The 71,876-nt window shown below is 42.9% G+C and overlaps 2 protein-coding genes across 3 annotated transcripts; one reads left to right on the forward strand and one right to left on the reverse strand.

Moving 5' to 3' along the window:
• The first annotated feature begins 204 nt into the window (after nucleotides 1–204).
• Nucleotides 205–12,981, forward strand: Rnf6 (ring finger protein 6). Of its 2 annotated transcripts, none has more exons than XM_048418439.3 (5): nucleotides 205–465; nucleotides 1,150–1,232; nucleotides 3,156–3,351; nucleotides 4,977–5,072; nucleotides 10,258–12,981. In XM_048418439.3, exons 3-5 carry the CDS (start codon nucleotides 3,174–3,176, stop codon nucleotides 11,979–11,981), a joined length of 1,998 nt encoding a protein of 665 aa, XP_048274396.2. In that variant the 5' UTR covers nucleotides 205–465; nucleotides 1,150–1,232; nucleotides 3,156–3,173; the 3' UTR covers nucleotides 11,982–12,981. The 2 variants fall into 2 exon arrangements, with proteins under 2 accessions (XP_048274396.2, XP_048274403.2); XM_048418446.3 differs by lacking the exon at nucleotides 205–465 and adding an exon at nucleotides 635–787.
• Nucleotides 12,982–16,010: 3,029 nt separating this feature from the next.
• LOC125389789 (cytochrome P450 3A25-like) lies at nucleotides 16,011–37,318 on the reverse strand. Its single transcript, XM_087902580.1, has 13 exons — nucleotides 37,163–37,318; nucleotides 36,399–36,492; nucleotides 33,857–33,909; nucleotides 32,895–32,994; nucleotides 28,336–28,449; nucleotides 27,802–27,890; nucleotides 27,439–27,590; nucleotides 25,028–25,155; nucleotides 24,849–24,915; nucleotides 22,550–22,710; nucleotides 20,661–20,887; nucleotides 18,612–18,774; nucleotides 16,011–16,562 (listed from the first exon to the last, which is right to left on the reverse strand). The coding sequence occupies exons 1-13, from the start codon at nucleotides 37,231–37,233 to the stop codon at nucleotides 16,488–16,490; spliced, it is 1,494 nt and encodes a 497-aa protein (XP_087758706.1). The 5' UTR covers nucleotides 37,234–37,318; the 3' UTR covers nucleotides 16,011–16,487.
• Between the last annotated feature and the right edge of the window lie 34,558 nt (nucleotides 37,319–71,876).

Consider the following 71,876-nt stretch of genomic DNA (forward strand, 5'->3'; position numbering starts at 1 on the left):
TGAGCGACAGTTTGGCAGATGGGCTTTTCGCCAGACTTCGTCAAAGGGCACTGAAGTATGAAAGGAGGAGCTGGCATTTCCAAAGAGTGGAAAAGAGGTTGCATATTCGAACTGGGAGCCGAGACCCGCGCTGTCAGCCTAGACGGGAGCCCGAGACAAGCGGACCTGGGTACTGCGGAAGCGGAACTCATGCCCCAGTCACCGCGGCTCGGCTTCCGGCGGGCACCGTTTCCAGACGCACCCGCGAGCGCTGCGCAGATGGTGGCGCGCCTCTGTTCTAAGGTGGTGAGAGAGGGCCAGACACCGTACGGTCCTCTCTCCTAGCTTTCTCTACGGCGGGTCGACCCCGAACAGCGGCAGAGATTCTGAGCTTCTCGCCTCAGCGGCCCATTAGTGGGAGTAGCGGCCTTCGAAGACTCGGCCGTAGAACCTCGGAGAGGACAACTGCGTGTCATCCCGCTGGAGGTGGGGTCCGGGGTGGGGGGAAACGGGCGCTGGTCGGGGGGTGGGGGGTGGGGAGGATCATCTTGGTGGGTCTCACTACTACTTCCGGGAGACGCCTCGGAAAGCAGGACGTGCCAGGGCTACTTACCTCCTATCCCATTGGTTAACTGCTTGCTGGGTGAGCTTTTTTCTAGTTGCTGATTGGCCCAAATGCCAATCTAGGTCGCTGGGGAAGCGTTACTCTAGGCTAGATCGGGGTGAGATTGGTCCGGTTCCCGAGGCCAGTTTGTATATTGGAGTGGGCACTTCCTTCCACCCCCACCCCGGGGCCTCAATTAACAGGGTAAGGAAAAGAACCGGTATCGAGATAGTGGGGGCAGATGACAAGAAAGTGAAGGTTTGGAAGTCAGCTAACCTCACTTCTTCACCTAACCCTAGCTACACCCAGCTGGGAACGTGATAGGAAGGCCTTTGAGAAAGGAGGAGGCTCAATCCTTGCAACGGTGACGGTGACGGTGTAGGAGGAGAGGCCTTCTGGGAGGTTTTTGTTATCTAATTGTATAAGGTTCTAATTTCGTAGGTGAACGTGTGACAGACCTTCCGGAGACTTTAGCTTTGGCCTTGCAGAAGAGTGGGGAGACTACCAGGTGTTCTCGGACGTGAATCAGTTACTGAATAATTCAACTTTTCTTTTTATTACTTCAGATGAGCAGCTCTCAAAAAAGGCACAAACAACAGAAGAATGGATACAGTTTCATATGTTAAAAGAATGTTAAAAGGAAAATAAGGTATTCACTTTGGTTACTTATGGTATTACTTAACGGTTAGTTATCCAAGAATATTGCATTGGAGGAGAAAGTCTTAGGTTTTGCATAATATCTAAGGAGCTTGAGTTTTTTTCTTTTGGTTAGATTTCTACGTTTTAAACTTATATTTAAAAAAATCATATGACTGCTATACCCAACAAATATGTTCTTTGCCAATTACCCTGATTACCCAGCAAACGGAAAATTTTAATGTTATCAATTAGCATCTTGAGTGAATCTTGTCCCCGCCCCCCTTCTTTTTTCAAGACAGGGTTTCTCTGTGTACTCCTGGATGTCCTAGAATTTACTCTGTAGACAGGCTGACCTGGAACACACAGAGATCTGCCTGCCTCTTTCTCCTAAGGGCTGGAAATAAAGGCAGGTGCTACTCTACCTAGCTTTGCATTTTAAAATTAGTTATTTTGTTCTTTTGTATTTGTTTGTTTTTGATTTTTTTTTCCCCCTGAGACAGGGTTTCTCTCTGTAACCCTTACTGTCCTGGAACTTGATCTGTAGACCAGGCTGGCCTTGAACTCAAAGATTGACCTGCCTCTGCCTCTCAAGAGCTGAGATTTAAAAGGCCTGTACCACCACTACCCAGCTAGTTTATTTATTTATTTTTTAATGTATCCAATACTCAAATGCATGTCAAATCTTTTTTGTAGACCAGGCTGGCCTCAAACTCACAGAGGTCTGTCTGCCTCTACCTCCTGAGTGTTGGGATTAAAGGCATGTGCCACCACCTGGCTTGCTTGTCAAATCTTAAAATGAAGAACTCACACATAAAAAACAACAACCCCAGAACTTTTAGGAGCTAACAGAACTAAACTTAGTACTTTACGTAATGCATAAAAGTTGTCATAGAACCATAGTTCAGCACATATTTCTCATATCTGAGTATCAAACTGACCATCTTTTAAAGTTTTTTTTCTCTGTTTCTCAAAGAAGTTGAGTATAAAAGCCATCATAGTGTTAAATTTTTATTCTTGAATTTTTTGGTTTCCTTAATATACAAAAGGTTGTTGCAGTGGGCGGTGGTAGTGCACGCCTTTAATTCCAGCATTCAGGAGGCAGGCGGATCTCTTTGAGAACAGGCTCCAAAATCTACAGAGAAATGCTGTCTCAAAAAACCAAAAAATAAAATAAAAAAAAAAGTTGTTGAATGCATCTCAGGACAGTTAGGAATAGAGTCCACCACATTTGTAGAGGATATTATACTCCTTCCAGAAAAGATCATGAATGTAATGTGACCACCACCATCTCATTGCTCTTCATTGGAATGAAAATAGTTTTGCCTACTTTGTCTGCTGAAGAGACTCAGTTGATCTCCCCAAGACTTGAAAACCAACAGGAAACAGTATGTCATGCACTGCTCTGAGGATTGACAGGGCACAGCAGAGCTCTGTCTCTATCAGGCACCGTCAGCCTGGAATGATTTGTCCCAGGAAATTTTGAATGTGGGGATTACATAAGAAACAGAAACCTACCTTGATGAGGAGATCAGAGAAAGTAATGTGCTTCATAAATCAGAATATAGTTTCTCTTTTTGATTTGTTTTGTTTTTTGTTTTTCAAGACAGGATTTCTCTGTAGCTTGGGAGCCTGTCCTGGAACTAGCTCTTGTAGGCCAGATTGACCTCATAATCACAGAGATCTGCCTGCTTTTGTCTCCTGAGTGCTGGGATTAAAGGCATGTGCCACCACCGCCCAGCTCAGAATAGTCTCTAAAGGTAGAAATGAATCACAATTGAAAGGATTCTTAGTGGCCTCCATAGTGAATTCCAGGTGAGCCAGGTCTACATAGTAAGTTTATCTCAGTACCAAACAACAGCAAAAACAACAAGAAAGTGTACAGCTGTGTTAGCCCAAGACTAATGCATTGACTTTGTGTATATTCTTTGAATAGGAAACTGGGAGTTTCAGCATGAATCCATCTAGATCTAGATCAAGTGGTAGTGGAGAAGAAACCCCATTTCAAGAAAATGAGAGACGATGGCAACAAGAGCGTCTCCACAGAGAAGAAGCCTATTATCAGTTTATTAATGAGCTCAATGATGAAGATTATCGGCTAATGAGAGACCATAACCTTTTAGGCACTCCTGGTAAGAAATGGGTAAAAAAGCAAAACATTTTTTTTTTCTGTCATTGAAAGGAAAAATTTCAAAGTAAAGAGACTGCCGCCCTTTGGAGGTTTGTTGTTGTTGTTGTTGTTGTTGTTGTTTTGATTTTTTATTGTTGGTTGGTTTGGTTTTTCGAGACAGGTTTCTCTGTAGTTTTAGAGCCTGTCCTGGAACTAGCTCTTGTAGACCAGGCTGGCCTCAAACTCACAGAGATCCACCTTCCTCTGCCTCCCAAGTGCTGGGATAAAGGCATGCGTTGAGCAGTATTTTGTGAGTCTTAATTATTCAGTATTGCCGAACAGTGGTGGCGCACGCCTTTAATCCTAGCATTCAGGAGGCAAAGGCAGGCAGATCTCTGTGAGTAGTTTTAGGACAGGCTCTAAAGCTACAGAGAAACCCTGTCTTGAAAAAAACCAGAAAAAAAAAAAGATTCAGTATAACAAAATCACTGCCTTCTGTGTTTTATAAATACATAAAAATACTGGATATATGGATTTATACACCGACCAAACTTTAAAAATTTAATGTACATGAGTATCAAATGTTCTCATGTATAATTCTCACCATCCTCTACCGCCACCCCCATGTGGATGGGATTGGGATTTGAATCTCGGATTTTGTGTATGCCAGGCAGGTGTTCTACAATTGAACTATGCTCCTAGCTCTCCATTTCTCTTACATAATATTTGCATAAACAAAATGTTATTTAAAACTTTTCTTTTTAGATTTTCAAGATAGGGTTTTTCTGTAACAGCTCTGGCTGTTCTGGAACTAACTAGCTTTTGTAGACCAGGCTGCCCTCGAAGTCACGGAGATCCTTCTCTGCCACTGCCTCCCAAGTGCTGGGATTAAAGGCATGCACCACCACTGTCTAGCTAAAACTTAATTCTTAATATGAGGTGTAACATTTCAGCTAGATAATGATCACCCTAAAATCCAGTGTTCTCTTCAAACTTTTTTCTCAAATTTACTTTATAATAAACTAGCTGAAATTTGTGTGTTTGCATATTTGTATGTTGGTGGCTTCTATAATAAAATATTGGGGTAGAACTCAAGCACAAAGACTTGAATATTTCCCTAAAACTATTTCCTTCCTAATTTCTTTTAAACTTTTAAGGACAAAAATGCATCATTGCAGCTTTTCCTTTCTTTGTTCTTTTTAAGATTCATTTTACTTTTAATTCTGTGTGTGTGGTGTCTGTGCACACATTTGTGTGCAAGTGTCTGAGGAGGCTAGAAGAAGCCATTAGACCCAAGGTCGTCAGACCTAGAGCTGGCGTTTTTTAAGAGTCGGTAGTGTGGGGGTGTTCAGGTGCTGGGAACTGCTGAGGCATCACTCCAGTCCTAGCTTATAGGTTCTTACTGAGAGACTTTTGGTTTGGTTTGGTTTGGTTTGGTTTGGTTTGGTTTGGTTTGGTTTGGTTTGGTTTTGGTTTTTTGAGACAGGGTTTCTCTGTGTAACAGTGTAACAACCTTAGCTGTCCTGGAACTAGCTCTTGTAGACCAAGCTGGCCTTGAACTCAAAGTGACCCACCTGCCTCTGCCTCCTGATTAAAGGCTGTGCCACCACCGCCCATCTAATTTAAAGTGCTTTTTCATTGTTTCAGGAGAAATAACATCAGAGGAGCTACAGCAGCGCTTAGATAGAGCGAAGGAACAACTGGCATCCCAGCCTGGCTCGAGGAGTGGGACAAGTGACGGAGGTACTGATGTGCTCACTATTAGGGCAGGCTTGACTGCTGTAGTAGCAGAAGTGAACAGACTGTGTCTTCTATATTAGAGTCAGGGACCAGAGGGCAGAAGAATAAGTTGAGTGTTTCTCACACATAGATTGCCTTCAGGAAGTTTATTTATACAGAATAGTTTATATGCATTTATCCTTCCTCTAAACTCCAGAGAGAAAAGCCAGGGCCTTATGTGTACTTGATAAATATTCTACCATTGAGCTACAACCCCTACCCAAATAAAGTTCTTTTTAATCTTAGCATATACACTACATTTTTTAATATTGATGTGACTTAAAGTTTTTATACAGCGTAGTACAGAGAGACTGACAGTTGGGAAACTGGTTTTGTTACTCTGTTCTGTTGGTTTGTTTGCTTTTTATTTTACCGAGAAAACCCTAAATCATATTTTTAAAAAATCATGAGGTAAGTCAGATACTAATGATAATCACTTCAAACTAATAGAAATTGTAGACTTAAAAGCAAGTCCAATTCTAGAGCCCCGCCTTTTATTCTGCCTCCTCTCCCAGAGACGGTCACACTAGCAGTTTTGTCACCAGTCAGCTGAGGGTTCTTCTGCTCTCTCTGGGCTGGGCACTGGGTAGTTTCACGCAGAGATAACTAATATGATTTTAGCATTAGATGCAGAAAGTGAGATTTCTTAATAAATCACCTCCCTGTAGTCTTTCTGCGCCTAGTATTCCCTCGGCTTACATTTTACCTGTGTCCTATTACATGCCCTGGTTTGGGCTCTTTCTCGCCTCACTCTCCCAATGGCTCCAGTTTCTTGGTTCTTGGGTATTCCAGGATAAACACACACAACTAAAGAGAGGAAGCTAGGATCTACATCCATGAAATTGGAGGCTAGGTAGCATGATTTTTGTATTGCTCTGAATAAGCAGATTTTTTTCTTTGAGTTTATGATGAAGTTTTTTTTTAAGATTTATTTATTTATTATGTATACAGTGATCTGCCTGCATGTATGCCTACAGGTCAGAAGAGGGTACCAGATCATGTGGTTTTTGGGAATTGAACTCAGGACTCAGTCAGTGCTTTTAACCTTTGAATCATCTCTCCAGCACCCTATGATGAAGATTTTTAAGTTGCATGTTTAGAGCTGAGTGGACATTGACTAAGCCTAAGACCCCCGGGTTCCTAAAGTAAAGATATAAAGAGAAATAGTGGGGAAATTGATTATCACCTCAGTTATGAATAGACACATGCTGCCTGTTACTTTAGTTCTTAAGGCAAGTCTAGTGTTTCAGATACAGAAAAGTTTTCAAGATTTCAGATATATAGGAACCCAGTACAAATAAAAACCTTAAATTTTTTTCAAAACCTGATTCAGTATTCCAAGCATTGTATAAATCTTTAAAATATTATCACTTATTTCAAGAAATAAATGTGTTCATAATACAGTCTTAAAAGCTAATTCCTTCTCATGGAAAAGCTGCCAGTTCACAAGAAGGCAGGAAAGGGACCGTCTTGGCAGGCTTTCTAGAGTCTCCCACGACAGCAGACCCAGCCTAGCTTAGCTGTGCCTCCCTCTAATACAGTCACTGCCCTTTTTCAAGTCCTGGTAGGACAGTTATACCTCTTCCTCATAGTGAAACTATTTGCAGCCTTTGAGGTGGTATCACTGTTTTGTAAACGTTGGTGTTTGTTGTGCTTAGCAATAAGGGTAGTGGAGCTCAGAGTCCCAGTGTAAATGTCGTGCTGTGAGGGCACCAACAATATTGATAAAAGATTAACAATTAAGATTATAAGGTAAGGTTACCAAAAGTGATGCTCCTTCAGGTTCCTAGTCCATCAGTCAAGTCTGAGGAGGGAGACAACCTTTGACCCTAGCCATTATGTCTTTCGGGGCAGAGTCAGTCCCAGTTACTGTTCTGTGTTCAAATGAAGCAATTTTATAAGAAAAAAAGTTGATGCTTTTTAACCTTCCCCTAATTCAGGCAGTCCTGTCAGCACCCTCCATTGTGGTAGTGCCCCTCCCATAGTGTGCAGCAGCTGGAAAATGAGAGTCACCTGAGGCACTCATCCGTTCAGCCCAGAGCACAGGGATCATCTGTTCAAGAACATTGTCCTCTCTGTCCCTGTGGCAAGGGAACAGATGGCCTTAGAGTAGAATGTAACCATTTGAGTACTATTTGTGCCTTAGTTCTCTTTTGTGTGTGTCTTTTCTTGTTTTTGGTATCAGAATAAACATGGCTTCGTAGAGAGAGTTTCGGTGTCTCACTCAGTTCCTTCTGTCCCATGGACAGTGCTGGTGTCTGTGCTCCTTTGAAGGGCTGGTAGGATTCTGTGTTGAGTCCATCTGGTCCTGGGCTGTTCTGTTTGTTTGGATTGGTTTTTGATTTTTAGTTGAGAGACTTTTAATTACTACTTCCAACTCATTGCTAGTTATATATTATTTCAAATTATTTGTTTCATCTTGGTTTCTTCTTGACCCATTCATCACTCAATATTGTGTTTAGGTTCTGTGAGTATTGTATTTTCTGTATTTTTCTAACTCTTGATGCCCAGCTTTATTGTGTAGTGATAAAGAACATGGGTGTTATTTCCGTTTTTCAGTTTTTCTATATTCATTAAGGCATGCTTTATGTCCTACTATGTGCTCTATTTTGTACAAAGTACAATGAGTTATGAGAGGAATGTGTATTCTTCAAAGTTTGGAATGTTCCATAGATGTCTGTTAGGTCCATTTATCTTTTTACTTAAAGAAACGTGCCTACCCATGAGAAACAGACATGCTTTGATTCCAGCACTTGGGAGACAGAAGCAGGCAATCTCTGTGAGTTTGAAGCCAGCCTGGTCTACTGAGCGAGTTCCAGAACTGGCTCTATAGCTACTGAAAAACCCTGTCTCGAAAAACAAAAACAAAAAGGCAAAACAAAACAAAAAGGTTGCCACACTTTTTTGCCTGTTTGTTTCCTAGTTCCATTTTCTTGGGGTACTTTTTCTCTCTCATCTTTTTACCTAAGGGGATGTCTGTTTCTCACGGATAGGCATATTTCTTTGAGGAAGCAAAAAGATGAATCCTGTTTTCTAATTTAGTCTGATAATCTATAACTGGTGAATTAAGACCAGTTTAGCTTTATTATTGAAGGGTGTATATTAATTTTTGTCCTTTTGATGAATTTTTGGTGTTAGACATCTTTTGATTAATTTCCTGATATCATTTATTTATCTCCTGTGTCCTGGGGAATGTGTTTCAATCTGAAATATTCTTTCTGCTATCCTCTGTAGAGCTAGCCTAATGGTCACAAATTGGTTTAATCTGTTTTGTTTGTTTTTGTTTTTTTTTAGATTTATTTATTTATTATGCATACAGTGTTTAGCCTCCATGTATGCCTGCAGGCCAGAAGAGGGCACCAAATTCATTACAGATGGTTGTGAGCCACCATGTGGTTGCTGGGCATTGAACGCAGGACCTCCAGAAGAGCAGTCATTGCTCTTAACCTCTGAGTTATCTCTCCAGCCCCGTTTAATCTGTTTTTATCATAGAACATTTTTATTTTTCATTTATAGAAGAGTTTTGCTGACTTTACTATTCTGGCATTTATGATCTTTCAGAACTTGGGTATTGTCTTTGAGGGTTTTTATTCGCTAACGAGCTATTTCTGTGTGGGGCCTGCCTGGATGAGACTTGAGCCTTCTCTCTTGCAGCTTCAATAGCCCTTCCTCAGTGTTTTATCTGCAATGTAATAGTTGCTTCTCTTCCGCTCTTGTTTAAGGCCATCTGTCAAGACTTGGGAAATTTTCGGTTTTGTTTGTTTGTTTTTTTTCTTCTCTGTAGCTTTGGAGCCTACTTTGGAACTCCCTCTGTAGACCAGGCTGGCCTCAAACTCACAGGGATCCACCTGCCTCTGCATCCCAAGTGCTAGGATTAAAAGTGTGCACAACCAGTACCTGGCTTTTTTCTGAGATTTTATGGAAAATGTTTTCTATGCCTTTGACCTGGAATTCTCTTTCTTTTATGCCCATAATTTATAAATTTGATTTTTATCACAATGTTCAAAGATCCTGCATGTTCTCATGCTTTTTTCCATTTCTTACTTTCTTCGAGTGAATGATCCAAATCTTCTAGCCTGCCTTCAAGTTCTGATATTACTATGTCATCTAAATTGCCTAATTTTTCATTCCAGCTTCATTTCAGATTAGATTTTAATTTTCTGTCTTTTTCACGTCCTGTTTTGATATTGTGATTGTTTTCCTTAGCTATGTGTTTATTCCTGCTCTCATCAAGTTCATTCAGATACTTATTCTTGTCTTCTTCAAATTCTTTGAACTCTTGGATTGTGTTTAATTCTTCTTTTGATTTCTGTGCCTGAAATTTTGTCCTAAGTGGTCCACTTCAGGACTATTTCTTTGATGAGATTGCTAGTTTTTTTTTTTAAGCAGACATTGTCTTGGTTTTTTTTCTATAGTTTATTTTTGCAATAAGCCCTGGGCATTTGGAGTTAGGTTGTTAGATGTTTTTTTCTTTGTGTCCCAAGTTGGTCTGAGTACCCAGGGCAGTTCTGAGGGGGTCGAGCTGAGGGAAAGAGGTCCCTTACTAAATCCATGCTGGGCCAGCTACATGGATGGAGGTGACTGGTGGGAGTTCTCAAAGCAGGAGAGAGATGGAACCTAGTTGAGGGGAAAGATTGCCTTACCCAGTTGGGCTACAGAGTGGGACAGCTGGCCAAGGGGAGAGATTGCTTTCTGGGGTCCACACAAGACTGGGCTGGACTTTGTGGATGGTGTCAGTTGGTGAAGGTTCCTGAGTCTAGAAAGTAGACTTTTTCTTTAAACATAATTGTGCAGTTTGTGTGTGTGTGTGTGTGTGTGTGTGTGTGTGTGTGTGTGTGAGAGAGAGAGAGAGAGAGAGAGAGAGAGAGAAGACAATTTGTGTAAGGTGGTTCTTCCACCATGTGGTTTCTGAGGCTTCAACTCATGTCAGTTAGGCTTGGCGCATTTACCCACTGAGCCATATCATAGGCCCAGCATTTTAATTTAATCTTTAATGTGCTTTTAATACACTTTTAGGAAGTTTGATTTTTTTCATTCATTAAAATAATGCAGATGTTTAATTCAGTAAAACTATCTTGCAATGTTTTAATAAAGATCAGGTCTGGTCATTATAGAAATTGACCTTAAGTTGATTTGATTTACTTTTTAGACTCAGAAAACCTTAGAGAAAATTCAGATGAAGATTCTCTGCTACGATGGTTGAACACTTTTCGGCGCACTGGAAATGTGACTCGAACTGGACAGAATGGGAACCAAAGTTGGACAGCTGTGAGTCGAACAAACCCAAACAGTGGAGAGTTTGGGTTCAGCCTGGAAATCCACATAAATCCTGACAACAGAGGCTCTGAAGCTAATGGGGAGGATTATACAGACATTCCTCTGTCAGGTGTTAGCAGAGATCCCAGGCAGCAAAGATCATCTAGTCCTGTGGCTATGCGAACAAGAAGCCAAACTTCCATGAGTTCCAGTGGTCCAGGGGGTAGGCGTGGTGCAAGGGGTCAGAGGTCAGTGCAGGGATCCTTCTCAGCACGGGGAAGGTTAAGAAATGGAATTGGAGGAGCTCCTAGAGTTAGTGGCCATCGCACTAATGTTATCAACACTCACACAGACCAGTCAGATGGTAGTAATTTCAGGCAAAGGGAACGACAGCGTTTTGGAGCAGCACATATTTGGGAAAATGGGGCTAGAAGTAATGTTACAGTGAGGAACACAAACCAAAGATTAGAGCCAATAAGATTACGTCCTGCTTTCAGGAGTCGAAGCCGGTCCCCGATTCAGACACAGAATGGTACTGTTTATCATAATTCCCAAAGGCAGAGTAGACCAGTCCAACAAACTGGTAGGAACAGATCTGTTAGGCATAGAGGAGTAACTCAAGTCTTTTTAGAACAAGGTAGAGCACGCAGAGGTACTGTTTACACGCCACTGTCCAACTCAAGACTTGTGTCAAGAATAACAGTAGAAGAAGGAGAATCCAACAGGTCCTCAGCTGCCACACAGCGTCACCCAGCAATCACTCTAGACCTGCAAGTTAGGAGGATTCGTCCTGGAGAAACTCGAGATAGGGATAGCATTGCAAATAGAACTCGATCTAGGGCAGGGCTGTCAGAAAGTACAGTTGAAAGCAACAGCGGGGGCTTTCACAGAACTATTTCTCATTTAGAACGGTCAGGTGTCCGAACCTATGTGAGTACCATAACAGTTCCTCTTCGTAGGATTTCTGAGAATGAGGTGGTTGAACCATCCTCTGTGGCTCTTCGGTCAATTTTAAGGCAGATCATGACTGGGTTTGGAGAACTGAGTTCTCTAACAGAGGTGGAGCCTGAGTCTGAGAATCAAAGAAATGGTCAGCGTTTACCAGAGCTGTACCTAGAACTGAATAACGTAGATGTGGCTGACAACAGCAGTCAGCTGGGTAGAGGTTCCTCACAAGCCAGACAGGCCCAAGAAGACAGTGCTGAAATGCTAGATGTAAGTGAGCCCACCCGGCCACAGGCCCACAATGGTAGGAGTAGGAATAGAAGGCAGTTAGAGAGGGCAGACAGTGTAGTTGAGGCTGGAACATTACCCATTCTGCGCCTTGCTCATTTCTTCTTACTGAATGAAGGCGATGATGATCCAGTTCGTGGTTTAACCAAAGAGCAGATTGACAATCTTTCTACCAGGAGCTATGAACAAACTGGGGTTGACAGTGAGTTAGGTAAAGTGTGTAGTGTGTGCATCAGTGACTATGTGGCTGGGAACAAGCTCCGGCAGCTGCCGTGTCTGCATGAGTTTCACATTCATTGTATTGATCGCTGGTTGTCAGAGAACTGCACCTGTCCTGTCTGCCGGCGGCCTGTCTTAGAATTTGGGGCCGCAAACAATGGATGAAATGATGGGATCTGCTCAGTGCTGTATGTTACTGGAGCCTCATAGTCAAACACTTCTTGAGTTACTTATGATGAGGTAATCAAGATGAAAAACCTATCAGATTATAGTTTGCACTATTTTTGTGTGCTTTTTTTTTTAAAAAAACTTGTTACAAAGAGGTTGTTTATATAAAATTTAAATATGCAGATGTTAAATTATCCAAAAGTAAAGAATAGTTAATATTGCTAGAACCAAATAACCTTCAAAATGTTTTTATTTTGGTAATTTTGTCATGCTAAGCACTTTTGTATCTGCACAACTCAGTATGTTAGAACTCATGATTCTTTCTCTTAATACTGCAGTAAGTATGGCTGGGATTTTCCAGTTGCAGCTCAGTGCTATGTTTGGACACTACTGTCTAAGTCTTTGTAGACTGTTTGCTGAATGTCTGCTAGATATACTTAAGTTACTTGAAATAGTTTAACACGTAGCACACTGTATGTGTGTATGCAGATATGTAACTATGGTGAACATATCCATGCTAAAAACTACAAGTTTGAGACTTAAGCTTTGGGGCTTAGACTGCATATGACACAGGGTTAACAGTGACAAGATCATCTCTAAAAGGAAGTGAATTAAGATACAGGTTAAAATAGAGATTGTTTACTGAAGCGTGTCTGACAATCTGACTTACTAGAGAGTGAGTGATATATAATAATGAGCCTAGTATTTCTTTATTCATAAATGGAATGTGGAAAATTTTATGTTGAATAGTTTAAGTTCGTTTTTTTGTGGCTTTTTCAGAAGTACAAACACTTCTCGGGGTTAGGGTTTACAGCATGCTTGATTTCTCAAATTTAGTTTTAAAATCTAAAATATTTTAAATTCTATTAAATAGTGAAATGCATAGAAAATATGTTAATTTGGATGCCAAAAAGCTCCAAAAAATAAAAGCCTTCAAAAGAACGTAGAGTTTATATAAACACAAAGTATGCATTAAAAGTCTATTTCTACCAGTAAACCCGACAAACTGTGTGTGGACTCATTTCTCTCTGTTGTTCCACTGTGGCTGTTCACCTCCAAATACTTAATTCCACACTGGGTGGCAAGTGCAGTGACAGGTGCTGAGAATTTACTAGGTGACAGACAGACCAAGTCTCTGTCTTCATGGAAAAGACATTTGCTCTTAGAAGGAACAAATCAATATTTACTTTGATGTTTGCTCATGAATATATGACACAGGTGTCTTTCATGTGTGAGTGGTACCACTTTGGCAGACTATAAGAAAATACTTCATGTCAAGTCCTGAGAGGTTTAGAAATACCTCCATGTTTAACTTTTCTTATCAGTTAGTGATTATGTTCAATTCGTAAGGTTAGTTGGACACCCAGAAATAACACAGAGTGCATTCACCAAAGTGAAAAATTTTTGTAAAACTTAGGACTTTGGGGTATTTTGTGGGTTTATAGGGCATGAGTCAAAGAAGGTTTGAAGGTCTATGTATCAGTAATTAAGAGATTTTTATTTCATTTTGTAGCTGTTGTATGACAACATATAATTATCCCTTGATGATTTTAGTGACAAGTGTCAGGGTAGTTTTTTTTAAAAGATTCATTTATTTATTATGTATACAACATTCTCCCTCCATGTATGCCCACATGCCAGAGGAGGGTGCCAGATCTCATTACAGATGGTTGTGAGCCACCATGTGGTTGCTGGGAATTGAACTCAGGACCTCTGGAAGAGCAGCCAGTGCTCTTAACCACTGAGCCATCTCTCCAGCCCCAAAGGGTAGTTTTTCTTGATTAAAGATTACTTTGGAGAGATTAAAGGGTTGGAAAGATGGCTCAGTGGTTATTGCTACAACTCTATAGAGTTTCAAGGTGCTTGCCACCACCAAGAAGCATGCTGTTGGCTATTCATAAACACCATTTAAGTGTTTGGTGGCAGGGCCTCTTAAAAGAGCTGCAAGATTTTTGCAGCTAAAGCTGAATCAGAAAGCATCTCTTAAACAAGACATGTTTGCCTCTAGCAAACTACCAAACAAGAGTCCACTTGAGAAAATGCTGCTACCAAGAAGCCATGCTTAACTCTGTTCCTTTGTGTCTAGAATTCCTTCCCAAACTCTCTCAGGTTTTATGTGGATATAGTTGTCCAATCCTCTGTCAACACTCTATCCCGGTTAGCTGGAAAAATTATGAGAATAAATAAAGAAAAGGTAGTGGTAAAAAGAAAGAAAACTGATATTTGTTGGACTTAGTTTCTGTTGTTTTTGAAACAAGGTCTCCCTCTGTAGCTTACACTGACTTTGTTCTCATAGTCCACCTCTATCAGCTTCGCAAGTGCCTCGATTGTTGACATACCCCACGATACCCAACTTAAGTCTCCTGCAAGATGTGATGGCTTTAACAGCATTAGAAGGGGTTTCAGCTAGGCAGTTGAAACACAGTGTGCTGGGTACTGTCTGGGAGATTCCCTGGAAGTCATCGTGTGACTGAATGTTTCTGACATATTGGTATTGCAGTGGAGAACAAAGAAGGGTTTTCTGTAATACTATCATTCATTTTCCAGTAAACAAAGCTGGCATATCCAAAGGCTATATAACTATGGATAATTTCTATTTAGTGATATTGTGTGTCTTGTGGGTCTAATACAAGAAGAAACTAATGGTTGACTGTGTCGTTTGAACGGTGTGATCTGCAGTAGGTCTGGAGAGATGGGACTCTACACTAGACTGCAGCTATCTTGAAGACTTATATTTTGAGATTTGCAGCTTCCTGGCTGCTCTAACATAGATTTACATCCTTTTAGTATTTTTTTGTTTCTTTGAATTTTTCTAGTATCATCTAGTATTGTTACGACTACTCTTTTTGTTACTCTCCTGTCAATATTGTGGTAGTGTGAATGACAGTGGGCCCCATAGACTAAGGTATTTGAATGCTTGGTTCCCTGTTGGTGGACTGTTGGGAAGGATTAGGTGTGGTCTTATGGAAGTGGATATGGCCTTGTTGGAGGAGGTGTGGCACTGAAGGTGGACTTTGAGGTTTCAGAAGTTCACACCAGGCCCCCCCCCACCCCCTTGCTTGCTGCCTGTGGATCAGGATGTAGCTCTCAGCTTCTCCAGCGCCATGTCTGCCTGCATGCCACCATGCTCCCTGAGATTATATGATCTAAGCTTCTGAAATTTAAGATCCTAGCCCTTTCAAGGCAGAGGCAGGTGAGTCTCTGAGTGAAAGGCCAGCCTGATCTACAGAGAGAGTTCTCAATAATGGATGCTTTCTTTACCCATCTTTGGTTTTCTGCATCCTACTTGTTGACTGTGTAAAGACACCTCTTGGTGACTCCCAGCGAGGCAGGCAACACTGCTTTCCTTGTAAGCACCCTCTCTGCACTACTGGATCTCACTTGAAGTTACCATAACTTGCTCTACCACTGTAGTACGTAGACACCTTCATGTGCCCCATGCAGTGGTTTTAGACTGAATGACTCAGGAAGGAATGGAAGGTTGAAAACTATAATGGAGGAACCCAGTGAAGCTTCTGATACCGGGTAAGACTGGGACACGAGTTTTTGTTGCCCAATCCATTGACCACTTTATGTTCACTGTTGTAGGACAACAACTCAAGATGGATTCCAAAAGGAAAACATGATCTCTGCCTTCATAAACATCGGGTAGAAATAAGTCAAAACTAGTGAGAAAAACTTCACCCCATTTTAACTTTTTTTTTAAATTTTATGTGCTTTAATGTTTTACCTGCATGTATGTCTGTTTGAGGGCATCAGATCCCGTGGAACTGGAGTTACAGATAGTTGGGAGCTGCCACGTGGGTGCCACTAGGTCCCCCTGGAAGAGCAGTCAATGCCTTAACTATGGAGCCACTTCTCTAGCCCTCCCCATTTTAGTTATATTTAAAAATCTTGAAAATTAATAAACTGTAAATAAAATTTCCAAGCATTGTGCTAGATCAAAGTGAGTATCACAAAGCTCTGATAAGTCAAATGGAGACCAAACTGGATCCAAGCAAGGAGTGACCATGATCAGAAATGCTGTTTCTCAGTTTTATGAACTCTGTTTTATTGCCCCATTGATGCACAGGAAGACATCACATATTTTTGGAAAGATGATTTCTATTTGTAATATAAAATATTATGAACATTTGAAACAGATTTATTTCAAGAATCACCACAGTACTTCCCATTTCATTAAAAATGATTGGTAAGATTATAGAGAAATGCTTATTACACTCAGAATGTAGATAGCAAACTGGAGTTCAGAGGGGATGGTCCCCTTAGAATCGGAGAAAAATCTTCGTATCTCTCATTGACTTAATCATTTCCTTTAAGTCACACAATATATGATACTCAGCACAAACACTGAGCATATTCAATGAACTTCTGAACACCTAATCATCAAGGAAATTAAGCTGATTCATTCACAGGCAAATTAGATTCTCTGATGTTGGGTGGCACAGCCCCCTTGAAGAACAACAGAAATCTTGAGGGAAATTCATGCTCCATTTGTGATTCTTATCTTGACACAACTTTCAGGATGATGGGTTTTTCTGGTTGAAAAAGTGTTTTCTTGCTTAATTTCAGGGGTATCTGTGGTGGTTGAAGAAGCACATTGAGAAGCAGTGAATGAGCCAGGAATCACAGAGCAAAACAGAACACATTCAGGACAGTAGTATTTTATATACGCAAAACACCTGTGTCTTCATATGTCGTGAATTCTTTATATTTGCATCTCTGTTAGCATTGGGTAGTGACACTAGTCTATCTGTTCCTGCAGTAAAGCCATTTTGGAGTAATTATTGTATAGAGAACCTGCAGGGGAAGAACATGTTGACTTGTGTTCTTCATTGATGCAAATTTAAGTGAAAAGCCTGAGTTTTAAAACTTTAGATGTTATTTTAAGTGTGTGGTGGAAGACTGTTTTTATAGGCAATATGAAGTTAATCTTAGTTTGTGGACACTTAGAAGGCAATCCTGGACAAATGTCAGACATTGTACCTCTATGGGCCCGACTCAACTTCTCAGGCCAGTTGTGCCTGTTCAGTTTAATGGTGGGCAAGAACTTCAGGGAGCATTGAGCCTTGTTTCCTGACATCTCCTCTTAGCCCCCAAGGTAGTATAAATAGTGACCTTCTGAGTCATTCAGTGTTTTCACTAATCATTTTGCCCAGGTCTCTTCAGTATTACGGGAGAAGGGAAGCCACCAACAGAGTAATCTGGTCTTAGTAGAGGGTTTGGAAACCAGGGAATCAAGGAATTTGAAGAATGTCAGCTTCTGGGTGACTGGAGGTTGAAACCTGCCTGCTTTCAAGGTTAAAGTCTTTGTCTGTCCATCTTTCTGAACCACTGTACAGACAGGCTAGCTACCCAGCTGCCCTAGGGGCCAAACGAGGTATTAACTACCTCTCTTCTAATGGCCCACAAAGAAAAGACAACTGATGGGAGGAGCTACATACATGGGCTTAGAAATAGTCTTACCTTTCATTGCTTTATTTGGAACAAAAGACAATTGTGTTAAGTTTGGGGAGGAGGCAACATTTCAACTTGTCTAATGTATTGTTTGGTTTTTTACATTTTGGAGGGGGACAGTTTTGAGACAGGGTTTCTCTGTAATTTTGGAGTCTGTCCTGGAACTAGCTCTTATAGACCAGGTTGGCCTCGAACTCACAGATATCTGCCTGCCTCTGCCTCCCAAGTGCTAGGATTAAAGACGTGCGCCACCACCACCTAGCTATACATTTTTCTTACACTTTTTTAAAATTTTTTTTTAATATTTTTAAAAAATTTATTATGTATATAATATTCTGTCTGTGTGTATGTCTGCAGGCCAGAAGAGGGCACCAGACCTTATTACAGATGATTGTGAGCCACCATGTGATTGCTAGGAATTGAACTCAGGACCTCTGGAGGAGCAGCCAGAGTGCTCTTAACCACTGAGACATCTCTGCACCCCCATAGAAGTTCTTTATATACTATAATAGTGCTTGAAATCAGTGTGCACCACAGCCAGTATGGATCTCTTAAATCCACGCTCTGGGTAAATTATTTCCGTGTATATGAGACAACTAAGCACGGTGAGTTTTTAAAGTTACAAAGTTAAAAGCACAGCCAATGCTGGGAAGCCCCTGACTCCTGGGATCTTAGCTTAGAAGTTCACCATTCCCAAACCACAGCGAGGTTATCATTCCGTGCTATGAGTGTGTGCAACGGTTTCCCCGTCTCCAGTTAGTCACACAGTTTAAAACTGGATACGGTTTCAGGGACTGGAGAGATGACTCTACGGTTAAGAGCACTGACTGCTCTTCCAGGGGTCCTGAGTTCAATTCCCAGCAACTGCATGGTGGCTCAGAAGCACCCGTAGTGAGATCTGGTGCCCTCTTCTGACCTGCAAGAACATATGCAGGCAGAACGCTGTATACATAATGAGTAAATAAATCTTAAAAAGAAAAAAAAACAACAAAAAACATTGGACATGATTTCAAAGACACTATACTTAAGTCATTCTGATCTGCATGAACTCTAAATGGTTTCTTTGTGCTTTAGCCAGACAGACTTACAGCTCCAGAATGGAAGGACCTTAAAAGCTCATAGGTCACTTGTTACTCAAATCCTTTATTCTGTACAAGGCATCTGCCTCACCTGTGTTTCTTCACAAGGCTGGAGGGTGAAGTTCTGCAGGACACTGACGACAGCCAGTTTCATGCTGATGAGAGCAAACCTCATGCCAAGGCAGTTCCTGGATCCGTTCCCAAAGGGCATGTATGCATAAGGATCAATGCTGCCCTTGTTCTCCTTGCTGAACCTGGAGCCACAGTAGGGATGAAAATGAGGCTATGGAACATAAAGACCCCAAGAGCTCTGTGTTTGGAGTCCTCACATCCCTCAATCAGAGCTGAACCCCTGCTGTGGGTGTCTCAGTATAAAATTATGAGTCGGGCTTCTCCAGAGGGCCTAGATTAGATTCCCAGCACAAGTATCTGACACCCTCCTGTAGCCTTCTCAGATACCAGGTACATGTGCAGATATATGCAGGAAAACACCCATACACATAAAAAAATAAAGTTGTTAACTAATGATCTTTCCATGTCCCTTAAAATAGGGGAGCCTTTGGTATTGAACTGAGCTGAGTTGAATGCTTTTAGAGAGGAAGTGTATCTTTAAATACAAAACTCTGTCTGGGATGGGTATATGTCCCCAATCTGAAAGACAAGTCAGAATTAGAGCGAAAAGTATGCTACTACCTCAACCTTCAAGAAGGCAATTTCTAATCAGACAGATAATGGGAAAAGTTGTTAAAGCTGATGGTAAATTTAGGGACCAGCACAGAATACATCAAAAAAGGAACAAGAATCCTACATATGTTAGTTTAGATATCACTTAACACCAACTACTGCCTAGTCACCAAATAAGACCTATCCATCTATCCATCCATCCATCCATCCATCTATCTATCTATCTTATCTATCTGACAAGATGTGGTACATAGGTTAGTGGATCTGGCTTTCCAACCAGATCCCAAATCATAACACAGACTTATTAGTTGAGAATGCTCGGCCTATGCTTGTCCCACTAGCTCTTATAGCTCAATATAACCTGTTTCTCTTCATCTATGTTTTGCCTTGGGACTTTTCACCTTTCTTTCATTCTCTATGTCCTACTTCTCCTGCTTCTTCTATGACTGTTGTCTCCCTCCCTGTTCTCTGTTCTCCCCTCCCCTCCCCCAACCTACATTCCTCCTAGTTATTCTCTCTTCAGGCTAGCACCATCTATCCCTCTACTGCTTAACTATTGGCCATCCAGCTTTTTTATTAGACTAATCAGGGGCTTTAGGCAACACATCTTTACATTATTAAACAAATATAGCATCTTTACATTATTAAACAAATATAGCATAAACAAATGCAACACACCTTTACATAGTTAAAGTAATATTCTGCAACACAATTGTAAGACATCTTTACATAGTTAAAAGTAATATTCTATAACAGGTTAGTGTTTAGGTGATTAGTGATTCAAAATACAACTAAAATATACTAGCTTTTGCAAACCCTTTACATGCCTACAAATAAATTCTTGAGGACATATTTCACTATTAATGGAATTAATGTTAGCATATTGGGACTCTCAGTGGCCATGAGTACTTTTTGTCTGTTTTTACAACATCAATAATTATCACTTTGTAATTTTCTTTTTTTGTTGTCATTTTGTTTTGTTTCGTTTTTCAAGACAGGGTTTCTCTGAAGCTTTGGAGCCTAGCCTGGAACTAGCTCTTTTAGACCAGGCTGGCCTCTAACTCACAGAGATCCACCTACTTCTGCCTCCCGAGTGCTGGGATTAAAGGCGCGTGCCACCACTGCAATGCTTTTTGCTCTGTTTTGTTTTGTTTGTTTGTTTGTTTTGCTTGTTTTTGTTTTTTGGGACATGCTTTTCTGACTGCCCTGGAACTCTGTAGACCAGGCTGACCATGAACTCACAGAGATCTGCCTGCCTCTGACTCCTAAATTCTGGGATTAAAGGCATGCACCACCATGCCAAGCTCACATTGTAATGTTAAAAGGTCTGATTCCCAAAAGACAGAAAGATACAAAGGGATATAAAATCACATATATGCCATTTCTAGTAAACAACATGATAATACGTTTAGTTCGCCTGGTTCCTAGTGGGGACCCCTCCCTGAGGTCTCTGTACCTTTCAGGGCGGAACTCCTCAGGCTCTGGCCAGTACTCAGGATCCCGATGAAGAGGATAGGTTGGTACCATAACTACAGTCCCTTTGGGAATGAACACTCCATTGATTTCCACATCCTTCTTAGAGATCCTGTCTAGCCTGTTAGCAGCCGGGTACAATCTGAGAGTTTCATTCACTACCATGTCCAGGTATTCCATGTCCATAAGGGCATCATAGGTGACAGGTGCCTGGGAAGAGGAAACATGTTTGCAGATGAGGTTTGGACTCACTCTTCAACTCAGTTGAGTTGGATTACACATCCAAGAGCTAACCTCAATTAGCTTAGCCTTAATAAATCATTCTGCACCTATGATGACCTTTGTCCTGATTATGGCCCATTAGGATGTAAAGTATAATTTCTAGTATAGGAGCCATTTGGAACACTCCCTTGTCCAGATCCCCTCATCCTCAGCATTGCTGTGTTCTTGATTTCTTTATCATGTGCTCATATATGACCAATAAATTATGACTGTTACAGTCAGACAAAGTCCACTGAGGTCACTGTCTCATCTCCGTAGACTGTCCTTATACACCAAGGGAATAACATCATTACAAGGAACAAACTCCCCACTCGGTTCACTTCAGGCTTTTTAGATTATTCTGGTTTTGCATATGCATGTGTGTGCATGTTCATGGCATGTGCACAGTTGCTGTGCATTGGCCTGTATGTGGAAGCTAGAGAACAACCTTGGGTGTCTTTTCTCATGGAGTTTACTTTTTACACATATTTTGAAACAGATTTTCAGTAGTCTGAAACTCATCAAGTAGTCTAGGTTGGCTGGCTCCAGGAGAAGACAGGCTCACACTGTCTGCCTCCTCAGTGCTCCAGTTACAACTTTTTCCCCACATGGGTTCTGGAAATCAAGCTCAGGTCCTCATAAATAGCATTGTGTGACTGAACTGTGTCCCCAGCTTGTCAGACTAGGCAATTTCTGCTAAGTACCTCCTTTGGGAGTAGTGAGAGTAGTGAGTTTGAATGAAATAGAAATTTGTGGGAAGATGATGCACTAGAAACTGCCTCTGTGTGTGAAGAAGAGTCAGAACAACAAGTAAACAAGAAACAAAACACAGTCTATGTCAAGGAGAGAGGAGGAGCTTCAGAAATACAAAGGAAGTAGTAGGACATCAAAAAATCGTGGTGGAAAAAATGGATGATTCATAGAAAAGAAACCAAGCTGAAGATGACTGCCCTGTTCCCCAGTTCCAGAGGAGGGGGAAGGCAAAGGCCCTCCAAAAAACCAAGAGGCTAGATGAAAGGGGTCAGGAGTCCCATGTCCAGGACACTCCCACAGCCTCCAAGACTTCAGAACCAGTGAGGGGTTGACTCCTGCAACCGTGGGGAGGAGTCCCGGTGTCTCTGGGAATGACTGAGAAGGTAGAAGCCAGTTGACATCTTTATAGAGAACCTTTCATTAGAAACTGAACTGCTCAGGGAGGCAGAAGATAGCGACCAATCACAAGACAAAGAGGCTGAACTTAATGTGCCACAACCCTAGGGCAAGAGACTACCTGAGAGTGGTGTAAAGTGGGAAGGTAGAGATAACGGGTCCAGACATATGAGGGACCGGTGCTTATTCTCAAGTGTCACATAGGTTTTCTGGGTGTCTCTTACTTGGTATTATTGTCATAATAGATAAAGATACATCAGAGCCAGCACTGTATTAAAGATTGCGTATTTCTATGGGTTGCATTCATCTCCTATGTCCCTTCTTTGTTTCTTTTTTAGACGCTTGCTAAAAAGGATGGAAGAACCATTATATGACTCTGTAAAAATTCTCATTGCAAGTGATGAGACATGTTCTTACTAATCCTTTACCTCTGCCCTCCCTCTCTGGGTACCATCCACTCACCTTATTGGGCAGAACTCTGTCAATCTCATCCTGAAGTTTCTTCTGCACATCAGGATGAGTGGCCAGTGTATACATAATGAAGGAAATGGATGTGCTGGTGGCTTCATAGCCAGCAAAAATGAAAACAACTGATTGGGCTGTGATCTCCATATCAGACAGGGCTAAAAGAAAAAGAACATTGTAGATAATGAAGATCAAAGCAGAACATCACAGTTAATCACAGTTAAGATGAGAAAAAATTCAAATAGTGCTCCCAGCTGTCTAGGGAAGAACAGAAAGGAGGTCCAGAGTCACTGGGACTGAATTCCCCTCTGGTGCCCACTTGTGGCCCATCTGTCCTTTTGAACAGACTCACCACCACAAATGTGTAGCTCTACCTACTACAGCCTGTCCTATACACACTTATAAACAAAGAAATGCAGTGGTTAATTCTGACTGACAACTTGGCAGGATCTAGGATGGCCTAGGAGACAAGACTGAACATTACCATGTGGGGTTATCTTCACTGATGTGAGCAGATAAATGTGGGTGGGACATCCCATGGCCTGGGGTCCCCAACTGAACAAAGAGAAGAGTGTGAGGTAAGCACCGGCATTCAGCTCCTCCTCTTCCTGACTGCTAACACAATGTAGCCAGCTGCTATCACCAGCTCTTCCCCGCCATGGTGGACTGAGCCACTAAATGTGGGTGAGAATAATCCTGTCCTGAAGGGGTTTTGTCAGACATTTGTCACAGTGACAGCATGAGTGACTAGGACAAACAGCTTACTATTAGTAAATGTGAGATCATTTTTCCTTCAAGGAAAAAACAAAAACAGGCAGGAAATGGTAGAGTGTTCATCCTGCAGATGCTTCGCTGTGGTGGAGGAGGGTATGCAGAGGTATACAGGGAATCTTCCTGTATCCTTCCTCAAGCTCTGCTTTAACCAGAAAACACTCTAAAATTAAAGTTTCTTCTAGCACTCGAAATTAAAGAACAGACAATGCAAGGCCTCCTGAGACCAAAAGACGATGATGCATGACAGCTTGAATTGCAAAGTAACTAATCACAAGAAGAAAGTAACGGAATGCAAAAGATCACACTGCTAAAAAACGAGTGGATATATTTCTGATTGATATATTTAAAAAAGCAAATAAGTAAGGCTTGAAAGCTCTTCTTATGCTGGATAATAACTAGAAATGTGGAATAAATATGAGAGTTTAAAAGTCATTCTGTAGCTATAATAGTAATAATATGTAGCACAATTAATAAAAACCCAGAAACAGATATTGACATTTAACCTGAAGGTCAGAAAAGCAAAACAGCCAGCCACTGGCTTTTACCTCTACCTCAGTCTGAAATGATGATCCTGCCTCCAGGAATCTCAGAATGGGACTGTGTCTGAGAGCTGTCTCCTCCTGTGTTATTCTCCTCTCTAGGGCTAGGATTAAAGGCATGCACCACTACTGCCAGGTTTCTATGGCAAACTAGTGTGGCTACTAAGATTAAAAGTGTGTGTCACCACTGCCTGGTCTGTAAGACGACTAGTGGATCTGTTTTACTGTCTGATCTTCAGGCAAGCTTTATTTATGAAAATATAATTTTTTGAGGGGGGGCTTTCTAGACAGGGTTTCTCTGTAGCTTTGGAGCCTGTCCTGGAACTTGCTCTGTAGACCAGGCTGGCCTCAAACTCACAGAGATCCACCTGTTTCTGCCTCCCGAGTGCTGAGATTAAAGGTGTGTGCCACCACTGCCTGGCTCAAAATACAAATTAAATATCACGACAATAATAGTTTTTGTCACAAAGCTAGCATGGACGATGTTATAAATGTCGTTTATAACATGGACGATGTTATAAAGGCCTGAAGGATGAAGAGGAGCAGGGTCCATGATTTCTCAGACACTATTTACACAGAGCAGACGAAGCTGTTGAACACAGTTCCACCACTCACTCCCAGGGACATCCTCACTGCTGGACAGTGTGCTTCCTGATTCCAGCTCAGATGCAAATTTCCAGGCAGAGATCCAGAATCAGTGGGGTTAGAAGGGACTGAGAATCAAACTCTGCTCTGACAGACGACCCTGCACCACTGAGGGCTTCTGGATACAAAATGCTTCTCTGTGGCTGCTCTACAGGCTCTTGGACATTTACACCAGTTTACTTCTAGAAAGATCCCGTGGACTCCATAGATACCATCCATGTTCGCATCTTTCTGAAATTTGGCAGAAATGCTTCCATCCTTGATCGCTCCCCCCATGTCCTGAAACCCTCTTTCCTCTGGGCTTTTTGATCCACGCGCCATGAACCATCATGGGTTACCTTTCTGGGACTCTTTGCCTTTGGAGTTCTGAGTGTTTATCATCAGGTGAAGAAAATCCGCTCGGGTCTGGAGACAGAGAAAAGTCAATGAAGGACATTTAGAGAAAGGGCACAGATGACATGTTCACAGCCTGACACATGATCCAACCATGAGCATTCTGACAGTAACCACATTTTACCTTCTGATTTGAATCAAGGTGGTTTTGCTTCATCTTTTTTACAAATTCGTAGAAAAAGTCCATTAGCCGGTTTGGAAAAATAGAGATACTTAGCATCTCATAGAGTGGAGTAAGGAATGGAAACATAACTACAGAGAAAAAAGAGAAAGTGTAACGAAGATCTGCACTGAATTCTTATTTACTTATTAGAAATCAAATGCAACATTTGCTAAGCTCCAGGATCCACTTGTATTTTTATTCAACTCAAAGAAAGGTACCAAAGTGATGTTAACAATAGTTGTGTTTATAATACATCAAAACATAAACCACTCAAGATATGGGCTGGAGAAATACTCAAATGATGGAGAACATTTACTGCTTACACGAGACCCAAGTCAGTTCCCAGTACTTGACTCTGAATGGTTCATAACTGCAAGCCCACCTCCCTCTACTGGACTCTAGAGGCACAGCACTCACATGTATACATACACATATGCACACATAATTAAAAATAAAACAAAATTTAAAAAATACCTAATATAGGAAGAGATATTTGTTACATGCAGTGAACTAATATATTCACCCCACTTCCTATATTCTCTCTGCAGCTTCTCCAGGATCCCCCCCAGACATCCCTTTCACAACTTTAGGTTGTTGTTATTTAATAAAACTCTTAAGTCTTAAGTGTTGCTCTCATGGGCATGGGGCCATCCACTGAAGCACGGGAAACTGACCAGTGACCACTCCAACAAAGAAGAGTGATTCTCTCTTCCCTGGCAGCTATCAACTGCCAGAAGTTCTCAGAAAGGGGTGGGACCTAGAGAACATCTCCCATATCTATGGGAGGAATATTGGTTGGCTTGATCTTATGGAACTGCTTTGAGTTTGAGCATGTGATAGCTCTTTGTGTCCTCTTCACTTTCCAGCCTTTACATTCTTTGTATCTCTTTAAGAAAGGAATAAATTTGATAACAGTGCATACAATTTAACTAAAAGTGGGCCAAAGATATAAGTCTAAGATTGGCATGGTGAGCACATGCCTTTAATCCCAGCATTCTGGAGGCAGAGGCAGGTGGATCTGTGAGACAAAGGCCAGCCTGTTCTATATAGCAAGTTCCAGGGCAACCAAGAACTTATATCCAAGGAAAAAAAAGTTTCAGGAATATGCTACCCAATTAAGATGAAACTAGAGGGAGGGTTTAAATGTTCATAACCTCAGCTCTGACCTTGTGACTTAGAGATTAAATCATTGTACATCATAAAAATTTTAAATGTGTATTTCAAAGGATCCTATTAAGAACATTAAAAGACATCTGAAAATAGAAAAAATATGTCAATTACATATCTGGAAAGTGACTGTTATTCATGATACACATGCCAATCTTACAGCTCAATTACAAGCATGTAAACCATTCAGCTATACAGGAGCAAAGGTTGAACAAATGTTTATCTAAGGACAAAAATGTCTCCCAAGTGGGAGAGTGTAATTACCACTTGGAGAAAGCACAGCCTAGCACTCATGGTGCTATACTATTGAATGTCCACTAGGGGGCTGGGATGACCATCCTGAAACAACAACAACCCAAAGTGTTGAATGGGGGTCCTCATAAGCTCTTAACCAGAACATAAAATGATTGGTCTAGGGGGCTGGAGAGATGGCTCAGTGGTTAAGAGCACTGCCTGCTCTTCCAAAGGTCCCGAGTTCAATTCCCAGCAACCACATGGTGGCTCACAACCATCTGTAAAGAGATCTGGTGCCCTCTTCTGGCCTGCAGGCACACATGCAGACAGAATACTGAAAATAATGTATCCATAATAAATAAATCTTTAAAAAAAAATGATTGGTCTATCAAAGAAAAAACTTCTCAATTGCTCAAAAAGTCAAACACAGGATTCCTATGTCATTTGCAAATTTCACCCCAAGTGTCTACCAAGAAAACATGAAAAAAATGTTCAATCATAATCTCAGATGCCAATGTCCATAAGAGTTTATTTGCAATACCCTGAATCTGAAAATAACTGGAATGAGCATAAGATGGTACGGAATTTGATTTGTCTACAGAACATGGGAGTAGCAACAAATGGTTCTGTTGAATATATTATGTTAAATGAAAGAAGCTAGTCACTAAACTCTATGCATTCTATGACATATTTATAATGTATTTTTATGGCATACCAGGAATAGGCAGATCTACAGGAGCAGTGAACTTGTGTTTTTATTGCAGGGAGGAATGGAAAGGTGCAAGTTTTCTTGGATAAAATATTCCCAAGGTTTGACAATGGCGATGAATACACATTGCAAAAATTGAATTACACATTGTAAATGGGTACATTGTTTTTATATATGAATTGTATCTCAGTAAGGATGGATGATGTTATTTTGATGGAAGTATGTGAGGGAGGACTAGAAAAGAGAGGAAGTAGCTACTTACATATAGTGAGAAATAATGGGTTAAGGAAATCTAAACTTTTAAAGACCTTCTTGGCTTTCTGCACAAAGGGATCTTGTGGGTTGTTGAGGGAATCGACGTTCACTCCAAATGATGTGCCAGTGATCACATCCATGCTATAAGCTCCAAGGATGCTGAGTAGAGAGAGACATGGGAATCAACATCTGCATCTGAGGCAGCTGTTACTTCTGAGCTACTCAGGCAGGGAGCCACACAGTCAGAACCAAGGTTTCTATAACACTTGCACATGGGGTGTTTACCTGTTGTTGGCTTGCAGATATCCTTTTCCTAGAGTTGAAGGGACATTAATGTACTTACAGTCCCATCAACTGGACCACCACTTACTCTTTCATGGTGATGGGCTTCCCTTTCTCTTCTTCTCGTCTCAAGTTTTTCACCAACGTATCTCCATACTGTCCAATGATGGGGAACATCTAAGCACAAAGCAAAACATGTATAAATAAATGTAGAAACTCAGGGACCAGAAAGACAAGTCATCCCCAGTCACAAAGCAATGAGCGGGATGTTACAGTGATTTTTATTTACTTATGTGTTTATTTATTTGTTGGTTGTTTTTTTTTCTTTTTCTTTTTTTTTTTTCTCTATGTAGCTTTGGAGCCTGTCCTGGAACTCGCTCTGTAGACTAGGCTGACCTCACAGAGATCCTCCTACCACTGCCTCCCAAATGCTGGGATTAAAGGTGTGTGCCACCACACCTGGATTACAGTGAATTTTATAATGGGTCCTCTCGGCATGAAGTCAAAAGCCCATCTTAGAGGAATTGTGACTCAGAGGACTGACCCTTGGAAAGGGACTATGGGCTTCTTTCCTACCTGTTCCCAGATTCATTCTCTAAGAAAATTCCCTCTCCATCATCACCTCCTTGAGTTTTCCACTGGTGAAAGTTGGAGACAGCAGTGTTCGAAGTCTCTTCCATTCTTCATCTTCAGATATGGTGATGGCCTTTTTCATAAGTCCCGCTGGACCAAAAGTCTAGAGTTCAAAGTGAAAGACAGCTTACCTTGCTGAAATTATGTATATGTCCATAGCCACAGAAAATACATCAAACAAATATCACTTGCTTAACAAGTATCTACTGATCTTGTTAAGTGGCAGGCCCTGGCTTATTCTCAATACATCTTCATTGAAGACACCTCACAGCCTACATAAATATGGATGTCATCTATCTACAGGGCATGGCTTCATGTCTTTATTTCAAAGTCTCTTCTTAAATGCAAACCCCTCTTGCACAGGGAAAAAACTGTTCTTTGGTGCAGGCTGTGGCACATGGGGCTGCTCAAGTCCTGAGGCAGAGAGCATTGTGCCAAGGTACTGGCTTCTGCTTCCATTTTAAAAGCAATTGTTTACATAAAGGGACTTTTCTGCTTATGCAGCCCCTAGGGAAATCTATGCATCTTCCCAAGAGAAAACTTTGAAGGTAGAGGGTCTTGGCCTGAGAGTGAGAGAAGGAAGAGTCTTCGTTGTGCCCCAAGAACCTTGGTACCAATAGCATAGATTCTGAGAAACTGCTAGCTCAGCTCTGTATGTACGCTCTCACAAGTATATCCACTGCACTACACTGGAGCTTATATAGAGGGAATAAGAAAAAATGAGATCCCAGAACCTTCCTTCCTGGGGACATATTGAAAACAAGAGATCCCTACCATAAAACTGAAGAACAACAAAAATGCTATAATCAGTCAATCAAAGGCTTACTATGAGATATTTTGTAAAGCTTGCATTCTAGAAAACGTCAAATGATTCTACACGTAACTTCATTAATGTACAAATAATTTCAGACTGTCTAGCATATTGTACCTGCATGAACACCCAACCTAGAAACAGATTGTAAAATACAGGATCCTACGCTCTACAGACCCCGAAAAATTTGCAACTTCCTGATTTGACAGATGCTGCCCAAAGATGTTGCCTCAGGTACAACAGTCTGTTTTGTACTTTGCTTTTCCACCGTGGATGTTTAATGGGGAAGTGAAAAAGAAATCCAGGACTCTGATGTTTGCCAAATGTTTTATGTAGTCACTATACTATATGGATAAAGAATATCTCTGTTTGGGAGGGAGAGAGAGCAGCTGAGCCCGCAGAAATGCATTCAGTTCTCCACTGACTCTATACCTTGTCTTTGGGACCTTAACACGGCTGAAGCTGGACTTCAACAGTTCTTCCCTGGGAATAGAAAAGCCCTACAGCACTCTTCAAGGCTGAGCAGAGTAGGAATGGATTCAAAGCCCCTTAGGATCAAGGGCTGGAAAGATGTTAAGAGGTTAAGTGCACTTGTTGCTCTTGCAGAGGACCCTTGTTTGGTTTCCAGCACCCACATGCAGTTTATAGCCACCCATAATCCCATAATATCTGACACCCACCTCTGACCTTTATGCATGCATGTGGTTTACATATGTACATGCAGTCAAAACAACCATACACATAAAATAAGAAAAAAAATTTACATGGTCTTGGGATACTGTTATCTTAGGCTAATTCTGCATAGACAAGTGAAAAGAATGGAGGTTGAGCTGTTGTTTTTTTAGTTATAACTATTAGAAAAAATTAAGAATTGGGAATGATGTCAGGCATAGTGGCACACACCTTTAGTCTTCAGAAGTGGGGAGGCAGAGGCAGGTGGATCTTTGTGAGTTCAAGGACAGCCTGGTCTGTGGAGTGAGGTCTGAGCTAACCAGGCAATAGAAAAGAAAAAGACCCAGTCTCAAAACAAACAAACAAACAAGCAAATAAATAAGAAAAAATGAATTGATGATGGAGAGATGACTCAGCACTTAAGAGTGCTTGCTGCTTTTGCAGAGGACACAAGTATGGTTCCCAGTACCCAAGTCGTCAGCTCAAAGCCACCTGTAACTCCAGCTCCAGGAGTTCTGACCCCTGTTGTAGCATGATTAATAAAAAACCAGAGATATTCAACCTGAAGGCCAGAAAAACAAAACAGCCAGCCACTGGCTCTTATCTCTACCTCGGTCTAAAATGGTGATCCTGCCTCCAGGAATCTCAGAATGAGACTGTGTGGGAGCTGTCTCCTCCCGTTATATATTTCTCTCTTGGGCTGGGATTAAAGGCGTGCACCACGACCACCCAGTTTCTATGGCGAACTAGTGTGGCTACTGGGATTAAAGGTGTGTGTCACCACTGCTTGGTCTGTAAAACTGACCAATGGGGCTGTTTTACTCTCTGATCTTTAGGTAAGCTTTCTTTCTTTCTTTCTTTCTTTATTTATTTATTCCTTTCCTTTTTTATTGATTTTTATTGAGCTCTACATTTTTCTCTGCTCCCCTCCCTGACTCTCCTTTACCCCCTTCAGCCTTCCCATGTAGATTAGATCTATGTAAGTTTCTCTTAGTGTTCTTGTTGTTCTCTAAGTTCTCTGGGATTGTGGGCTGTAGGCTGATTTTCTTTGCTTTATGTTTAAAAACCACCTATGAGTGAGTACATGTGATAATTGTCTTTCTGTGTCTGGGTTACCTCACTCAAAATAATGTTTTTTTAACTCCATCCACTTTCCTGCAAAATTCACGATGTTATTTTTTTTCTGCTGTGTAGTACTCCATTGTGCAAATGTACCACATTTTTCTTATTTATTCTTCAGTCACAGGGCATTTAGATTGTTTCCAGGTTATGGCTATGATAAACAAATCTGCTATGAACATAGCTGAGTACATGTCCTTGTGACACGATTGAGCATCCTTTGGATATATACCCAAAAGTGGTATTACTGAGTCTTAAAGAAAGTTGTTTCCTAATTTTCTGAGAAATTGCCACACTGATATCCAAAGGGGCTGTACCAGCTTGCATTCCCACCAGCAATGCAGAAGTGTTCCCTTTACCCCACAACCACTCCAGCATGTACACAAAAGCCTCAGCCAGCTTCACACTTGATGATGAAAGACTGAATGCTTGACCCTCCGACCAGGAGCAATCCAGAAGTCTCCTCTTACCACGGTTACTCAGTACTATCCTAGAAATGCCAACTAGTGCAATCATGTAAGAAAAGCTGGTGGAAGACGCACAGATTGCAAAGCCATGAGTGGAAGTGTCCTGATTTTCAGGTACCACCATTGCCCATCCGGAGCACACCAAGCAGCACACGGAATAAATGTATGGAAGGAAGAAGTGAGTTTGGGAAAGTCGTAGGGTGCAGTGACAACTCAGAATTCAATGCATTTGCAGATAATCATGATGATAAGTGGAGAAATATTGAGAAAATGATGTTATAGCAATAACTAGAAATTAAATACTTAAAGCATAAACGTAACAAAATATGTTCTGAGTCTTTAACCTGAAATTGTCTATGTGGCAAGCAAAGGCAAACTAAAAATCAGAGCGGCCTTTGGTAGCCATGGATTAGAAGACATAGAACAGTAAAAATACTTCCCTTTGCTGGGTGACGGTGGCACACATCTTTAATCCCAGCACTTGGGAGGCAGAGGCAGGAGGATCTCTGTGAGTCCAAGGCCAGCCTGGTCTACAAGAGCTAGTTCCAGGACAGACTCCAAAGCTACAGAGAAACCTTGTCTCAAAAAACCAGAAAAAAAATTCTCCTATACTTATTTCAAAAATCACACTGAGCTTTTAAATTGAGACAAAATATTCATAATTAAGATAGAAAAGCAAAGGTCTGAGAACCAACCACACAATTCCAAAAAAAAAAAAAGAGGAGGAATTAATTCTCATGATGTCACTGTGGTTAATTGATTGAAGAAAATAGATGAGAAAGAATCCCACACAAGTAATAGGACTGATAAGCTTTGGAGGAAACGGCCTCTCCCAAAATAGTATTGGAACAATTGAACATGCATGGTATAACAGGAATCTTTTCCTGACCTTTGTATCCCATACCAGAAAAATTGCAAATAGACCATAGATGTAAATGTAAAATATGAAATTATTAGTTACCATTAAAAAATAAGAAAGCTAAGTAAAATATTCTCAAACCTGACCCTGAAAGCATCCATAAAAATGCATCAGACATTGCCAAGAAGAAAAGACGGGATTCTGACAGTGACTACCACATGTTTACAAGAGGAAGTTCCACGGTGAAGGGACAGTCCTGAGTCTTCACTGTGTAGCCTCAACACTAAACAGGATGTGTAACAATGTCCAGTACACTACTTATACACACACTCGAATGAGGGGATGCCACTCAGAGGAAAGGTGAGCAAACTCCTAATGATATCAATACTGACTTTATCTTGTATACTGGCAGGAATATATTATATTTACATTCATACAAGACATTATCATTTACAAAAACCAAGACCTTTTCTGAGCACAGTGATGGCTCTTTCTCATGATTATGTAATTCTTTCCAGATTAAAATTGAATGATTATGACGAAAGATTTAAGAAAAAAATAAATAAAATAAAATAAAATTGAATGAAGGTAAGGCATTACTTTCTAAAAAGGACACCTACCCGACGGTTTGTGAAGACGGAGTAGCATTCTTTCACCAGCACTATTTTGATGATTTCTGGATCCGTGATAGCCAGCACAGGTTGTCGGCCATCATAAAACCTGAGGTGGGAAAACAGGTGGACTCAACCTCAGAAGCCAGATTTTGCACTTGGATACACACCTGGGACTCTAGACTCCACCCCTGAGGCTGCACTGGCCACACCCCCATTATATGTAGCACAGCAACATGTGCCCCAACTTCAAGTTCTAACTGTAGAAGCCACTGGAGTCACGTGAAATGAAGCGTAGCGTGGCTAAAGCAGGGAAGTGACACTTAGTACGAAATGGCCCTTCAAAGACGTCCTAGTTAAGAGTGAACTCTGGAACATAGGTTAAGGCTTGGCAAATGTACATGGTTATTGCCAATACCATTCTTTGGTGTCTAAATTTGTCAGTATCTGGGTTGGAGGTGTGGCTCAGTGGTAGAGCCCTTGTCTATCAAGTGTGTGGCATTGGGTTTGACCCCCAGAGAGCTCTTCTTCAAAGGCAGCAGAATTGGATAGACAGAAAATACCCATGTACACTTCCAGTAAATTTAATTTTTTTATGATAAAGATGTTTTTAAAGTGGATATAAATGAGTTCCTAATTTGCTTACTTACGTCTCCTAGTCTGTCTCTCAAAAGCATACATTACTTTTAAGTTAATATAAAGGAGTTCTGGGTTTAACTAAAAGTGAGTTGGTATAGATATAAGCTTGCATTTCTGAGCCCATATCAGAAGGTTCTGAGCATTAGGTGCAAAGACGTTGAGTCTTGGAGCCCTTGGTTCATCAGTCTGGAGGATGTCCTAGTAGGCAACAGCCCTACTGGAATTCATGCTGTTCGAATTAACTGTGACGTATTAGACCCTGGCGGGACAACCTCCTGCAGTGAGTGCTTCATTCTACAAGCCCACCCAATGGAAGTTTCCAGACTACTCACCCCCATATTTTCCCATACTTTTTATAGCAGTCTATATCAAATTTCCACAAACCCTGGGGAGAGAAATAAAGTTAAATTCATTATTAGCCTGTGTACAATGGATCTTTCTCTAACTGGGGTACAAATGACTCAATTTCTGTGAAATCAGGCTTCCTGACCCTCACTGGTGATTAGAGGCAAGTTCTTATTAGAGACACCTGAAGAGAATAGGGGAAGCTAGAAGTGGTGTCTGGAATGGAGAGTTTAATGGTTTTGGATTTTCTCAGTGTTAGATCTATTGAAAGAATTGCCCTTACTTACGGATACCAAGCAGCTTCTCATCTGAGGGTGTGTATGTGTGTATGTGTGAGTTGTCTTTGAAATCCTAGACCACTCTGAACTGTTCCTCAAGATTCCAAAGTAAGGGAATGTGTATAAGCCTCCCAGGGTATAGACTGTTCTGTCTCCTCGTTCAGGGTTACCCCACTTGTTTTATTAGTATGAAAGTGACAGAGTGAAGCCAGACTTAGTGGCACACACCTGTAATCCTAGCCCTCAGGAAAAAGCAAGAAGTTGGACAAGTTGAGGCCAGGATGGGTTACATGTTGAGACCTCATCTCAACATCTAGAGGAGCAGAAACAAGAGAGCCACAAATGGTCAAGGTGCAGAGAATAAGAAACTGCACTAAATGGGCCATCTCATCTGTATAACAATTCCCCTTCCCCAGGCACAGGGATCATCATGGTAAAAGAAGGGCAGAAAGGCTGCATGAGCCAGAGAGACAGAAAATGCTGTAACCAAGTGTTTCCATGGACACAACAGGGCAGTTGCACATAGGAACTCAGTGATTGTGAAAGCATGCACAGGACCTGAGCAAGAACAAGCCAGACAAACCACTAGCGTGGAAAGGAGAGAAGGGCATGAAGTCCCACCCCTATCTGAGGAGCGGTTGGCAATTGGCCACTGCTGGGAGGGGAAGAGTTAGTTTTTTTGGTGGGTGTGGCTCCTGATAGACCAACCACGATCCTATGTGTGACCACACAACTTCTAGTATATAGGCAGCATAGATTGGACTTCATGGGTTACAAAAAGCATATACAAACTGTATGGGCAGGGAAGGAGGGGTGGTCCAAGGGGATCTTGGGGTGGGGAGTGAATCTGATCAGAATGCATTGCATGAAATTCTCAGAGAACTAAGGAAAATTGAGAAAACAAAAAGGAAAATCAAAAAATAAAGAAGTGATAGAAAGAAAAGAGAGAAAGTGAGAGGGTGAGTGGTTATGATGGGAAAATCATGACAGAATGCGGGAGTCAATGAGAGGCTCCCTTTCTACAGCAGGACAGAGCAAAGGGAACACAAGCTCTGAGTTTTTGATGCAAAGGTGAGAAAAGGAAATGTTCTTCCTGTTGTTAAAGCCGTGACTTAATGCAAAAGAAGGTTCAGGAAGGGAAATGTGCTGGGATGATTATGAAAACTGTTCCCCTTTTGAGGGTTTCCTAGGCAGCCACGAGGCAATGGTGGTCTCATCTAGACCTCAGGTCTGCAGTAGGCATCTAACTCTGAAACTTGGACTCTGACAGGCAACTGGAGTCTTTGGGGAAGGAAATTCTAGCAGAGAGCAGCCCGCTTGAGGCTCTGCTGACGGCCTTCAATGCCTGAGTTCGTTATCTGCTGGTCAGGCTCCAGGCTCTACTCACCAAGCAAGTCACAATGAATCAGGCAACGTTAATGACCCGTGTGGCATTTGTGGTGCATTTTCAAGAGCTCTAGAGATTTGGTAAAACCATCCTTCCTATAAAGGACTTTGCCTCCACTTAGAAATGCAAAAAATCATTTGCCCTGTGTATCTGAGGGCGAGAAACAAGCACCACCTTGTCTCAGTCACAGCCCAGCCGCATTCTGCTCACACGGGCCCTCAGCGTGCTGCCTTGGAGGAAAAGAACCAACACAGAACATCATTATTCTGTCGAACTCTCAAAGATGCCCTGGGTACTAAAGCCTGCATGGAGCCATTGAAGTAAATGCAGGGAACACAGAAGTCCCTGAGAGGTTTCTGGAAAGGGGGAATTCCCTGTAGTCAATATACAGGACACCTGCTCCACGGATGCTGCAGAGCTGGCCAGCAGGAAGAAAACTAATGCTGCTCCAGAGTCGGGTGTGAAGTCTCCTCTAGAGCACACAGGCTGGCGCAGCGCTACCGTGACCAGGCACGGTTTCCCATGAGTGCTGGCTGGTTAAGGACACCTGCGCCTTCCTGGAGGCTCTCCTGAGGAAAGCCCCAGACCTCTGCTGCTCCTTACAACCTGAGGGTGAAGTCCTGGATGCTGGCCTTTAATGTGTCTGCAGCCACTGTTTTCTAACAAAAGCAACCTTCAAAGGGATGTCAACAAATCCTAAAGGGAAGCCCAAGCACACTCCTGGTAGGACACAGTTTTCAGTGGTCTAACACCCCTAAACGTCCTCCCGAGGACTGGCCTTTGCATCTGTGGAAGTGACCCATAAGTGGATGCATCCGAAGTTGCATCCATAAGAAGAAGAATAAAAGCTCAAACAGTACTCACATTTCGGTAGCCCAAAACGGTGCCCAGAAAAGGCAGAGGTTTGGGTCCAGGAATGCCAAGCTTCTTAAAAACCCCATGAGAATAGGTCCCATATCTGTAAAGTAAAAGAAAACGCCAGGAACATTTTAGCGTGGTCCAACCATCAACTGAGACCCTCCCTCGGGATTCGTGCTACCTGTCCCCTGCTGTAAAAAAAAACGGCACTGAGTGGGAAATGGTTCTGGATACTGCAAGGCAAAACGAACTTGAGTTATCCAGAGGGAAGGGTGTTTCAGGTGAGGGTTCCGGTAGGATGTATAATAGGAATTTGTGAAAAGCACATTGGGGAATGAGGAAAAACAACAGGCATATGTGTGCACAGGGGACACACCCACACACCCCACTCCATGCTAAGAAAAGCCAGGAGGCAAGGATAGTGAGAAAAAGTTTAAGCACCTTCCGTGATCTTGCCACTCCTAAAACTCAGAAGGGTTATGGTGGCCAATTATGTATGAGTTCTCTGATTTGATGTTGATTAGCCTAGGTGCAGACTGAGAATCGGCTACATCTTCCCAGGAGCAAGTCTTGTCAAAACCCTCTGTGTGTGGGAGGGCTGGGAGCTCAAAGAATCGGCAATAATGTCAGTAGCAAATGCACTACCCAAGTGTTGATTTCAACTTCTCCTCCATGTTCTCTTTGGGTATTCCAACAGGGAAAGGAAAGTGGGGCCTGGATATCACGCCAACTCCAGTTACAGATAGGGAGAAGCTTGGAAAGCTACTCACATATAGATGAGCACCAGACTGGTAGCCAGCAGCACCCAGGTTTCTATGGAAAGGTTGGGGATCAGCTCCATCTCAGCTTTCCTACAGCAGTTCTGGCTCCAAGTTTCCCTCCCAGTCTCGCAGCGCTTCCCTGCTGTGCCCAGCTGAGATCCATGAGGCCAGTCTGCGGTATTTATGTGCTAGGAAAGAAGGAGGTGTCAGCGAGGCAGCCAGTAGAAAGTCCTCCCTTGCACTGCCTGAACTCGGAGAACTGAGATGGCCTTTTCAGTGACAGCTGTTAAAAGTTCATGTAGAATCCTGCTCTGACCTCTTTTGAGTGCATATTCGAGGTGAATGTTCTTTTAGAAACTCAAATAGATCCAATGGCATTCCATTTCTTCTAATTTGCAGATATCTTTCATGCCCATTCTCATTCCAAAACTCGTTTAAACATACAGATAAATCACATCTACATCTTTACCAGTGCAAGGCTATCTTTTCTAGTTGATGTGTGTGTGTGTGTGTGTGTGTGTGTGTGTGTGTGTGTGTGTGTATACAATGTATGCAGAAGTCGACACTGGGTGTTGCCCTCTGTTACTTTCCACTTTATTTTTCAAGACAGGATCTATTACTGAACCCAGAGCTTGTCACTTCAGCTAGACTGGCTAGGAAGTAAGGCCCTAGGAACCACTTTTTTCTAACACATACCCTTCCTCCCATTTCTAAGGTTGTAGACATTTGCCACCAGCCCAGTGAATACATGGGTACTAGAAATTTTAACTTGGGTCCCTTTCCCAGCAATCTTTCAGAGTCTTTTCCATAGTCCCCAAATTCCTTTTTCTATAAGGTTCCTCTATGCTGTTTAGTACTAGAAATTATTCATCCAAACACAACTCAGAAAAACATTGAGCCTGGTAGATTGATTTCTCACACATCACATCCAATAAGGAGACTTACCTTGTGTGATAGCTAGTTATGTCAACTTGACACATGTAGTAGGAAACCACTTGTTTGTTTTCCCAGCTTCCCAGACTCCCAAAATAATCACACAGAAACTATATTATTTAAATCACTGCTTGGGCAATCACTTCAGTGTATTGCTAGCTAGCTTTTACATCTAATATTAACTCATTTCCAGTATTTTGTATTTTACCGTGAGACTCATAGCCTACTGAAAGGTTCCAACATATCTGGTCCAACATATCATGGTGGCAGCTCCATGGCTTCTCCTCTACTCTGCCTTCTTTGTCCCAGCATTCAGTTTAGTTTTCCATGACTATCTCTGTTCTGCCCTGCTATAGGTCCAAAGAATTTTCTTTATTAATCAATGGTATTTGTAGCATACAGAAGGGAATCCCATATCATCCCCCCTTTTCTGTTTAAATAAAAAGGAAGTTTTTAACTTTAACATAGTAAAATTACATATGCAAAACAGTTATCAAGCAAGGATTACGGTTACAATACTTATATCTACTCTTTCTTCCATCATAACTAAGGAAAACTATAACTATATAATTTTTAACTCCAAAGACTCCAGAAGGATATATTACTTAAGTAAACAGGAAGTGCATTGTAAGCAACTTCTAAAACTCTAGAATTGACAGAGACATCTCATTACCTGGACAGTCACCGAAAGTTCTTTATTGTTGGGGTATCCATCTTCAGCTTACATGCCCATAGTGTCCAGCAGACTTTTTCATGAGCAAGAAGTTTCAAAGACTGTTCCACCTATACTGACAGTTTGTCAGTCACATTTTTCTGTGTCCTGCAGAATGTCTGGCAGTCTCTTTCATAAAACAGGAATCCTGAAGAACAGTCTCACCCTTAGTCAAGTTCAGCGTTATTTCTCTGTGGGTCCTTCATGTCCAGTTCATATAGCAAAACATCAAGCAGTCCAGGCAAGAACAGTTTCTTGCCAAAATGACTAACAAACTCCATAAGGAGCCTCTTCGATGCCCATCATCCTCTTGAGGTAGATTGGTGCTGCCAGGAGCAGATGTATCTTATGTCATGAAAAGTCCTAATTTCTTAAAACATTTTAAATGCCATATTCTGTTAGTCTTTGAAAGGTTTGAAGAATCCCTATCTAACTGTACATCTAAAAAAAAATCTAACTAACATGACCACAAGCTTGACTATTATAGATGACTCACTATTAATCTATATTTCTTAATTATACATTACATTTTTAAATGAACTGCACAAACACAATACCTTAATCAAGAACAGAAATATATATAACAAAATTGACCTTAAATTTGTAACAATAAATCAAGATCCATGCCAATACAAATCTCTATAACATATCCCCCTTTAAATGTAAACACACATTTATAAACAGTATTTGGGAATTTGGGGCATAGTTCTCTCCAAACTGCTTCCTGTTTTTTGTTTTTTGTTTTTGTTTTTTATTAAAAAATTGTGTAGTCCAGGCTGGCCTCGAACTCAAGATCCTCCTGCCTCTGCCTCCTTCAGCAAATCCTACCGGCCTGCGCCACCAGAACCGGCTGCTTCCTGTTTTTTGTTGGGCAAAGTATTTTCTTTTGGGGGGTGTTTATGGAGACCTTTAGGAGATCTTGGTCCATAAAATCACATTAGTCTGGAAGGATTCCACAGGTTCTCATCCTCTGTGGAAACAAAAGAACTTCTTTTCCAAAGCAACATATCCTTAGACTCAAATTTTGAAGTCAAGAAACTTTTAAAATATATATGTTGGTTTAGCTTATCAGTCCCCAGAATCAAATGTCTCTCTGCAGTCAAAAAATTCAAAGACAACACAATAATATACATAATCCAGACTCTCTGTGTGTGTTCCATCTTTACATGGCTTATTTTTCTTACTCTATTACTTTTTCTACAAGTTTAATATTTATTTTATTATCTTTACTCCTTTAATCTATGACTGTCTGTACTCAAAAATTACATTTACTGTCTCTTTATTCTTTTCTTCTCTCTCCCAAATCTATGTACAATTTTTAAAAATACATTGTGTCTCGTTTAGAGGTTTTTTTATTTCTGAATCTGTCCTTATTGTATATCTGTAATTCTTTTCTTTTTTTTCCAGGAGCATTTCTTTCTTTCTTTCTTTCTTTCTTTCTTTCTTTCTTTCTTTCTTTCTTTCTTTCTTTTTTTTTTTTAATGTACACAATACTCTGTCTGCGTGTATGCCTGCAGGCCAGAAGAGGGCACCAGACCTCATTACAGATGGTTGTGAGCCACCATGTAGATGCTGGGAATTGAACTCAGGACCTTTGGAAGAGCAGGCAATGCTCTTAACTGCTGAGCCATCTCTCCAGCCCCTTCAGGAGCACTTCTTAAAATGCTAAGGCTGCTTTGCCTTTTGTCTCCACCCATTCCAACATGGCGAGGTGGAGGTCTGTTTAGTGTGAGCCATGATCACATGTGCCCCATTTTCAAGCACACAGTGGGTCTGTCACCATTAAGCAAGTTGTGGTACTCTGCTCACAAACCCCATTTAAGTGCTAGACCTCCTGAAAGAGCCAGAGTTCACGCTGGCAGCATGGCCCAGAAAGCTGCCATTTTAAAACCGCACAGCTTTTTTTCTGCTACCACTGAATCAGGAAAACTTCTCTTAAGGGAGCTGCAGCACTCCACCAGCCGGAAAGAAAAATGCGGCTAAACTTTGTATTTCTGCCTAGAGCTCCCTTCCAAGCTTTCTCAAGTTTTACATGGATATACTAGACCACTATATAATGGAGAGCCAATTTGTAGTAGGAGGCTGTTTGTTCATTTCCTGGCTACCCAGACTCTAGAAATAACCACACAGAAACTGTATTAATTAAATCACTGCTTGGCCCATTAGCTCTGGCTTCTTATTGGCTAACTCTTATATCTTAATTTAACCCATTTCTATTAATCTGTGTATCACCAAGTGACTGTGGCTTACCAGGTAAAGTTTCATCTGACTCCCTCAGGGCTACCTGGCTTCTCTTTCACTCTGCTTCCTTCTTTCTCCTAGCATTCAGTTTAGTTTTCCTGCCTAGGTCTGCTCTACCCTATCACAGGCCCAAAACAACTTATTAACCAATGGTATTCACAGCATACAGAGAGAATCCCACATAAGACAGGAGCTAGAATCATTGTAGAGAAGGGAGTCTCAACTGAGAAAATGGCTCCATGAAATCAGGCTGAAGGTAAACCTGTTGGGCATTTTCTTAATTAGTGATTGATGGAGGAGGGTCCAGACGGTTATGAATAGGACTACACCTGGGCAAGGGGTCCTGGCTTCTATAAAAAAGCAAGCTGAGCAAGCCATGGGGAATAAGCCAGTAAAAAGCACCCCCCTATAGCTTCTGCATTAGCTCCCTCTTCCAGGTTCCTGCCCTGTTTGAGTTCCTATCCTGACTTCCTTTGATGGTGAACTGTAATATGAAAATGTAAACAAAATAAACCCTCTCCTCCCCAAGTTGCTTTGGTTATGGTGTTTCATCACAGCATAGTAACCCTGACTAAGACAGCCTGCTTTGGAGTTCTTTGTTCCTTCTTGCAAAACTGATCAATTTCCTCTCTAAACTCTACTACTGTTGGGAGAATCTGGGGTGCTGTGCAACCGCTATAGTGACAACTGCCTTACTATTGGTGGCTGAGGGGCTTGGCATCCTTCTGGCGTGAATGCTGCTGCTTGCTTCTTTTGTACCCATTGTCCTTCGATACAGAGTTTTTTCAGCTGAATGGGTACATATCTTGGCCAATGATTTGTCTAGCTTGCAGTCTATGACAGGGCAATTTGAGAGGTTGCTAAATATGGCCTAGAGATCCATCAGCTTCTATGCCATCCATCCGTCTGTGGTCTTTCCTGTAGGGACCACTTGTCAACAGAATCCTGGTCAATCATCCTGAGCGTATACTGAGGGTGGCTGTGACAGAGGCACTTCATCTTGCCTTAGCTATTTAGGAAGTTTAACATGGTCAGGCTAGATACATAGGTCCTGGTCAGCTAACTGACCAGGATATCTACTAGATACAAAACATCCAGCAAGGGCCTACCGATATAATATTGACTATTACCTAAACAATTCCTTGACAGTCTCACAATTTGGTAAGGAAAATACGCATGAAAATTCCCAATAATAAAGATGTGAAGGACAATGGAACACAAAAGACAACGAAGAGGCCAGATTCATCATTTCTTCAAGACCCCGTCCTGCAGCAACTGGCTCATGACTGCAACAACAGCCTTAATCTACTCATGAAAACAGACCCAACACAGCCTTATCCCTCCTGAGGGCTCAGTCTCTTTGTCAGGATGCATTTAGACTAAGTTTCGAATACATAAACTTGAGGGTATGCATTTAAATCAAAGAAATTGCACTTACTGAAACACGATAGTGGTGTTTGGTGGTTTTTTTGGGGGGGTTTCCCCTTTACCTTGGTTTCAATTAACATAAGATCATAGCCCAGGAGATTAACTATTTATGCTTTTACCCCTAGAGACACAGGAAAAAGCCTTGGGTTGCTAAACAAACTCCAGAGAAAGAAATTCCTTTTCACCTGGGTGCAGGCAGGTACCCAGCTGGGCCTGAAAGGAAAGTCTCCAAAGAAATTCCCTTTAATTCAACGAGCAAGACGCTAATGCAAATCAAGCACTTCCTTCCTCCCTTGGCCAGGAGCGGGTTGGGGGTGGGAGTGGGGAGTTACTATGGTTACCAAAACTATATTTCCAGCCACCAGGAAAAGAAGTGGAAATGCTCAGAAAGTGCAACAGCACTGCTACATTTTTCTACAATTAGTAATCACAAACTCTGGTTTAACTAGTTACACTTAAGAAATGTAGTCAGTGCACAAAAAAATGTCTTAGAACTTTGTATTGATTTAAAGTTCCATTCTTTTTTTCTAGATAATTTTTTTCTTGTTTTTATTGAGCTATAAATTTTCTCCCCTCTCCTCCCTCCCTCCCCTTTCCCCTTCTACCCTCTCTTGAGACCCCCACACTCCCAATTTACTCAGGAAATCTTGTCTTTTTCTCCTTCCTTTGTAGATGCATGTATGTCTCTCTTAGGGTCCTCTTTGTTGTATAGGTTCTCTGGGATTGTGAATTGTAGGCTCGTTTTTCTTTGCCTTATGTCTGTCTAAAAGTCACTTAGAGTGAATATATATTATATTAATATTTCTGAGTCTGGGTTACCTCACTCAATATGGCTTTTTTTCTAGATCCATCCATTTGCCTGAAAAATTCAAGGTGTCATTATTTTTTTACTGCTGTGTAGTACTCCATTGCATAAATGTACCACATTTTCTTTATCCATTCTTTGGTTGAGTGGCATCTAGGTTGTTTCCAGGTTCTGACTATTACAAATAATGCTGCTATGAACATAGTTTAGCACATGTCCTTGTTATATGATTGAGCATCTATTACTGGGTCTTGACATAGAATGTTTCCTAATTTTCTGAGAAATCACCATACTGATTTCCAAAGCGGCTGTACAAATTTGCACTCCCACCAGCAATGGAGGAATGTCCTCCTTACCCCACATCCTCTCCAGCATAAGCTGTGATCAGTGTTTTTGATCTTGGCTATTCTGACAGGTGTAAGATGGAATCTCAGAGTTGTTTTGATTTGCATTTCTCTGATGGCTAAGGATGTTGAGCATTTCCTTAAGTGTCTTTCAGCTATTTGAGATTCTCCTGCTGAGAGTTCTCTGTTTAGGTCTCTATCCCATTTTTTTATTGGCGATTTCTCAGAAATTGCACTTACTGAATTACAATAATGGTGTTTGGTTTTTTTAAATCCCCGCATATAAGAAAGCTATCAGGGTATATAAAAAGCTATGGGTCACATGCTTCTGGCATTAAGACTCTATCCTGGATCAGTTGGCAGGAGGTGTCGGGTTGGCCGGGCCCCTGGGAGTATCTCTGTCCTTCGTAGGGACCAGAGTGATAATATGTCTCATGGTCTTCAGCAAGTGTTTCATGAGCCCTAATCCTGTAATGAAGCCAAAGAACCCCATTGGGTCAGAAAAGACAGACATGGAAGTGGGAGGGAAACCAGCTGGGAAGCTGATCTGTGGACTGGAACAGAGAAGAGAGGTTCATGGGTCACCGGTGAGTGTGACCAAACTGCAGTACATGCAGGTACGACCATCTGTTGTGAATAACATGCTGCTATTAACCAATGTAATGTATTATGATAAAAATCAGTGCAACAGAAAATTAACATTTTTTTGGGGGGGAGGGGGAGACAGGATCTCTCTACATAGTCCTGACTTTCCTACAATTCAGTATGTATGACTAGGCTGTCCTTGAACTCACAGAGATCCATCTGCCTCTGCCTCCTGAGTGCTGGGATTAAAGGTGTGTGCCACTACATCTGGCAGAAAATAACTGTTTTTAAGTGAACAATTTATTTAGCACACTCACTTTAGTGCTTGCACCTCTGCTAATCTGAAGCTGTGTGGATTCCTTCCTAGTCTCTCTTCCTTTATCGACCCACCATTGTGTCTGTCTTTGTAGGATGACTCACTCTGGGTCCTTCAAATCATGAAGCTCACACACTATATGGGATTTCACACCTGGCATCTTTCACTTAGCATGATGCTCGTCAGGTTCTTCTGTCGCATAGCGTCTATACTGATTGGAACTTCACCCTCCAAATATCTAATCTTGAAAACAGATGCTGATAAGAGCGTCTCTCCCTCCACAATGACCTCACAACAGACCAAACCAGTTCTGGACCAGATTGGATTTAGGACCTAAAATGGCAAATTGGGTTCATGCTGCCTTTATCTAGTGAGAACAGGACCCCAGTCCAGTTCCTGAGATTTGACATTCTACCCACAAATGTTTACTGCAGATGAAATGAGTTGAATAGGGTATCCGAGTGCAAAAGTTATAGAGTAGCATTCCCTTGCACAGTGTATTTGCTTGTATCTACAAGAGATAAAAGTTCAAGTTTGCATTGATTAAAAAACTGAGAGTTTGTTGAGAGGGCACAGTTTGCTTCCTATTGCTTAAAGTAAGCTAGCTCTTTTTTGGAGCATGTAAAATAGAAACATGGTGTCCGCAACTGTCACCGTGGTGTCAATCCTACTGTCACTTGTGACATCCCTTGTCCCTAATTCGTACTAGGGAATAAGTCAGTAGAGAAAACATTCCAGGGCCTGTCATCAGGCCAGTTTAAATGGCCATGTGCTTCAGTCACTGACCCGTCCATAGGCGCCACAAGGTGGGTATGGTCAGCAGCCTCACTTTCTGGGAAAGAATACTGAGGCTGGGAAAAGGGAAGGAACTGCTTCTCCACCTCTGTGTCCCACTGCTTGCTGGTCCATGCTGGAGAGTGACACAAACACTGGCCATCAGATGCCAGAGCAGGTCCTCTCCTTCCGTGGCCATCTGCATAGATGCCTCAGACAGCAGTGCTTCCCACAGCGAAGGTCTGCCTTCTTGTCTCTTGTCTCCATCCACTTTCAGTTGCAGCCAAGTGATCTCTTGCAATAAATCGTCTTCTGACCTGCCTATCATCGTCCATCCTGTGCCTGATCTTAAACATCCTGAGACTCTTTCCTCCTCCAGGTAAATCTCCTCCTGCACCATCTCACACAGGAGCCACTGGAGTCTGAGCACATGAGATGTGGTCACTCCTGATTGACCTTTGCTGTAATGTCAATATAAATTGCTGTATTTGGAAGAACCTGTAACAAAACAGAAAACAATACATTTCATTAATGAATTCACCATCATTACTAACTAAAACTTACAGGACTATAGTTTGAATATAGCTTTTTTTTAAAAAAATAACTTTCTTATTTTATTTCATGCACATTGATGTTTCTCATGTATGTCTGTGTGATGGTATCAGGTCCCCTGGCACTAGAGTTACAGACAATTATGAGCTGCCATGTGGGTGCTGGGAATTGAACCTAGGTCCGCTGGAAGAGCAGTCAGTGCTCTTAACCACTAAGCTATCTCTTTAGCTACCATAATAATTGGGGGGGTGTTTTTGTTTTGTTTTTCTTCTTTTTATTGTTTTTATTGGACTATATATTTTTTCCACTCCCCTCCCTTCCTCTCTGCTCCCCTTCAACCCTCTCCCATGGTCCCCATTATCCCAATTTACTCAGGAGATCTTGTCTTTTTCTACTTCCCATGTACATTAGATCCATGTATGTCTCTCTTAGAGTCCTCATTGTTGTCTAGGTTCTCTGGGATTGTGAATTATAGACTAAAGTAGGCTGGTTTTTCTTTGCTTTCTGTCTAAAAGCCACTTTGGAGTGAATATATATAATATTTGTCTTTCCAGGTCTGGGTTACCTCACTCAATATGATGTTTTCTAGATCCATCCATTTGCCTGCAAATTTCAAGATGTCATTATTTTTTTTCCACGGTGTAGTAATCCATTGTGTAAATGTATCACATTTTCCTTATCCATTCTTCAGTTGAGAGACATTTAGGTTGTTTCTAGGTTCTGGCTATGACAAATAATGCTGCTATGAACATAGTTGACCACATGTCCTTGTTATATGATTGAGCATCTATTGCTGGGTCTTGACATAGAATGTTTCCTAATTTTCTGAGAAATCACCATACTGATTTCCAAAGGGGCTGTACCAGTTTGCACTCCCATCAGCAGTGGAGAAGGGTTCCTTTTACCCCACAACTCTTCCAGTGTAAGTTGTCATCAGTGTTTTTGATCTTGGCCATTCTTACAGGCATAAGACAGGGTTTCTCAGTAGCTTTGGAGTCTGTCCTAGAACTCAGCTCTGTAGACCTGACTGGCCTTGAACTCGCAGAGATCCACCTGTCTCTTCCTCCTGAGTACTAGAATTAAAGGCATGCACCACCACTGCCTGGTTGGATATAGTTTGAACTCTGAGAGTCTATGAGTCACAGACTGAACTCTAGTATGGTGATGTTCAGAGGTGGTAGAAACTTCAAGGGAAGAAGCATAATGGGAAGTGGTTACTGGCTCCACTCCATGCTAGGTTCCTGCCCTGCCGTATGATCTCTGCCTCTTAATGATGTTCCACCACAATGCTTCCTGCCATGATTTCACAGATCTAGGGGTCCTGTAGTCAGTGATAAACGATTCAGAATCATATGTTCCAAAACACAGGGATAAATAAAATTCTTTTCATACACCAAAGTCTCGGTGTCAACATTACTTGCATAGCAATGTTTATTGAAGTACTCATAATTTGTGATTGCTAAGTTATAAAACCAACATGGGTACTGAAGAAAATATGGTATAGACTCTTTTCAGTCACAAAAGGGGGATGAAGTTATATTATTTGTAAAGGAACGGATGTAACCAGAAATAAGCAAATCAAGTCAGCCTCAGAAAGATAACTATTGGGTATTTCAGTTGTTTGTGGGGCCTAGTGTTGGTAGACACAAAAATTATTTATGTACACATGATATGACAGTAAAGCGAAGATGTCTAGGGGAACTGAGGGTACGAATGGGGAGAAGGAGGAGAGAAAGAGAAGGTAGCTTATTATGTAGGATATGCCCAAAATACATTGCATAGGTGCAGAAAGGTGGCCTTGTGTAATCATACTTGAGTGGTACAGACATGGATAGCAAGGTATGTTGTCATGGCTATGTCTATACTCCAGTGTGAAGACACAGCTCTGGGCTTGGAGAGAGGTTTAAGACAGCAAGTCGGACCACATATGCAATTTAGAAGAAAAGGTTGGGTGACCTAACAGCACTGTCAAAAGGAAGTCACCATCGGGGTTCTGACACCATGAGAAGCACTCCACACCTGCCACTTGCTCACTTCATCTTGGAAAGACATTTCTCGTCGCCATTGCCCTGGTCCTGCTCACAGAAGCACTTGTTGTTTCCCAAGTATGAGCTTACGATGAGCTAAGTTCAAAAGAGCAAGGATGCGACCTTTGGGAAAGAGATCAGTGGGAGCTGTCTGCTATCTAGACTGTGTTGCAATTTGACTGATGCTACAGACAAGGACAGATGTTGGTTGTTGTCTTACAGCATTTTCAAACTGGGATGATCCTTGTTAAATATTAAACAGCAACCTCGACTAAACACATGATCTGCATGAATTTCAGTTTGTCCTCACACTGTGTTGCGAACTCTGACAATAGGGATTTGGCTCAGCCCAACTGCACACTTATGAACATCTGTACTCCTGTCCTCAAGAAGTCCTGTCTTTTACTGAATCTCCCAGGTAATTTATGCTTAAATGAACCCTAGGGGCAGATGTGGAAAAAGTACTAATAATGACATGTATCTTACATTTTTCTGTAGCAGTGTCTTACTAATGTAATCATACCAAACAAATCGCCTAATTAACAATCCTTAGTAAATTTGATATTAATCAATCAAATTCAAGCAGATGCACTAAAGGAAACTTGCAACCTTTAGCAACTACTCTACTTGTCCTGAAAAGCAGTCAACAACAGACCTGGAAATTGTTAGCCAAAGGAAAGGGCCCAAGGAAGCCTGCTGAATCCAGTGCCTTCCTAGCCACTAAGTTATCTGGGAGAAAAGTCAGTCCTGATGGCATTACTGTAGTGACAACAGATTGGAAATACTTCATAGGAAAGGGGAATGGGCCGTCTAACACTCTGCTCCTATTCTAATGGGCTACAATGAATGCAATGTATATTTTTACACTAGAAAGTAACATTAGGGGCTGGAGAGATGGCTTAGCAGTTAAGAGCATTGCCTGTTCTTCCAAAGGTCCTGAGTTCAATTCCCAGCAACCACATGGTGGCTCACAACCATCTCTAATGAGGTCTGGTGCCCTCTTCTGGCTTGCAGACATACATGCAGACAGATTATTGTGTACATAATAAATAAATAAATAAATAAATGTAACATTAGTTCATGTGAAAATGTAAAATTCTTCGGTAAAATTAAATATATAAATAAATCTCAAAAGAGATTCCCGTAATTTGGGAAGGATTCCCACTTTATCATTTCATAAGATATAACAGGAAATGGGTAAAATGTCAGTCATAATTGATGTGTGTGTGTGTGTGTGTGTTTGTGTGATTTGTGATGTCAATAGTATAACAGATGCAGAAGGAATGAAAGAATGCGGGAGTTTTAGACAACTTACAGTCAGTTTAAGTAAGTTTACATGTGATGATTGTATGTTAGCATGTTTCATGTATTCCTCTTGTCAATCACTGAGGAAAGACCTTTGACATATACATTGAAGGAAAAGGGATCAAGTCGGCTTGGCTCCCTGGATGCATCTTCATCATTCTTGGCTGTTTAAGAGGAAACCTTTAGGTGAGGCTCAGCAGCTAATCTTCTGGGTCATTCATCTTCCACATGTGTCCTTGGACAGATTCCTTTGAAGGCTGTTGATCTAAATCTTATTCCCTTCTGCAGTTTTTACATTGGGTATTTTCTAGTTTTGGAATGTTCTTCCATTTTCTGTCAGTGGACTCCTACAATACCCCCGTTTCAATGCATCTCTAAGAGGGCTCCAGGGCAGATTCACAGGTATAGTTCATTGTCCCGCGCTACCATCTCGCCAGCAAGAACCACGCGGTACACATAGGATCCTTCTGCAGAAAAGCTTTATGTCTCTTGGGAGCTAGAGCATAAGCCACATGGCGGAGACCCAGATAAGATGGAACCCATCCCTTATATAGGAAACAGACCCTGCTTTGGACGTGTCACTCTTCGATTGGTCAACTGCTCCCAGTCCCAGGTGATACCTTGGGAGTAGTGGAAAAATACCAACACGTGTGAGCTTTCTAGCTCACCTGGCGGTGCAGCGCCATCTATGGTGGAGAGTGTGGTTGCGGCCTTCTACATCTCCCCCTAATTTTACTTCTTAGCAGAAAGGCAACTCCCTCAAAAGGTAAAGATAGAGGTCGCACTTCCCAAAATAGAAACATTAAAATGGGCTTACACGGAATCTGTCCCTAGGCTCATGACACCTGGAACCTATCCGGCCTGCCCTCTGCCAATTTTCTGGGAAAGGGAATATACGGCAGGAAACCCTTAAGCAGAGCGACTTATCTCTCAGAGAGGGCCATTCTCTGTGCGATGCTCTTCAGCTCGACAACCTTTAGGGCTAGCTAAGCCAAGCACTCCACCCTGTGCAATGGACCATAGTCCTAGGGGTGCAGGAGCTGGTTGGCTTAAACCTTACTACTTTAACATAGATAACCACATATCAGAAGAGGCTCCCTGTTCTAGGGCAGCCAGTGCTGAGCAAAAACCACTTTATCCCTAAGACTTTGGGATTTGAGTCAGCAGACCATCCAGAGAAGAAACACTATTCCATAGCATAGGACTGTTCCAAACATTCCAACCCCCACCCATTCTTTGAAGTAGGAGATGAAGGACACAATCCAGGACTGGAATTCTTTGGCCAGGCTTATGTCCACTCGCGTGGAGTTGATTGTCACAATGGACCGTCTCAAGGAGGACAGCAAATCATCAAAATTTTCCTGCAAGATACAAAGACAATTCTCGGGACAAGTTAGCCATTTTTATAAAGTTTTCATATGGTACATTGGTCACACATAAGGCTGGAGTTTTCCATTCACAGCCCAATTGGGCAAGCTGCCATAAGATATCCACCTGTTCTTGTACTAGGTCAATTATTTGATTAAGAACCATTATTTTATCTCTAATAGATGTATCTATGGTAACCTGCTGATCTAGGGCTGTAGTCACTGTGGTAGATAATTGATTGAGGGTCTTTGTTTTCCATGGTATAGGCTGTGCTGCCATTTAAAAAATGTATAATGAATAGAGCATCGGGGGCAGTTCCTTTATTATTCCCCCCTTTTTATTCAAATAGATATTTATCCAATTTTTTAATTTGAATAACCATGGTATTTTGTAACCTGTCTTGAAGATACCCATAGTGTTTAGCAGAAATAACTGACAGGATAAGGGAAACTGATAGCAAGCAATAACTGACAAAACAAGGGGAAATCCAGCAGCATAGCAATGGCACAGCAACAATAACATTGCAATGTACAGCAACAACAGCACAGCAATAACTGACAGACCAAGGGCAGGAGCTGGACCATCCCTCAGGAACCCGCCAGCTCCGCAGCAATCAGGCCAGACAGCTCCATAGCAGAGGCTTTGTCCTCAGGCCTCTGGACAGATGAATCCACAGCATGAATAGTAGCATTTCTAGAAAAAAAAACATAAACAAACTCTTCTCCCAAAATAACATTTAAGAGTATTAAAAAACTCAGTGTAAAAATTTAGCACAGTCAGTACTGGAAGTAGGCTGGTTTTGAACTTAGAGATCTACAGGTCTCTGTTTGTTGATATTAGATTTAAGATTTATTGGCTCCCGTATTTTTTGCCAGTACGGTGGCCTCGGGCTCCAGAGTCCGCCCGCCATCCAAGGGCTGTGTGCGGCCCTGGGCCTGCTCGCTGCGCGGATCCCCGTGTCCCAGGCCAGGAAGTAGCGGCTCCACCCTCAGGCGCCCCTGCCTTCCCCGCGGGGCTAGCCTAGTTCTCTGAGGCTGTGTTGGTGGCGGAGTGTGGCGGGAGCCGACATCCAGACCGAGGCGGCACAGGCGGCAACATCTCAAGGTCCGTGCCAGAGCCATTGCGGCTCAAGGGGCCGATGGGAGAGGCGGCGACCAGGGCCGCTTCCCTACTAGCAAACTCTCAACACCTGTGCCACAGCAAAAGCGGCTGTAAACTTTCATAGATCCAGCCAACGACCCAATCACCCCAAAATCCAAGGGCCCTTCGCATCCATCTCCCTGCGGATCCTGAAACATCAGACAAGCCAAGCGTATACACAGCAATCTTTCAGGAGGACTTGAGTTCTTAAAAACTTAAGTCGCACTATGTAGATGTAATACGGTATTGCCTGTTTACTGCGTCTAAACCTTAATTGCGCTTTTATTATGATAAATACGACCAGTCCTGCCTGAAGTCAGCATCGTTTAGCATAGCCAAATGGAACCAAGCCATTTTACCCTCAGAGACCAGCACAGTCCCAGGTACACTGTAAGCCCTCTGGCCCGGCTGCTTGTGGCACCATTCTCATTCTCGGTACGTGACACCCTCCAGGCCAGGCACCAACCGAGCCGCACCAATTGAGCCGGCGCAACATGCTCCCCACCATAGCCATAGAGCAAAGCTCCGTTCCAGCCGCCCTCCAGCCCCAGCTGCACCCATTCCGTGCCCAAACCGGTGCATGGAGCAAAGCTGAACTCAGAGAAGCAGGCTTGAAAGGACCTCATTTAAACTTTTAGGGAATTTGGGCGTCGTTTAGTCTCTTTGGCTGCTTCCTGCTGTTATTGGGCCGCTGTATTTTAGGGGTAAACATTATAACATTTCAGGAGGTCTCGGTGATTCAAACCACGTAAATCCCAAGTACATCCTTAGGCTCTCCTTTTCTGTGGAGACGAAAACAGAACCTCTTTCCCAAAACATCATATCCTCAGCAGTTTCTAAGTTTAAATATCTTTCTCCTATCCAGTACACAACAGACAACACACATAACATAACATAAAGCTTCTGACCTTGTAAATCAGCCTTCTCCCCCATTTTTACTTTTTTAGAATCACTGGGGGGTCCTTTTTAACCCATTTTCTTTTCTGTCTCCCCCATTCTTTACCGGAGGGTCATTTTTAACTTATCTGGGTGCGCGCGCACAACCTCCCACTGCTGCTCAGTTTCTGATATGCTCTCTGGACTTTAGAGCGTACCTCTCTAAGCATGCATGTCTGTAGTTCTGAATCCTCCTTGTGTCCAAGGGGTCTCCGGCGGTGCAAAGTTCTTCTTCTTCTTCCCGGGTATGGCACCAGATGTCCCGCACTACCATCTCGCCAGCAAGAACCACGCGGTACACATAGGATCCTTCTGCAGAAAAGCTTTATGTCTCTTGGGAGCTAGAGCATAAGCCACATGGCGGAGACCCAGATAAGATGGAACCCATCCCTTATATAGGAAACAGACCCTACTTTGGACGTGTCACTCTTCGATTGGTCAACTGCTCCCAGTCCCAGGTGATACCTTGGGAATAGTGGAAAAATACCAACACATGTAAGCTTTCTAGCTCACCTGGCGGTGCAGCGCCATCTATGGTGGAGAGTGTGGTTGCGGCCTTCTACAGTTCATGACAGCAAAACATGTGTTGGTATTGAGAGCTTCTGCTGATTATATCATGCATACATGGAGATCTCATGTGACTCACACTGGTTCTTCATTCTCCAGCCTAACCAGAAATGAAACACAGTTTGGTGTCTCACAATCTGCACCTAAATAATGTTGTCAGCAAAACTCTTTCGCATAGAGATCCCATCCCAACTACAAACCATGGAGGGTGTGATAGTTTGAATGTGAACTGTGCCCCGTGGGCTTGTGTGTATAAACACGTGGTTCCTACCTGGTGGAGCTATTTTGGTAGGTTGTGGAACCCGTGAGACAAAACGCCAAGCTGACGAATGAAGGCCACTAGGTCCAGGCTTTGAGATCCTACCCTGCCTCTGCTTCTGATTCTGTCTCTTCGTCCTGGTCAGCAACCATGTGATGGTACCACAAGCCCTGAGCACTTCAGGCTCCAGGCTCTATCTGCATGATGGACTCTACCTTTAAGCTGTGTGTCACAGTCAACCTCTCCTCCACTAAGCTGAGCCTATCACATAGTCTAACAGAGTGCTCAGAAAATTAACATAAAACTAATGCCAGGAATTAAAGCCTTTACTGTGATAATTCTGACCATGTGGATTTAGGCCTTTTGGGTTAAGGTTTTTGGTAAAAAGGTCAAAAAGCTTTGTGATATAAAACCCTAGGCTTGTTATCAAGTGCCTTCACCCACTAAGCCATCTTGACAACCCAGAAGTTGGTATTTTAAAGTAAGTCATTAAGAATTAAGCACATGTCCAGTGACAAGCCAGGAAAACATTCCAGATGTGCATTACAAAGACTCAGAGAAAGTAGAGGGGAGATCTGTGTGATTGGAGAGCGGGTAAGGCCGAGAGAAGAGTTGAGACTAGGGGAGGGGTCAACCTTGATGGCCAGCAGCAAATGTCTGATCTTATTGTGTTCATAAATTTTCATTAACTGCATTGGGAAGCCAATCCTATTCTGAGCCTCTTAGCACTTTAACACCTCCCTACTCATAGAACACTCAACTTCATGAAATATTTACATTTTTGACCCTCAATGCCAGAGGGGAAGGAGAATGGGAGATGTTATAACTATTAGGGGGTTCAAGACTCAAGGAACCATAAGGATGGGGTTTAATGATCTTACAGGAACCTAGGTGCACAGAGCTAGGCAAACAATGTTAGTTGTGATTACTGTCCAGGAACTTAAATCCCTACCTGTTTATGATACCTGTGGCTCTTCAGGAGCCTGTGGCTAGAAGAGGTGGTTATGTGCAGGTGATTAAGGCCGGTAGTCAACTCTCAACAAATCCAGACTTTCTAACCATGTGATTGGGATTTGTTGAGAGATTCTCAGATTGCTGGCCTTGAACGCACTATGTAGACTAGATTGGCCTCAGACTCTCAGACACCTGCATGCCTCTGGTTCAAGAATGCTGGGATTAAAAGTGTGCTCTACACATGGCCAGCCACACATAGCCCTATCATGTGATCAACTAAAGTGTAAAGTTTTCTGCTCCTCTTTTGACACATGCATGTACACTGTGGATTAGACGTCACTCCACAATGCTCCTAACTCTTAACCTCTAGAGTGAGATGTAGAGACTGGACAGGGTTGGCTACCAGCCTGGTGCCCTAGTCTCTGCAGTGATAGATACTGCAAGCTGGGCTTGGTGCTGAAGAAAGACCTCCGATAGGTCTGAAAAGAAATAGTTGTATTCAGCCTGGTGGTGGTGGTGCATACACACCTTTAATCCCAGCAGTTGAATCTCTGTGAGTTTGAGGCCAGCTTGATCTACAGAGTGAGTTCCAGGACAGACAAAAGTACACAGAGAAACCCTGTTTCAACAAAACAAAACATTAGAAATATTTGTATTCTCCACATAATATTCATTATAAAATATTGAATGGAGAACATTTGACATGAATTTAACTACAAAAGTAATCGTAATTCTTCTCATTGTTATTAAAATCATAAAGAAAATCGCAGGCTGTCACATACTCTAATCAGGGCTCAAGTAATAATCAGGGCATCAATATAGTAATTGATGGAGTCGAGTGGAGAGAAGATGAATCTCCATATTTCAGTCACATGCTTCATGATTTCCTTTACATTACATGGTTGATAATGCTATGCACAGACACCGAGTTTGTTTAGTGAATGTACTAATATTTAACAATGCATCAAGGTTGGTGGTGTAAGCATATCTCCATTTGGATTTCATCCAAAGGTAAATTTGAGTGTAGGTGTTCTGGGACACAAACACCTTGATGAACACACATGGACTCGTGAGGGGAATTCACACTCCAGTTATAAAGTCTTCTCTCCACCCAACCTTTGGAGCATTTGGTTTTGTGGTTGAAGAAGCCCTCGCCTACTGAACATAAGGGACCTTGAACAAACACAGTGAGAAGGAATGAGTGAACCGTCCCCAACTCCAGAAGAAAATAGATAAGGTCCTTTATAGACAAAGATGCTTTACACACACATCAAAACTACTTGGCCTGCTAACACATGTTATCGAACACTGTGGCAAGACTGCACAGTGAAAGCAGTCTCCCAAACACTGGTTAATAAAATGGTTATTGAACACCTGTTGTCTGTAGGACCTGATTCGTGCATTCATTGGCTTCTCAGTTGTTGTTTGTCCTTTGGGTTCATCAGCAAGTCAAATCTGGTTTGATTATATAGCCAGGGAGAGAGCTTTTGCCCAGTGTATTCTGTGACTTTTATAAGAATGGAAAGTGGCAGGCTGGAGAGATGGCTCAGTGGTTAAGAGCACCGACTGCTCTTCCAGAGGACCGGAGTTCAATTCCCAGCACCCACATGGCAGCTTACAACTGTCTGTAATTCCTGTTCCAGGGGATCCAATACCTCACACAGACATACATGCAAACGCCAAATGTGTATAAAATACAAATAAATAAATTATTTTAAAAAGCATTTTAAAAAAGAATGGAAAGTGGCTAGAATTCAGTTTAGATTACTTTTAGAGTATTTCAGCAAATTTAATTTAGTCTAAAATTTAAATCCAAGGTACTTCCAATACCATATTTTACAAAAAGAACAAAGCAAAATGTTTAAATGTGGGGTTTTCATGTTTTAAAAGTGTTTGCTAAGGCAAATGGAGACATATTTGGGTTGTACAAATTTTATGCTTAGAACTACAGCTACAGATTTTAAGTCTGTTTTAAATTGTTCCCAGCTTTAGTTTTCCCTGTGTACTTTAGCTGAATGTCTCACGTGTTTTTTCTCATGGTGTATTCTCAGACAGATGAAGAGGAGATGGAGAGGTGGGGAGGTTTTGCCTCCAGAGTGCTGGGCTGAAAGGTGTGCCCTGATGAATTTAGATTACGTATTTAATATGTAAGAACTGTTGCTTCTACCTAGTTTTTTTCTTTTTTTTTAATTTCAAAAGATGTTCATCTAAGACATAAGAAGTCAATCATTTCCTTAGAATGCAAGACTGCAAGAAAACAGTCACATGAGAGTCTCCCCTGGCAAGCCTCCCTAAAAATGGTAACTGCTTAACAACACAGGCCTTTCAAGCTTCCCTCCTGTGCAGTGGTTTGGGCTTGGTGCCCTCACTTGTTAATTCTGGAAACCGAGGCTGTGACATGATTGTGTTACGGGTATACTGGAGAGATGAGCACTATCTTAAATTTATATGATGATTCAATTCTTAAAATATGGCTTTATTAAGTGCTAAGAAATTTTCTAAACTTTCTTTTTTGCCAGACAAACTTAAAATGCAAATTCGAAAGATTAATTTAGAATTGGCCTCTCTTTAAAGATAGTTTTGCATGATTTCTGGGCTTTGATGCATAGGATATATACTTGTAGATGTCGACTGAGATAGGTGCCTCCTCTCTCTCTCTTTCTCTCTCTCTCTCTCTCTCTCTCTCTCTCTCACTTTCTCTTTCTCCATCCCTCCCTCTCTCTCTGTTTTTTCTTGTTTTTTAACATAATTTTTATTGATTCTTTGAGATTTTTCCATCATGCACCCCAATCACACTTGCCTCCAAGCCCCTCCATATCTGCCTTTTACCCTGCCATTGGCCTCCCAAAGGAAAGCTAAATAATAATAAAATTAAGACAAAAATAAAAACAGTAAGAATATTAATTAAAAGCAAAAAATAAAGAAAAAAAACCAAACCTGTCTTTCCTCTTCTGTCTTTCCCACCTCTCCACTGCCTCTTCCTTTGTCTCAGTGGCCTGGGAGCTGCTGTGAGTCACGCAGTAGGCCCTTCCGTCCACATAGCTCTACTTGAGAATGTTTATTGTGTCCTGTGCTGTTGACTGGTTCAAGGCTTCTGGCTTCTGGTACACCACCGATACCAGACCGTCACTGAAAATCCTCTCGGACAGTGTGCTGTTGCCCCGAGTTATGGGAATCCCTGTGGCTATGGTTCTGTTGGACCAGTTTCTTCACGTGCTCCAGCAGGTCACAGATGGGGTAGAGGTTGGGGTGTGCCAACTCAAAGCCCTGGGTGTATGTCTGGGTGGTAGCTGAGTAGGTCTGACCTAGCTGCTGGGACCATGCCCCTAGGTGAGGGGCCAACCCAGCTTTCCCAAGTGTATGTGTGTGGGGGGACTGGGGAACAGCTCTCCTATTAGGGGTGGAGCCAGCTCTCCCATTCAGGAGTCATAGGGGTCATTTATCTCAGGCCAGTCAAGGACATGTCTGCTTTCCTGTGAGGGGCCACAGCTCTCCCCAAGCCATTGAGAGGCTGGGTCAGCTCAGTGTGGTCTGTGTACTTCAGCACATGGTTCAGCACATGGTTTGCATGGGCCCCTGTGGTAATACAGGCAACAGACATCAACACAGACTACAGCTGTAGCAGGACCACGACCCAGACATGGCCAGCAGCAGCAGCCTGGGCCCAGATGTCTCTCTGACCACAAGTGGCAGCTCTGGCCTCTTGGGCATAGACCTAGCAGCAGCATGGTCCCCAATCCAACGTAGCCCAGATGGAGGCCCAGATCCCAGGCAGTCTCGTGGCTTTTGAGGGTAACAGGCACCAAGTACCTTAACACAGACCCTGGCTGAGATGGCATCATGGACTCAGAATGGCCCCTGGACACAGCTCATGCCTGGATGTCAACATGGCCCTGGGTGGCAGTACAGGCCTCTCGGGTCAGCACGGCTCTAGTAACAGCCCATCTCTTGTGCCCAAACTTGGCCAAAGGTGGAGACCCAGAAGACTGGCATCCTTTAGGCCTTTGGTGGCAGCTTGGGTAATGGACAGCAACAGGGACCTAGATAAGGTCTTCAGCAGCATCCTGGGCCTGAAGGTCACCATGGCCCTGGGTGACTGTAGAGATGGGTGCATTTTATATAGAACAGCTTCATGGAGTTTTTCCAGTAACAGAAAAAAAAAACATAGTCATAAACCAGGGCACCTGCCACACACATCGGTGGAAGAAGATGGTAATGAATGGATGTGAAAGTGGGCTTTAGATATCCTAAGATAATTTGGTTCTGGGCTTGCACCATCCCAGCCTCTCTGCGATTGTGGAGGCTCATCCGTTGATCAGCTTTCAGAGGAAGTATACATATAGCCTACATTCTGAGGTCATTTATACACAGTATATCCAATGGCGAATTATCAAGATGTTATGGTTTAGTCTGACAATTGGTTTCTAAGAGGATAGCTCAGTTGGTAAAATTCTTGACATACAGACGTGAGGAACTGAGTTTGAGTCCGAGACTCCACATTAAATCAGACAAACAAAAGCTGGACTTGGTGGCAGATAGGAAACCAAGATGAGTAGATCCCTGGGGCTCACTAGCCAGCAAGTCCAGTGGTAGGCAGTCCCAGGTCAGAGAGGGATCTTATCCCCAAGAATATCACCTGAGGAGCGACACCTGAGACTGGCCCACATATGCACACACACACCCACACAAAACTAAAAACTACTTAATTGTACACCCATTTCACTGATAATGTCGGGCTTTTGACTATTTAGGAATTATCTTATCAAGGCTTATTTAAGTATCCATGGTTAAGGTGTTTGAAATGAGCACTTTATATGCAACTACTTTAATACCTTATGTCTCTGGGGCTAGCAACGGGTGGGGCTATGTATCTGATCTTTATATATTTTGCACACGCTTATGAGGTTATATGCAAGCTAAATATATGCTAGGAATCCAGTAAGTGCTATTTTATGAATATGTAAAAATCTGCATTATACCTGGACTCCCACATACAAAGTAGCCAGTGAAGTTCTTTGGACATGTCTGCTATTTCTCATCAGTGCCTTTCAGAGGGCAAACCTACCATTCACATTCACATTGTCCTCTCTATATCTGCTTACCTTGACAAAACAAGTAGTGTGCTCTTGTATATATGAGATGCAATTTTTTATATTTATTTATTTATTATGCATAGATAATTCTGTCCGTGTGTATGCCTGAAGGCCAGAAGAGGGCACCAGATCTCATTATAGATGGTTGTGAGCCACCATGTGGTTGCTGGGAATTGAACTCAGTACCTTTGGAAGAGCAGGCAATGCTCTTAACCACTGAGCCATCTCTCCAGCCCCGAGATGCAAATTTTAGATTAAAAAAAGTCTGCCTGTCACTAGCACCAAGTGTCCCAGTTGGATCGCACATCTGTAAGCAGAAGTAACTGAACATGCTCTAATGGTGTGCACTCCAATCAGTGTCCTTAAATAATTGAAAAGGGACTGGACACCTAAGGAGGTATCTGCAGTTTTAAGTGTTTATTCTTAGGGGCTTGAGAGATGGCTCAGTGGTTAAAAGAACTGAATGCCAAACAGGCAGGGATGGTGCATGCCTTTAATCCCTGCAATTTTATATGAATTTTGAGGAATCACATACAGGCAAAGGGAAAAAGAAGAAGCCTGGAGCTGAATGGAGGAAAAACGGCTCCCAGGAAAGATTCCTAGACTTTTGATCACTTGTCAGATCACCTTGCAGAAGCAGAGGTAGTGATGGCTCAGTGGTGGGCAGGGCCATGCCTTAATCAGGATTACTTAGTTTTGCATACTTCTTGCTTCATATTAAAACTAACCCTCTGCCTTTAGTTCCAGCACTTGGGAGGCAGAGGCAGATGGATGTCAGTGAGTTCAAGGCCAGCCTCATGTACAAAGCATGTTCTAGGACAGCCAGGACTACATATAGAAACCTTGTCTCGAAAAATAAAAAAAGCAAAACACTAACCCTCATATCAGGACCCTAAATATGGAGTGGATTGTCACTGGACCTCATTATGTGTTCCTCTTCCCAATGTGGCCACTTGAATTAATCTTTCTATTTTCTTTTTTGTTTTGTTTTTTCTCTTTTTTTTACTTCAATACACATGACTCACATGGCCCCAGTGGAAGAACAGGCCACAGATACCAACACAGACCCAACCTGTAGCATGACTGCAGACCCAGACATAGCCCTCGGCAGCAGCTTGTACCCCGATGTCACCATGGACGCAGTTGATGGCAGAGGCCCTTCAGATCAGTATGTCCCCAGTGAAGGCATGGTTCTCAAATACCAACATAGCCTCAGGTGGCAGCCCAGATGCTGGGCATCTTCATGGCCTTTGGTGATACCAGGAGCCATGGACATCGGCACAGACCCTGGGTATGGTAGGGTTACAGACCTAGACCTGGCCCTTGGCAGCTCAGGCCCTGGTGCCACCATGGCTCTGGTTGGTAGCACAGGCCACCCACGTCTCTGCATTGAATTTATAGGCTTGTTTTTCCTTCAACAAGCCTGAGACTTAAATATGAATGAATTTTAAACAATCACCAAAGAATGAAGATATGGAAACTTCTGTCAAAGTCTTCACGTTAGTGTGCCCCTTTTCCTCAGGGTCAGGAATGTTGAAAGCAGCTGGAATATCCTGAGAACCAGAACGCAGACTGCAACGCCTGGGGATGCAGAAGAGGCACACTGCTGCCCGTGGAAGCCCAAAGGGAGTAAACACTAGAAATCATAGAAAAGGAGAGGAGCCCAGCCAGGTCCTCTTTGTGAAATGCATGATTAAACACAAGTGCATACAGGTTGAATCTGTCTATTACCCTAAATGTAACCTTAACCTAAATGACTCACCTAAGCATGGCATGGCCCTTTCTACACTTACATGCTCCTGAGCGTTTTTTCTTTGTTTTTTAAATATTTATTTATTATGTATACAATATTCTGCGTGTATGCCTGCAGGCCAGAAGAGGGCACCAGACCTCATTACAGATGGTTGTGAGCCACCATGTGGTTGCTGGGAATTGAACTCAGAACCTTTGGAAGAGCAGGCAATGTTCTTAGCCACTGAGCCAATCCCTCCAACCCCAGCTCCTGGGCATTTGTAAGTGGGTCTTCTGTGTGCCCTTGTGAATGTGGGTGTGAGGACGTGGGTACATGTCCTATTTCTGTCTTACCTCTGTTGACACTGGAATAGGTTTTCCCAGATTAGTGTAGGGTATCTGTGATCACATACACATAATGGCATACTAGGAAATCGACACTGGAATGACCTACAGGGAGCAGGACAAGACTATGACTATGGGAAGATGCTCAGAGGAAATTACTTTTCCCTGGGACCCATGTGGTACAGATGGAATGGTTTGGTGAGGGTCTGGCTGAAGCCAGGTTTCCCAGATTAGCGTGTGGCATAGGCATATGGACTCAACTGTGTCCCATTGTACACAGGGAAAGGCAGAAGGAGAGAAGTTGGCAGCCCTGGTCAGCCCTAGAGAAAGCCTCTGTGGAGGAGGTTCAGACCAGAGGACCCTAGGAAGTGACCTCACTTTCCTAACAATGGTCCAGATGGAACTTGGAAACCTGGTTGCCAGGTAGCCAGAGGCCACAGCACTTGTCTAGAGGCACTTGAACACTAAAGATGTTTTCCTGTTTCCAGAAATCTAGCCACTCAGGCCACAGAAAAGGCAAGGGAGGTCTCCTTGGTCACCTCTGGGGAGGTTGGGTGTGCCTTCTCATACACCTCTGGCCATTTTCGAACAGGAAAGACAAGGTAAGACAGGCCAGCCTGTAGCAGGAATCCTTTCTGGTCCCTGTGTGGGGGTGTATTCCTCTGAGAACACTGAGGAGCATTCTTTACGCCCACTTCTCACTTCAGTGTGTGGTAATGGGTTGTTGGTATCTCTCAGAATTTCCACATTTAAACCCTCCTTCCTTCCTTGGTCCTTCCCCAGGGTCAAATGGGCCTGGGTTCCCTACTTAAGTCCCTCAGGTTTGGTCACAAACAGTCAGACTTCCTAGAAAATGTAAAGTACCTAGCAGCTACTCTGAACGCCGGGAACTACGACTTCGTCATGACTTTCCTGGATGTCTACCGGGCCTTTGCCACCACCTGGGAGGTGCTGGAGCTGATAGTGAAAACGTGAGTGTCTACACTGCTCTTCTCCAGGGCTGTGTGCTCGTGTAGGATACGAATGATTGTCCCCCTAGAGTGTCAGTCTGCTGTCTGACCCTTTAAAGTGTCATGGCCAGAGATTGAGGGCAGGGAGATGAATCTAGTTTGTGATAATTTACTTTTGCCCAAGGAGTATCAAACACTACTCCTTCTTATGCCTCGCGTAAAGTCTTTTCCCACTTGGAAAGAAAGTTCTAGACGCTATCTGGGTTATATGGGATCAATGGAGCCAGACAAGAATTCCTGCAGGGGCCCCAGGAGATCCTGTAGACTTTGGAAACCTAAAAAGTAGCAACTTGGGTTTCATTTAATGACATTCATTCATGCCCTTGAAGATCTGTGACCAGAGGCTCATTCACAGGCCCTCAGCATGGAAGTCAGAAGAGTACAAAGAGCCCCCTGTACTGCTACCCTCTCCCTAGCTTCTATTCCTATACCAGAGTCAAGTAACTCCCTCTAGATCTCTGGGTGGGTTGGGGGACACAAAGCATTAGCGGTGACACATGCATGAAATCCACAGGTATGGACCTTTACAGTCTGACAACATGAAGGACCAGAATACAAAGATGTGAGTAGGCTTTGGGTGAAGAGGGAGGTAAGAGCCCATATGCGGAGTGGGATCTTTGGGGTGACTAGGTCTGAGGACTAAGCTAAGCCATTCCCAGTCACCGTGCTCTTGGGATTTCCACTAGAGAGATGATACCAGAGACTTCACATGCAGGTGGAGAAAAACAGAGATCGTCAACAGTCTTCTAGTTCTGAGGAGTAGAGGGAAGGATGAAGCTAAAGGGCCCTGGGGGAATCCATCCCCACCATAGTCCAGCCCAGTTTGCCCAGTCTGTCCTCTAAGGGACAGAAAGTGTCTGGAGCCCTGACCACTCTGCCCTGTAGTACCGGTGCTGGGCATCTTTTTCCTCATCTGAGGGACCCCTGCTGTGTTGGTGAAGGGAGGCCAGGCTTCTGACTCCACTTTCTGCCAATCTGCACCTCCCCTGCAGCGCCATAGAATTCATTTTGGGACCGATGATGAAAACAGTGCCCCCGGATTTTATGAAGAATCCAGACTGGGTCGTCTTGAACAAGCTTCTGGTCTACCTGCGACTCCACATGCCCTCTTCAAACCTCTGCCTCCACGTCCAGAAGCTGATATCACAGCTGGAGGAGCAGCGGTCCCAGGAAATGGATGAAGAGGATAAGGAGGCCAGAGGTAGGTACCTAAGAAGGTAGGAGCTGGTTTTGGTGATGGGTTGCACTTTGGAATTCTCCAGAAGCCTTGACCTGGAACCAGAGTTGGATACTGTTGTGGAATATTAGTTTAAGGTATGTTACATTTGTTTATGTTGTGGAATATATGTTTAATGATGCAAAGATATGTTGCATTCTTTTATGTTGCATTTGTTTAACTTTGTAAAACTGTGTTATTTTGCCTGCCTAAAAACACCTGATGGATATAACAAAGAGCTGACCAGCCAATGACTAGGCAGGAGAGAGAAATAGGTGGGGCTGGTGAGAAAACAGAATAAATAAGAAGAGAAAACTAGGGAAGAGAGGGGGAAAAAAGGAAAAAGAAAAGGAGAGGAGGATGCCAGGGGTCAGTCACATAGTCACACAACCACACAGCCACACGGCCAGTCACAGAGTAAGAAAGAAATGAAGTTATATAGAAGAAAGAAAGGTAAAAAGTCCAGAGTCAAAACGTAGAGAAACAGGATAATTTAAGTTAGAAAAACTGGCTCGAAACAAGTCATGCTAAGGCTGCGCATTCATAAGAAGTGAAGAAACCAGTCAGGTGATATGTCCTGTTGTGGGGAGAGGAGAGCGGAGATTCTCTGGCATGAACAGGTCTTGTGTGACCAGCAAGGTCATCTCTGGGAAGCCCACCCCATCCTGGAAACTTCTAGACCGCCTCCACTAATGGTCCATTTCTCTGTCCTTAGATTGTGGGTTCATCAGCACAACACTTCCCAAAGCCCCAGAACAGGATGCCTCAGGGATGCAAGAGACACTGCATCTAAGTCCAGCTTCTGGGGCAGGGCCACAGGGAGATCTGAAAACTCAAGAGGACATGGATATCGTGAACCCAGCGGCTGGGGAACCTACTGAGTCAGAAGCTGAACCAGTGCAGCTTCTGCATGTTGATCAGCCTCTGCCCCCATCAGCCGATCCCCTAGATGCAGCTGCACACGTCCCCCGTGTCAAGCACTTATTTCCAGTTACTGTTGTGGGATTAGGTGACCCAGAGCCTTTTTTCCCCCGCTGCCTGATGTTGATACCTAGGCTAGGTAGTGGAATTACCTGCTGAGTTCTACGGAGAATTAGCTCCACTCCTATGTGGTGTTTTAGAGAAAATAGCTCTTTTCTTTTTGTTTAATTCTTTTATATTTTTGTTTTCATGGTTAATATCGCATTTCATTTTGTTTATTTTTTAATTGTTGTTTCCATTGTTGCGTTCTTATTTATGTTTTATTATTAATAAACATGTATTTGTTTACTCATTTTAAATTGTATGGTTCAAGGACATGATGCCTGTTTCCCATGTGGCACAATCTACTCAGGTCAACCTATAAACTGCAGCCCCGAGCCAAACAGGTCAATCGTGGAAGGAGGACCCTTGCAGCAGGGAAAACCAAACTGATGATGTGGCAGAAAATGGGCAAATAACAGCAGTGGCGAGGAAAACAACCAATACAAATGTGAATGGGCAGTCCTGTGCTCAGTGGCACCCCTAATGGACATAGATTCTGAGCTCAGACACATACTGGGGGTCACAGACATAGGCTTCCCTTTCTCTCTGGGCTTCTTTTCTGTCTCTGGACAACAGGGCCATGCAGAAAAGGATGAAGTCAGCTTAACTGTAATGGTGCTCATCATTCTCACCAACCCTGAGCCCAGAGCTGTGCACACACTCACTGCACCTTGTGACACTGTCATACCCCAACAAACATGTTTAAACAGATCATTTTTTTTTATAAAGAATTGCCAGGCTTTCCCACAATTCTGGGGTTATCAACAAATGACAAGGTTTAGCTCAAGGATGTTTTACACGTTTGTCTGTGGGCAATGGATTGAATGCAGTCTCACTGTTCACTGTGCACAGACAACCCTCCACAGGACAAAACTAGAGATCAGCATCAAAAATGGCTCACTGTGGTCGTCATGCTGGGCATGTGAGAACCTTCTACCACTTAAGAGGGCACTGAGTGGAGTCGGGGGGCCTTTCAGGGTGTAGAGCAGCTCATTTGGGCTCTGATCAGGGAGGACACCCCCTCCCCCACGTACATGTACATGCACTCACGCACACACATGCGTGCTCACACACACACGCACACACGCACGCATGCACGCACGGCACATCACTAGCCACCTAGGCATGTGGCTTGGTGAAAGGTTATATACATCAGGCTAGTCCATGTCTCATCAAGAAGTAGTGAGCTGTACATGTCATCTGGTCCCAGAGCTGGCATGTCGAATGTCTCTGGGAACTTGGATACTCAAGGCAATACTAGTCAGGCTGAGGGAAAGCCCACTCAGGCTGCAGCTTGGAGACAGGCTTCTCTGTAGGACAATTTAAGCCTGTCCAGCACAGAGGATCGAGAAGGAACAGTAGCTGGGAATGATGACAGCAGAGGTCTAGCTGCCATCTCTACACACGGGGAAAGTGAGCTAGTCCATTATCAATGTGTGTAGAAAAATTGGGGGAATCTGTAGCATTATTCGTGCTAGGAAGCCTAAAGTATTCTTGAAGCAAGGTAAATTCTCGGAGGGAAAAATCAGAATTTTTCCGAGGTACATAAAAACGTTACTCATTTGCTGCTTCATTTGTGGAACGACTCACATAAATCTTTGCCTATTTGTACACTGATAAAATTGCTCTCTGGTTTGGGTCCCCAGAACAGAAAAGAAAGGGAACTAAATGAACTAAAAGAAAAAAAAAACTAAGATATAAAATGTGCTTCGGGTTGGTGAGGTGACTGGTGAGGGGTTGGATGACATGAGAGTGATCCCCAGAGCTCAAGCGCTGAAAGGAGACAGCCACCTCCCGCCAGCTGTCCTCAGTTCATCACAAGCGTACTGTGACCCGTGTGCGCACACACACACATACAATAACACGCTCCTGCCAGGTATTCTCCTATATTCACCAGTGTACAGTGACAGGTGTGCACACATACACAAATAGAAAGTGTCCTTTAAAATTCACTGGTGTACTGTGACAGGTGTGGAAGTGCACTCATACACACACATGCACACACACGCACATACACACACAAATAATACGTAAGTATAACAAATTAAAATTCAATTGTTTATACAAAATTATTCTTACCAGGGTCTCATAACTACACAACAACAAAGGACTCTGCCTTCCTCTGGCTTAATTTTTTGGGATTTTCTTTGTTTTTCTAAGCCAAAAGTTGCAGAATTAAGCTCTGCAGTTTGGAGAGAGGAGTGGTTTTATCGACTAACAGCATCGCACAGTCATGACTTTGAATAAGTTCCAAGACAACAGCTAATGCTGTTTCAAAAATTAAAATACAGGGCTGGAGAGATGGCTCAGTGGTTAAGAGCACTGGCTGCTCTTTCAGAGGTCCTGAGTTCAATTCCCAGTAACCACATGGTGACCCACAACCATCTGTAATGGGATCTGGTGCACTCCTCTGGCATGCGGGCACACATGGAGGCAAAATGCTGTATACACAATAAATAAATAAATAAATCTTAAAAAATTCAAATACAGCACAGATCATTCAGGTCCCATGAGTGGATTTCCTTCCACAGTGAAAAGTCTTTGAGGGCTTCACCAAAAGAATTTATTTCTTACACTAAACATTTAAAGATTGGGGTTCAAAGAATCAGGAATTTTGTTTTTTGTTCTGTTTTTTAGTTTTGGTGATGGTGGTGGTGGTTTCTTTTCTCTTTTTCTTTTTTGGTTTTTCAAGACAGGGTTTCTCTGTGTACCCCTGGCTGAACTGGAACTCACTTTATAGACCAGGCTGACTTCAAACTCACTTTGTAGACCAGGCTGCCTCCCAAGTGCTGGGGTTAAAGGTGTGCGCCATCACTGCCCGGCTACAGGATTAGTTTTAAGAGGCAGTGTGAAAAATGAAGTAGGTAACCAGGTAAGGCACACCACTGTGCACAAGTGGCCTCTGGGTGTGCACACAGTTAAGGCTGTTTTCGTTAGCAGGGGCAGCGCTCCTACCGTGTGAATATCCGACTGCAATCATGTTATAGAGATCAGTTAAGTTCCCCGAGCGATATGTTTGCTGAAAAATCATAGAGAAGGAAAGCTATTGCCAGGCAGTTACAGCGCATGTCTCAGAAATCGCTGGGAGTTATGGGGACTGTAGCGCCTCGCGGCTTCAAACCTAAGAGTAGTGAGACTCCAAAGAACGCATCGCCCTCTGCAGGCCATCAGGAGAATAAGGAGTTGACTGTTCCTAATGACGGCTGCTCTCTTTCAGGACCGCAATGAGTCAAGGAGGCAGGAACCTTACTCTTCCCAGTTTCAATGATGCTTTCTCTCTGCTGTTAAACCAGAGGTCTGGCTTTTTGCCTTTTCCTTGTTACTTGAGACTGAACTCAGCATCCTGCTCACAGCAGAGACCCTCTAACTGCTGAATGACATCCCTAACCCGTCCCACTTTACCTTCTACCCTCCCGGCCTGCAGCCACCAATCCCAGGATACAGATGGTTCAGGGCTAACAGTACCGCTTCAAATTCTAGCCTCCTAGACATCCCTCCTACCATGTCCTACAGGCTCTCTGTCATCTGACCCTCATGAGTCCTTGGCCTCTTCTCTTTCCTGGGATCGGGAGATAAAATAAGAAGCTGCCTAGAACACCTGGCCCACTTACTAATCTCCATAAAGCTCGAACGGCATATGTTTGCAGTAAACATTGCCAGAAGCCTGTTGGATTAAAAAGGCAAAAGGAAATCCTTAGACACAGGAATAAAATTGTCTCAGCAGTTGATTGACAGAAGAGAAGGGACCCCGGAGTCTCTCTGTGGAGCCAGGTTGCGCCTAGTCCTATTCTGTATCCTGCATACCTGAGTAAGTAGCTCTAGACACAGTTTGACAAAGGTGGATGCCTGACCTGAAGCAGGAACAAGTGGCCCTGGCCCTCAGCCCAGAATTGTCACCAGGAATGTGTCCAGGAATGGTTGTAGCTCGTTCCACTTGGCACAGATCAATTCAATTTAAAGGAAGAATAGAGGGGAAGACTGTTATCTTTAAAGGGCCACAGTGAACCTTCCAGGGCTACAGTTATCATCCAGTCTTTACTATTTCATTGATTTGATATCTCTGTACGTTAAATTTTCTTAAGACAGGCAGAGTGTAGTACTCAGCCGTAAAAAACAATGACATTATGAAATTTGCAGGCAAATGGATGGAACTAGAAAGAAATTATCTTGAGTGAGGTAACCCAGACCCAGAAAGACAAGCATGGTATGCACTCCTCATAAGCAGGCATTAGGAGTCAAGTATAGGATAACCAGGCTACAATCCACATTCCCAGAGAGGCTATGTAACAAGGAGGGTCCAAAAAGGTACGCATGGAACTCCCTGAGAAGAGGAAATAGAAGAAATCTGTCAGGTAAACTGGGTGTGGGGGGTTGGGAGAGGAGGTGGGAACATGAGGGATCAGGTTGTGTGGGTTGTGTGTGTGTGGGGGGGGGTGGAGTGGGAGAGAAATGCAAGAGCTGTCTTAATGGGGAGAGGGGAGCATTTTGGGGTTAGGGAGAAACCCGAGGCCAGGGAAACTCCCAGGAATCCACAAGGATGATCCCAGCTAAGATGCCTAGCAATAGTGGAGAGGGTGCTTGAACTGGCCTTCCCCTGTAATTAGATTAGTAACTACCCTGATTGTTATTATAGAACCTTTACCCGGTAACTGATGGAAGCAGATGCAATGATCCACAGCCAAGGACTGGCCTGAGCTCTGGGAGTTCTACTAAAGGGAGGGAAGAGAGATTGTTCGAGTCAGGTAGATCAAGATCATGATGGGGGAACCCCCTGAGACAGTTGACCTGAGTTTGTGAGAGTTCAGATTCTGGATTGACACCTTGGGAGCCTGCATGGGGCCCACCTAGGCCATCTACATGTGTATGACAGTTGTATCGCTTGGTTTGTTTGTGGGGCTCCCAGCAGTGGGATAGGACCTGACCCCCTGCACTTGAGCTGGCTTTTGGGCCTATTCCCCATGCTGGGTTCCTCACCTGGCCTTGATGCAGAGGTCCCGCCTCAACTCGGTGTGCCATGCTTTGCCCGTGGGAGGGATTGAAGAGAGGCAGGGGAATGGAAGGAGAGGAGAGAGGAAACTGGTCTAGGGTATATAAAAAAATGAAAATTTTTAATTAATAGAAAAAAGAAAAGAAAAGAAACAGACAGAGTGTCTAATTTCAAGCTGGTAGAATGATTAGGGGAAAGGCAGGAACCAGGCCTCCAAAAATAATATTATTGGTTTCACCATAAAAATAATCTCAGAGGTGCTGGCGTACGCCTTTATTCCCAGTGCTCGGGAGGCAGAGGCAGAGGATCTCTGTGAGTTCGAGGCCAGCCTGGTCTATAGAATGAGTTCCAGGACAGCCAGGGTTACACAGGGAAATCCTGTCTGGAAAAGGCAGAAAAAAAAGATCTCTTGGGGCTTGAGAGATGGCTCAGGAGATAACGGCTCTGGCTGCTCTTCCCAAGGACCTGGGTTCAGTTCCCATCACCCACATGGTGGCTCACAACCATCTGTAACTTGACACCCTTTTCTACACACATGGTACACAGACATACGTAATACAGATAAACCACTTGTACACATAAATAATTTTTTGAGAAAAATCTCTCATAGAAGACTCTACAAAAAATTTCCTTTTTACCTGGGCATGTTCTGCCCACCATGGCAGCTAGCAGCCAGGTGTGGCTTTTAAATGTAAGTGGGCTAAAAGTAAGGGCAACTAAAGGTTAAGTTTCTCACCTGTGCTCCACCTTCAAACACTCAGGAGCCACAGACGCCGAGGTGGAAGGACGCGGGCAAGTTTCAAACCAGAAACTTCCATCGGGAAGTCCTTCTGTTTCCTTGGTAATCAATAAGCAGAAATTGTGGCTGACTAAGCTTTTCTTTTAACATAATTTATTGATTCTTTGGGAATTTCACATCATGCACCCCAATCCCACTCAGCCCCCAGTCTCTCCATATCCATCCCTTACCCTGCAGCACACCTCCAAAAAATTAATTAAAAACAGAACCATTAACAACAGCAAAAAAAACCTCGCCTCTCTCCTCCATCTTTCCAACTCCTCTCCATTCATCCTAGTGGCATTAAGAGCTTCCGGGTGGCATGCAGTATGCCCCTTTTGTCCAATCAGCCCCACCCGCAAAACGTTCATCACGGCGAGTCATTGGTCTGGTCCTCTGGTGCACCGTCATCGCTGGGCCCGCACTGAAACGCCCCCTGGATATCCTGTTGTTGCCCCGAGTCATGGAGATCCTCCAGTTATTGTTCCCCAGGACCAGTCCCTTCATGCACTCCAGCAGGTCATAGATGGGGTAGATGCTAACTAAGCTGGGCCAACCCAACACTCAGGATGTGGGTCTGAATGGAAGCTGAGCTGCTCGGCCAGGGACACTGGAATTGCCCCCTCAGGCAAAAGACAGAGCTAGATCTCCTGGTCCCACGCTATTGGGGCCAGCTCTCCCACGCCTGTGGTGAGAGGTGGGACCATCTCTCCCGACTATCCATCAACAGGCAGGGCCAGCTAGTCCAGGGCCAGTGAGGGGCAAGGCTGGCCCTCAGATTTCAACACACATGATTCCTGTTACCCACTGTGGTAACATGGGCCATGGACATCATCATAGACCTTAGCTGTAGCAGGAACATGGACCCAGATATGCCCTTGGTAGCAGCTCAGTCACCATGGCCCCGGGAACAGCACAGGCAACACAGATCAGTATGGCCCCGGTGGCAGCAAGGCCCTCTGACACCAACATGATCTCAGGTGACAGCCCAGTCCCTGGGCATCTGCTGCCCAGACTCCCCATGGCAACAGGTGTTGTGGACATTAACCCAGACTCTGGCTGCTGCTGGGTCACAGAGTCCCAGACATGACCCATGATAACAAGCAGGAACTGGAGGACACCATGATCATGTAGGCCACCCAGATCATCATGGCAGCAGCACAGTTCTCAGATGCCAACATAGCCACGGGTTACAGCCTGGACCCTGGGCATCTGTGTGACCATTGGTGATATCACGGACTATGGACATCAATGTAGAACCCAGTTATGGTAGGACCATGAACCCAGGTCCTCA

This window comes from Myodes glareolus, chromosome 2, assembly GCF_982192425.1.
Source record: "Myodes glareolus chromosome 2, mMyoGla1.1, whole genome shotgun sequence".
Taxonomy (NCBI): Eukaryota; Metazoa; Chordata; class Mammalia; order Rodentia; family Cricetidae; genus Myodes; species Myodes glareolus.

Bases quoted from the DNA above. Each gene is read 5' to 3' on its own strand.
- LOC125389789 (XM_087902580.1), bottom strand. From the start codon at position 37,233: ATGGAGCTGATCCCCAACCTTTCCATAGAAACCTGGGTGCTGCTGGCT. The intron at 27,891-28,335 runs GTGATGATGGAG...CTTTGTGCTTAG, and splicing joins CCAGTGGAAAACTCAAGGAG to ATGTTCCCCATCATTGGACA. The intron at 27,591-27,801 runs GTAAGTGGTGGT...CTCTCTACTCAG, and splicing joins AAGCCCATCACCATGAAAGA to CATCCTTGGAGCTTATAGCA.
- Rnf6 (XM_048418439.3), top strand. From the start codon at position 3,174: ATGAATCCATCTAGATCTAGATCAAGTGGTAGTGGAGAAGAAACCCCA. The intron at 3,352-4,976 runs GTAAGAAATGGG...TCATTGTTTCAG, and splicing joins TAACCTTTTAGGCACTCCTG to GAGAAATAACATCAGAGGAG. The intron at 5,073-10,257 runs GTACTGATGTGC...TTTACTTTTTAG, and splicing joins GAGTGGGACAAGTGACGGAG to ACTCAGAAAACCTTAGAGAA.